The sequence below is a fragment of the Ambystoma mexicanum genome, chromosome 6p (genome assembly GCF_040938575.1).
Source record: "Ambystoma mexicanum isolate Mex_15411 chromosome 6p, UKY_AmexF1_1, whole genome shotgun sequence".
NCBI classification, from domain to species: domain Eukaryota; kingdom Metazoa; phylum Chordata; class Amphibia; order Caudata; family Ambystomatidae; genus Ambystoma; species Ambystoma mexicanum.
In genome coordinates, this window is record NC_090935.1 from 797,565,784 (window position 1) to 797,637,872 (window position 72,089).

The window sequence follows — 72,089 nt, forward strand, 5'->3', positions numbered from 1 at the left end:
AATGGTCCAACATTGTAGACTATGGCAGGAGAAGCTCAAGAAAAAGGCGGAGGACAGGAAGACAGACGAAGCGAAACTGGTACAGAAAAAACTATCAAAGTACGCAATGAAAAGGGCTGTACTAACCAGCCCAATCCCACAGGGACAGCAGCAGCAACACCCACAGCAGTTCACACCGCCCATGGTGGGAGGATTCATGTGATGGGGGAACGCACAGCAGGGTTTCGAGGGAGAGGGGGCCACTCGAGAGGACGCAAGTTTGGAACACAGATGCGTCACAACCAAGGGGGCTTTCCAGGAGGATTTCGGGGATATGGGCATCAGGTGCAGCAGGGCACAGGGGATTTTTCAGGGTGTTTTCAATGGCAAAGGCGGGAGCCACCACAAGTTTGGATGTGTGGGAAACTAGGACACATTTCAAGAGTGTGTAGGAGCAGGGGAACGCAGCAGAATTGGGGCGCACATGGCCAGCAGCTATATCAGAGAGATCAGGGTGACTATTATATACCAGACCAACAGCAGCGAGGACAGATGCACCAGCAGATGCCACAAACACAATCATAGGTACCACAGATGCAAGCCCCGGTAAAACAATACTTACAAGCACCGCAGATTTGCGGAAATACAGAGCAGCTGACACAGATACAGAGCAAGGATGCAGCATCATGTGTGGACTCCAAGGCAAAGGTTCCCGTTAGGCAACTGGGGGAAGTTTCCATGGTGGGGTACAACCCCTTTACAGGGTATGGAATGTCCTTATACCCTCAATAGGACAGCCCAATGATGAACTTGATGTGTCCCATCCATCACACCCAACCCTGTGGAGGAACCTCACATAGTGATAGGTGACAAAACGTTTTCTTTTCTTGTTGACACAGGGGCGATGAGGTCCTGCATTAGGGAAGGGGCATTTGCATTGTCAGGCAATGCCATGAACACTCAAGGATTCACTGGGGCTTGGGAAGTGGTTCCTTTTCACAGATGATATCTCTCTTTCCATAGGAGAACACAATATCTCTATGCCTTTACTTTACTCTCGACAGACACCTGTAAACTTACTGGGACGAGACAATATCAGCAGACTGAACATGACCATTTCATTCACCGACAACGGAATAGTGTGCTGCACACCAGGAATACACATGCTTAATGCTTAATGTAACACAGATTGTTCAAGCGGATGGTACAGAGGGGGGTGCCAGTAGATGCAGCGATGTTCCAGTATGGAACTAACATTGCTATTGCATGGCTTCCAGGCATTGCAGAGAAAATATGGCAGGTTCCAAACAAATACCTATTCAGGCCTGACCTGCCATTGGACAAGGAAGAGGGAACTATAGTGCCCGTAGAAATTGAGGCATTTGTTGCAAGAGAGGACTGGATGGCGGTTCATGGGATGGATGATGCAGGATGAGCATGGAGAGCAGTGATCGCAGTGCTAGAAGAGTGCAGGTTGACCACAGTGACAGATGAAGAACTATTCAGGGAAGAGAGATGAGAAATGGAGATGGTGTTCAAGATGTGTGTGACTTACTGGTTAAGGATACACTACAGGGAGAAACCACAGAGGATGGCAATGGCGCTATAAGTGCCACCCCCATTCAATGAGGAGGATCTGGCCAAGGTAACCAGCACCCTATGGACAACAAGTCCTTATATTGTGGGGTACATAAAGAGCATGGGGGGTGGTCAAGATCGAAACAAGGAGCAATTTACTGAGAGTGAAACAGTACCCACTAACCAAAGAGGTAGATCAGGGCTTTTATGAGACAATTACAGCGCTAATAGAGGCATTCCAGTACCATCAGAGTCCCCATGTAACACAGCAGTGTACCCAGTGAGAAAGACAAAGGGGGGTCATGGCAGTTCATACAGGATTTAGGGCCTCTTAACCACATTGTAGAAGCAGAGTACCCTTTAGTTGCAAATCCAGTGACAATTTTGTGCAGAATTCTGGCAGAAGCTGCCTGCTTCAAGGTCACTGATTTGAAGAATGCCTTCTTCTCAATGCCACTACACCCAGACTCACAAGACCTGACTTCCTTTATGTATAGAAACCAGAAGTGGAAACATACAAGACTTCCTCAAGGGTACTGAGTCAACATCTATCTTTAACAGTGATACAGATGGATTTATGCAATATACAGATGGACAGCACTGTGTTACAGTACGCGGATGACATTTTGATCTGCAGTGAGACAAAATATCAGTGTAGACAGGACTCAGTGCACATGTTGACAGCGTTAGCTGACAAGGATATAAGGTGGACAGGGCCAAGTTACAGTACTGTCAGAAAGAGGTGCTATACATCAGACAGACAACATCCCAAAATGGCCGACTAATTACCCCAGAAAAGGCAGAGACAATACGCAAGACAGCAAAGGCCATGACAGTGAGAGAAATGCAGCAGTTCTTAGGGTTGTCTAACTACTGCAGAGCATAGGTCTTTGACTACAGCACATATACAAGGCTGTTTTTGAAGGCGCTCTCAATGAAGAACAGAAAGGAAACAAAACATTGACATGTACTACAGAAATGACTGATACATTTGACATGCTGAAAGAGGAAATATGCACCAGTGCTAGGGATCCCAGACTAAAAAATGAATTTTTCCTGTTCTCACACACTGACGGTGTAGTGATGAATGCCGTATTGGCACAGAAGACAAGCATGGGACACAAGCCAATAGCCTACTACAGTGGGAAGCTCGCCCAGTAATAATAGGACATTATCAGTGTGAACAAGCTTTGGCAGCTGCCCCATTCACTACTACTCTTTACATGGAACACACCCTTTTCGCAATACTACAGAAGCCAAAGAGCACACTGGCAACTAAAAGAGCATCAGGATATGATGTGATACTATTGAATGCAGCACTAAAGATAGTGAGGTGCAGGTGTGTCAGGCCAGCAATCCTCCTAGCAATCAGTGGTTCAGTGGTTCAGATTAATTCAAAACCTTCCACCAATCACTTTTTTGATTTCAGTTTGTCTCCCTATGTGAGAGAGGGTATGCCCAGACGTGGGTCCCTTGCTCTGCCCATAGGGAACCAAGCTGCACTCACTGAGGAGGCCCAACAAGGCTGAAACATGCCTGGGGTTGCTTGTGTTTCCATGCAGAGGGGACCTGGCCTAGCAGTTTGGGCTCGGCTGTTTCTATTAGTGGCAGTACCGGACTGATTTTCACATGGCTTGACCTTTTTTGCAATGGCGCAGACCAGCTAAAAAAACTGTTACGTGGAAGGTTGCCCAGAGCAATGCCAGTGGTTCAGATTAATTCAAAACCTTCCACCCATCATTTTTTTGGTTTCATTTCTACAGGAAGGAGACTATGCTCGTGGAGGAGGTATAGCTATCATATTTAAATTCTCGCTCGACCCTAGATCTGTTACCTCCCTTCCACTTAAATCATGCGAGCATCTCACCATCAAACTACAAACCACCCCCAAGAGCACAATCACCATTTAACTAATATATAGACCCCCAGGTTCCCCAGGTACCTTCGAGGAAGACATTACCTCTCTAATAGCCGAGAACTCTAAACCTTCAGCACAAAATATCATTCTCTGAGACTCCAGCCTAGGGTACAATGACCCTAATGACATTCCAGGGTCCTCCCTTGCTAACACTCTAGCCGAGCATGACCATACCCAATTCAACACTCGACCCACCCATCAGAAAGGTGGAACCATTGATTAGGTTGCAGCCCATAACTGCAATATCACCTGCAAAGCCCCCCAACCCCTCGTATGGACTGACCATTTCCTCATATCATTTGACACTAACATTAACAATCCAAACCCCAAACAGTGCCCCCACGCACCAGCCTGTCTGACCAGAAATAAGCGCAATATTACTGCAGAAACCCTTACACCATTGGTTCTCCCCATCCTAAATACGCTCCCTGCCACTGCTGACCTCAACCTACTAGTCAACACTTACAACGACACCATGACTAACGCCGTTGACGCTGTTGCCAGACTTAAGATACGCAAAGGTAAACCAAGAGCTCATTTGAACTCTTGGTACACACTTGAACTCAAAATATTGAGAAAAAAGAAAGCCAAGATGGAAACCTTATGGAAAATGACTCCATCAGTTGAAAATTAAATTAATCTCACGACTATCTCCTCCCTTTACAAAAAGGAGATAATCCGCACTAAGAAGGAAGCCTACAATGTCAGAATAAACAATACAGGTTCCTGTGCAAAAGAACTTTTCACCATTCTAAAGGAATTAGAAAATCCCAACCCACCGACGGACACTTGTGTGAAAGACAAACCCTGGTGCACTAGCATCCAAAACGTCCTTGCCAACAGAATCACTGGCCTCCGAACAAAAATTGAGGCCAAACGACTACAACTCTCCAACAGTACTCCTCCACCCCTAGCATATCAACTCCCACTAATACCACCACTGGCTTCGCGTTAAAAAAAGTAACTATAACAGAAGTCCAAAAAATCACAACATCCCTCAAACCTTCAAACTGCAAAGGGGGCAGCTGCCATGTCCAGATCATCAAAGACGCAGCAAGAGACCTATCCCCTTTCATCTCCAAGCTTATAAAGATATCCTTTTCCACCAACTCAGTACCTAACAACATGAAACATTCATGGGTTCTCCCACTTCTAAAAAAACAATCTCTAGATCCAGCCATTCCCACTAATTACAGGCCCATCACAACGGTTCCATTCTTCCTAAAAATCCTTGATAGAGTTGCCTACCTGCAAATTCAGGATTATTTAGAGACCAACCAACTGCTAGGAATGCGTCAATATGGCTTTCGACCTCAATGGAACAGAAACTTCCCTCGTTGACCTCAAAAGTCAGATTGATGACAATAAAGACACAGGTAATGCCGCCATCCTACTCCTTCTAGACCTCTCAGCAGCCTTTGACCTGGTCGACCATAAAATACTCTGTAACCACCTCTCATCTCATCTGCAGCCCATTTCTCTTCTTCTGCTGTCATGTGGATACAATCTTTCTTGGCCAACAGAACCATGAGGGTTTTTTCATCCACGGCAGCAGCAGACCCCATCTCCATCACCTGCGGTGTCCCACAAGGCTTCTGTGTTTCCCCCACTTTGTATAACATTTTTACAAAGCCCCTCTTTGACAAACTGGACCATCTGGGTGTCACCTACACCAATTACGCAGATGACACCCAGATACTCCTCACTATCTATGGTAACTACAGTGTTGACGTCATCAGGATTAACAAAATCTTCTCCATCATTCAGGTATGGATGGCCACATATGGCCTCAGCTTGAATGATGATAAGACTGAGCTTCTCCTTGTCGGATCACCCAACAACTTACAGAAACTCAGCCCTTAATACAACAACGTCATCATTGATGGTAACACAATCCCCATTGTTAAAAATGTGAAAGCCCTCGGCTTTTATCTTGACGCCAATACCAACCTCTCTAAACAAGTTAACATGACCGCTTCAGCCACTGCCTACACTGGGAAACTAATTAGGGCCTGCAGACCATTTTTATCCACCAATAGCTGCCTCACGCTGGCTAGGGCTCTCATACAATCCAAGCTAGACTATTGCAATAGCCTTTACATAGGTGCTAACCAATCTATAATCAACAAACTACACGTTCTCCAAAACAATGCGCTGCAAGCAGCACTAAACATTCCTATGCAAGAGCACATCTCCGCTAGCAGAATATCTTGCAAATGGCTCTCTATACAACAAAGAATTGACCTAAAAACCCTTTGCCTCACCTACAAAGCCTTAAACCACATAGCCCCAGTTACGCTCACCTGGCTCCCACAGAGGCGTCGATCTGGACTGCTGCGATCTCCACCAATGTGACGCGTAGGGCCAAGATGACGGACTGGACTGGCCCACCTAGCTTCGTTTGCTTGGCCCATAGGAATATTCTTCTGCAAGTAGAGAAAGGGAATTAACCACCCGTGGAGTTGAGCGTAAATCCCCCCCACCTCGTTGTTCTCCCCACTGATCACCTTGGATGTCCCCTCTTATAGTCTCACCTGATGATTTGAAAAGATGAGCTCTCCATCCTGCATTGATCGCAGGGGCGCATAGATAACCAGTTGCTTCACTGGCTCGAAGGAATTGGTGAGTTCCAGGACAATATTGACTCCGATATTCCCGGCAAGACGCCGTAAGTATGTAGTTCGTAAGAGTTCAAATGCCTGACTTTCACTCTTGTCCGATTCCTTGCAGGTTGCAGCTTAACCTTACTGAAGAGTTCCTCGTGGAAACCGGTAATGTTCTGGTAAGGATTTGTATTATCCAACACAGTTTGATAACATAATGTCCATATGTAACCTGTTGCTTTCTCCCTTATTCAGGTGCTGAGAGAAAGTATGAAGTCTCGGGGAATTATGCCTCCGGTGGTAAAATCAGGTAAGTCTTTTGTGGTGAGGAGGGTTCCCCTTTTTAGTCCTTTGTTTCACCTTGCTGTCCTTTTGTTTCCCCTTAAGTGCCGGGGTTCGGCTAGGATTCAGTCGAAGCTGCGCTGACCCGTGAAGAAGAATAGTACCCCGGTGGTAAAATCAGGTAAGTCTGTGGGGGGTATTCCTCTGTGTATTCCCTTGGCTCACCTTGCTGTTGTTGTCTTCTCCTTAGGTGCCGGAGTGTGGCGGGAACATGCAGGAGGATGCGGTGAAATGTGAAGATGCTGCGAAGGCCGGTGAGTTCAGCGCGGCGCTGGCGCAGGCGAGGCGACGCGCACAAAATAACTTCTTTCTTCCAGCTCGGAGGCGCGATGAATCGGGAATTCAGGTAAGGATCAAAGCTATTGCTCTTGTTCTAACCTTTTCTCCTTCTTTCTCCCTTTTTCTAGGAGCTCCAAACTCGAGGCGGCCGTGACAGAAGACTGGATGCAGACTTGCAGGCACGGTGAGCGTTACGCTGCTGGATGCAGAATAACGCGAAGCATGTGCTCCCCTTCGGGCGTGGTTTAAATAGCCTCCAAAGTAGTCCCAGGTAAGAATTCCTCCCCAGCCCCACCCGAGTAAAAAAATAGTCCCTAGGTAAAATAGTCCCTTCCAAGCTTCGTTTGGCTTGGTGTTCTTGCAGCACGGTCTGCATCAGGTAAGTTTGCAGCATGGTCTGCATCAGGTAAGTTTTAATCTATGAGCCTGGCACCTTTGGCGCCAGGACTGACTCTCCATATGAGCCTGACGCCATATGTGCCAGGACTGCACCCAAATAGCCCCTAGCTGGGGTTGTTGGGCTTGCTTGGGGTAACTTGATGCCTGCTTCCGGGGTTGCTGGACTTGGTCTGGGTCCCCGGGGGAAGGCATCATGACAGCACTCCCCCCGCAGGCCCCTCCTAAAGTCGTTCTTCCCTGTGGTTTCGGTTTGTCTGGGAAATTTCGGTGGAATGTTTTCACCAATCGGGGTGCATGAACATGGTCACTAGGTTCCCATGACCTTTCCTGTGGTCCGTAACCTTTCCAGTCGATTAAATAAAAAAGTTTTGACTTTATCAGCTTGGAGTCCAGGATGTTCTTAACTTCAAATTCGGGTTCTCTGTCTACAAGGATGGGGTCTGGTGGCTTGGTAAGTCTTGTCCCTGGTTGTACTGGCTTCAAAAGTGACACATGAAAGACGGGATGAATTTGCATATTAGCAGGTAAGTCCAACTTGACAGCCACCGGGTTGATAATGGCCTTAATAGAGTAAGGTCCCAAATATCTGGGATTAAACGTCCGTGTTCCCTTTAGAGGTATATGTTTTGTGGCTAACCATACTTGGTCCCCTATTTGGTATTGTGGAGAATCACTTCTATGCCGATCAGCATCTTTCTTGTATTTTTCTTTCGCCTGTTTTAAATGTGTAGTTGCTTCATTAAAGGCTTGTGTAATCGTAGCGTGCAGATGGTCCACTGCGGGCATTTCTAAGTCTTGGGGTGAGTCAAGGTCTGAGGTTCGAGGATGGTGCCCATATAAGGTATAAAAGGGGCTTTGTCCAGTTCCAGAGTGTACTGAATTATTGTATGCATATTCGGCGATCCAAAGAATGTCTTTCCAATTACTCTCCGTCTGATGTAACATACAACGCAGGTATTGTTCGAGAGTCTGGTTGGTCCTCTCCGTTTGACCATCAGTCTGGGGGTGGTGACTGGTCGATAACCTCACATCGATTTGCGCCAATTGATAGCATTTCTTCCAAAAATGTGAAATGAATTGACTGCCCCGGTCAGAGACCAATACGGACGGAAATCTGTGTATGCGAACAATGTTTTCGAGGAACTCCTTGGCCAGGATTGAAGTAGAAGGTAATCCCTTTAAAGGAATAAAGTGGGCCATCTTGGAAAAAAGATCCACAATAACTAGAATGGTGTTAAATCCATTGCATGGGGGTAGATCAGTAATAAAGTCCAACGATAAGGTGTGCCATGGTGTAGGCGGAATGTCTAAGGGTTGTAAGAGTACAGCTGTTTTTTTCTTTTGACTTTTGTTTTGGGCGCAAATGCCACACGACATCACAAATGATTTAATATCCTTTCGCCAGGTGGGCCACCAGAATTGTCTTTTAATTTTAGCTTCAGTTTTTGCAATACCTGGATGCCCCTCCTTTAGGGTATCATGATAACGGGAAATGACTAGCTCTTGTAGTTCCTTGTGTGGCAGAAATAGCCGTCCTTGGTAATAAGGCAGATCATTGGTGACAGAGTAGTCTGGGCCTTTCTTTACCCAGTCCTGCAAGGCTGTAGAATCAAAGAGTTGCTGGATCTTTACCTGAATGTCCTCTAGAGTCTGTAGAGTAGTCATGCCAAGAATCCTTTGTTCGGGAATTATAGGTACTGGTTCAGAGTTCACTTCTGCCTCTCCCATCCCTATTCGGGATAAGGCGTCTGCTTTACCATTCTTACAACCTGGTTGATAGGTTATCACGAAATCGAACTCGGCAAAGAACAATGCCCATCAGAGTTGACGTAACCATTGGGCCTTGGCTGTCTTTAAATACTGTAAGTTCCGTTGATCGGTGATCACAGTAATGGTATGCCTGGCACCAAGAAGATAGTGCCGCCAAGCCTTGAAGGCGGATTTAATGGCTAATAACTCCTTATCGGTAACCGCATAGTTTAACTCAGGTGCCGAGAACTTTCTGGACCAAAATGCTACTGGGTGAAGCTGGCCAGTTTCAGGGTCCTTTTGAGACAGGACAACTCACTCCCATGGCTAGACTGAATGCATCAGTTTCCACTATGTATGGAAGTTCAGGGCGCGGGTGCTTTAATACAGGTGCAGACGTGAATTTCGCTTTCAGCTCTTGGAAGGCATTTTCAGCTTCTTCAGTCCACATAAAGCGTTTATTTTTTCGCAAGAGTGCTGTGATGGGACGTACAACATGTGAAAAATCCGGGATGAATCTGCGGTAGAAATTGGCAAAGCTGAGCATACTTTGTACTCCTTTAACTGAACTTGGTGATGGCCACTTAAGGATTGCGTCCACCTTTCGTGAGTCCATTCGGAATCCCTTTGGGGTCAGGATAAACCCAAGGAATTCAACTTCTGTGGCATGAAAAACGCATTTTTCCAGTTTTGCATATAGTTTGTGCTGGCGCAATTTCTCAAGGACTGCTCGGACATCCTTCACATGGTCAGATTCTGAAGAGGAGTTTACTAAAATATCATTGATATATACAACAACACAAACGTCAATAATTTCACGAAGGACATCGTTCATGAAGTATTGGAAGGCTGCAGGTGCATTGCACAACTCAAAAGGCATCACCTGGTATTCGAATAACCCATACTTAGTGCGGAAAGCACTCTTCCATTCGTCGCCCTCTTTTACACGTACCAGATGGTATGCCCGCTGGGGATCTAATTTAGTGTATTTGCAAGCGTCCTTCACTTGGTCTAGTAGTTCAGGGATCAGAGGCAATGGGTATCGGTTCTTAACAGTTATCTGGTTCAATGCACGGTAGTCTATGCATGTTCTGAGGTCACCTTCCTTTTTGGGCACGAAGAAGAAAGCTGAAGATGCAGGGGACTTAGATGGGCGAATAAAGCCATTGGCAAGGTACTGGTCTAAGTATTGTTGTAGGTGAAGGTTCTCAGGTTCCGTAAGGGCATAGATCCTGCTACAAGGGGGTTGTGCACCGGGTATGAGATCGATTTGGCAATCGTACGATCTGTGAGGAGGTAAGGTGTTTGCCTGTTCTTTTTGGAAGACATCCTGGAATTCTTGGTATTCAGGAGGCAGTTGCATGACTGCTGTGGTTACTGTGGCCAGGCCTGCGCTCAGATTTTTCTTTGGGTAAAAGGTTTGCGCACAATCCGGGAAGGTTATTCTCTTCTCTCCCCAATCAATACAAGGATTATGTGTTTCCAACCAAGGTATCCCCAGTATTATTTGGAACTGTGGGGCCTTAATTAGATCAAACACAATAGCCTCTCGATGCCCATCCGGACACAATAATGTCATCTCTGTGGTTGAATGAGTTACAGGCCTAGAGGCAATTTCAGTTCCATCAACTGTGGTGATGACATCTGAGGTGGTTTTTCGGCAGAGAGGCAGATTCATCCTGGAAGCCAATTTGTAGTACACATAGTTTCCTATGGCCCCGCTATCAATGTATGCCCTTACTGCGTGCATACGCGATGGCTGCCCTGGATCTACGAGGACCATTGGTTTGATGAAATGCGAGGTCTGAGTATCTTTCTTCAAGCTCGGCAAGCGGACCTCTACGCTTGTCGGGCGAAGTCGTTTCCCGAATCTGACTCCATATGGCTTTTATCAGCAGCTCCTACCACCTTCTTGGGTGGTTTTACAGAGCAATCCCGTAGAAAATGCCCAGAGGTTCCACAATATAGGCACAATTGCATTTGCCGTCTCCTTTCTCTTTCCTTCTGGGTTAAGGGTCCTTTAGCCCCTCCGATTTGCATGGGTTCTGAAGCCTCTGCTCCTTTGGAGTTAGCGTGGGTTTTGACCAACACCCTGTTCTCAAACTTGGCTCGATCAGCCTTTCTGTTCTGAAGTCTATGCTCTAACTGGACCACTAAGTCTATATATTCAGCAAAGTCTTGAGGTGGGTTCACGACTTGAGCCAAGACATCCTTGAGTTCTCCTCGAAGCCCTTGATGAAATAACGTGATTCGTTTTACCTCAGGATATCCAGTTTCCACTATCAACCTATTAAAGGTCGCGATGTAAGATTGAAAGGTCCTGGTTACCCTGTCGTAGGGACAAAAGTTCATAATCCAGGGCCTGTCCTTAGGAGTGCCGGTCAAATAGTCTTTCCATGCTCGTTTGAAAGCCCTGAAAATCCCGAAGAATTGGGTCATCCTGAGTAACTAGTGGAATTGACCAATCAGCTGCACTGCTGCTGAGATATGACAATTCAAAGGCTACCTTGGCTTGATCGTTTGGGAAGGCTCCAGGTCTGCATAAAAAGTGCAAGCGGCATTGGTTCATAAACACGGCAAACCTTTTGGGATCTCCAGCAAAGCTAATGGAATATTTCCAGGTAGGTTTATTTGCACAGGGTTACTTGATAACACAGGAACGGGATTTCCCCCGTAACCAGGTAGGGGTGCTTGTCCAGCCTGGCTTTGCAATAGTTGCCTAGCAAGGTCATCAGTTCGCTCCTTTGACAAAATCAGTTCCCTCCTAAGGGCATTGGTTTCTTGACGGGCAGAATGCACTTTAGCCCTCAGTTCCCCTAGTAATTGGGCCAATTGGTCAGTATCTGAGGTATCCATAACACCCGGGTGGGAATTTGTAGGTAGGCTTCGCGTTCTGTTACGCTCACCTGGCTCCCACAGAGGCGTCGATCTGGACTGGACTGCTGCGATCTCCACCAATGTGATGGGTAGGGCTGAGATGACGGACTGACTGGCCCACCTGGCTTCGTTTGCTTGGTCCGTAGGAATATTCTTCTGCAAGTGGAGAAAGGGAATTAACCACCCGTGGAGTTGAGCGTAAATCCCCCCACCCCGTTGTTCTCCCCACTGATCACCTTGGATGTCCCCTCTTATAGTCTCACCTGATGATTTGAAAAGATGAGCTCTCCATCCTGCATTGATCGCAGGAGCGCGTAGATAACCAGTTGCTTCACTGGCTCGAAGGAATTGGTGAGTTCCAGGACAATATTGACTCCGATATTCCCGGCAAGACGCCGTAAGTATGTAGTTCGTAAGAGTTCAAATGCCTGACTTTCACTCTTGTCCGATTCCTTGCAGGTTGCAGCTTGGCCTTACTGAAGAGTTCCTCGTGGCAACCGGTAATGTTCTGGTAAGGATTTGTATTATCCAACACAGTTCGATAAAATAATGTCCATATGTAACCTGTTGCTTTCTCCCTTAATCAGGCGCTGAGAGAAAGTATGAAGTCTCGGGGAACTATGCCTTCGCCGGTAAAATCAGGTAAGTCTTTTGTGGTGAGGAGGGTTCCCCTTGTTAGTCCCTTGTTTCACCTTGCTGTCCTTTTGTTTCCCCTTAGGGGCCGGGGTTCGGCTAGGATGCAGTGGAAGCTGCGTCGACCCGTGAAGAAGAATAGTACCCCCGGTGGTAAAATCAGGTAAGTCTATGGGGGGTATTCCTCTGTGTATTCCCTTGGCTCACCTTGCTGTTCTTGTCTTCTCCTTAGGTGCCGGAGTGCGGCGGGAACATGCAGGAGGATGCGGTGAAATGTGAAGATGCTGCGAAGGCCAGTGAGTTCAGCGTGGCGCTGCAGCAGGCGAGGCGACGCGCATAAAATAACTTCATTCTTCCAGCTCCGAGGCGCGATGAATCAGGAATTCAGGTAAGGATCAAAGGTATTGCTCTTGTTCTAACCTTTTCTCCTTCTTTCTCCCTTTTTCTAGGAGCTCCAAACTCGAGGCGGGCGTGGTAGAAGACTGGATGCAGACTTGCAGACACGGTGAGCGTTACGCTGCTGGATGCAGAATAACGCGAAGCGTGTGCTGCTCTTCGGGCGTGGTTTAAATAGCCTCCAAAGTAGTCCCAGGTAAGTATTCCTCCCCAGCCCCACCCGAGTAAAAAAAATAATCCCTATGTAAAATAGTCCCTTCCAAGCCTCGTTTGGCTTGGAGCTCTTGCAGCATGGTCTGCATCAGGTAAGTTTGCAGCATGGTCTGCATCAGGTAAGTTTTAATCTATGAGCCTGGCGCCTATGGCGCCAGGACTGACTCTACATATGAGCCTTGCGCCATAGGCGCCAGGACTGCACCCAAATAGCCCCTAGCAGGTGTTGTTGGGCTTGCTTGGGGTAACTTGATGCCTGCTTCCGGGGTTGCTGGACTTGGTCTGGGTCCCCGGGGGTAGGCATCATGACAGCCCCTCCCTATCTCACTAACAGATTCACCATGAAGCTGGTCACTAGAGTTACCAGATCTTCCAAGACTCTATGCCTCACAGTGCCCAGATTCACCTCTAAAAGAGCCGGAGGCTCTAGCTTCATGGTCCTCACCTCTCAACTCTGGAATACCCTGCCTCTGAACATCAAATCGATCGAATCCTTTCAACTGTTCAGGAAACAAGTCATTGGATGGCTACTGGAAAAAACGAATTCTAAGTTAGACTAAGTCCATTACAAACTGTATATACTGCACACTCCTCACAAATGTTTAACATCATGTTTTAATTACTTTAACTGTATATACTGTACATATTTCTAAAAATGTATAACTGCAAATTCTATATATATTGTGCTTTTGTAACCTGTCCTTAAGCGCCCTATTACCCCTGGGTCTGGAGCGCTATGTAAATAAAATAAACAAACAAACAAACTATCCACATAACTGCACAGAAAATATACAGAGGTTCAGTGACACCCGCTAGGTAGATGAGGATGCACTTGAGGGGGGAGACGTGCTTTACATTGATGGATCTTCAACCATTGACCAGACAGATGGGGTCAGGCATACAGGAACTGCAGTAGTAAGATTGAAAGAGGATGGGACGAGTGAGGTAGTAGCAAGTGTGTGGTTACCATCCCATTATTCAGCACAAGCAGCAGACCTAGTGGCCCTATTACTAGCATTGGAACACAGCATAGACATGAAGTGACAGTGTACTTTGACTCTGCCTATGTGATGTCCACAGTTCACTCAGGACTGTCACAATGGCTCGGGAGAGGATTCAGGGGGGCGGACGGGACACCGGTAGAGCATGCACTCCTATTGGGCAAACTGATTGAAGTAATTGATTATCCAGCATGGGGAGCAATAGTGAAGTGCCACACACACACTAGAAGGGAAGATCACATCTCAAGGGGAAACGAAGCAGCAGACTTTGACGGAAAATGCACAGCATACTTCGGGGAGCTATTGGAAAAGGAGACAGCTCCACATGCTCGAGAGTGTGTCAGGAACATTGTATTAAAGTAAGGGTACAATGTATTGCCAGAAGCACAGATTATGGGATTGCAGGGAGCTGCACCCAGGGAAGAGAAGGAGTTGTGGACAAAAAGAAGATGTACAATGTCTCCAACTGATGCCCTATGGTGGCAGAATAGCACAGTGAAGGTGGTCATAAAACACTGCACTAACACAATTGCACTACCCAACACACTCGGAGAAAGAGGTCATTGCTGCCCGCATTGGAGAAACATGGTTCTGTCCTAATTTGGCAGAACACGTGGATGAATTTGTCAGTAGTTGTTGATGTGCAAACAGTTTACAGCAGGACATATCTTGAGAGTTGTGAGAGGAGCCATATCTCGACCAGTAGGTCCATTCCAGCATTTACATGTTGACTACGTTGACATGATCCAAGTGTGCCAAGGATACCGCTACATGATAATGTTTGCATGTCCATTTTCTAGGTGGATATATGCCTGTCTTTGTTCAAATGCTGACGCCCTCATGGTGGCCAAATTCCTGGTTAGGGAAATATTTCCAAGATGGGGTATGTGTGAGGCCCTGTGGTCTGACAGTGGCCCTCACTTCACCAATGAAATGTTCCAACACATCACAACATTGCTGGCCATTCAACACAAATTCACATGTGCATACCACCCGCAAGCTAATGGGATGTGTGAAGGCCTGAACAGTCTCCTAAAGGAGGCCATAGCCAAAACAGAGCAGAGTACGAAGGAAAATTGGCTCCACTGCTTGCCTCTTGCCCTGTTTGCATTGCACAATAAGCCTGGGTCCGACACCATTTAACACCCCATGAGGTGGTGACAGGATGACACATGCATCTCCCATTGGCTCCTCTCACAAGTGCACCGAAATATTGTGAGAACAGTGCAGATGTGTTAGGTCAGGAAATGCATGAATACATTACTTCCTTGATTGCTAGCGCTTCTTTTATCTCTTGCCAGATATGACGACACCGGAGAAGCCCAGAAGACAGCAGAGGGAGCGACTATGACAACAAGCCTAAACACTCCAGACTTAAAAACCCAGTCAACATAGATGATATTGTACTGTTAAGGAACTTTGTAAGGCATTGGAATGCACCAACGTTCACAGGACCTCACGTTGTAGAAAAGATGGCAGACCGTGCTGTCAAGGTTGAGGGGAAGCGACAGATCCAACGTTCAGCACATTGTAAAAGCAAGGAAATATCAAGGCTGAGTACCACAAAAGGAAATACACCAAACACGGGCTATAAAGATTCACATATATTTTAATCTACTGTACCGTTACAAAGAAACAGAAACACAGATAGCTATCTGGCTCTCAAAACATCACAATGAGTACCAGCCCTTCAGAGTGACGAGTGAGAGTGCTGGACATCTGGTCATTCGGCTTTTTATACAAATTCAGTAATATTGTCCAGCCCCTCTACAGGTTAATAATCTGTGGTCTAGGAGTTTGTGCCGAGTTCATTTATGGCCCATACAATAATGTGCAAAAGGATTAAAAGAGTTTACATTCCAGCAAGTTACAATAGTGATGTATATTCTTAGCTCCAACCGTAAGCCTTAGTACATATCCCTTCACAATGCAATTCAGCCAGTGTCCACGCTTGGTATTTGTTTAACATTGTGTCCTGTGTATGTTTGTGGATGAGGCTTGTTAGCGCAGACAGTCTTGGGACAACAAGTCATGCTAAGTACAAGGTCTCATTACTCAGTCTAAACATTCGGCCCACGGACAGTCTAACCATTAACAGGATACAAAGGTCGGGAAGACTTGGTTGCAAGTTACAAACACAGTCCACCATTTCAGGACCGAGAATCATGCAAACAGAAATCAAAATGGCGGATGAACCTAAAATGGCAGAGAAGTCGATCTAGAATCGGAACATTGCAACACGGTTTTCTTCACAGAGCAACTAGGCTTATGCCAATATAATCAGAAGGAGGCACTAATATGATTTCCCGTTTAACAAACCCTCCATTTGGCCTAAGCCAAGTGCTAACTAAACTTCAGTTACTTTACGAGTAACTCCACGTCTCAATGTCCATACATCCTGAATCACATTCATCAGATATGTCGATCGCCATAAGGTCTGCAACTGAAATTTCCTTCAAAACAAATTCATTGGTCATTCTTTCCGGTGCGCGTACCTTTTGTCTTAATGTTCCCATAGTCTGTGCACAACATCCTCCTAACACTGAACATATGAGAGGAAGACATTGTATACAGCAACAGCAGAACAACAGAATACCCAGAATAATCAATAAGACTGAGAGTAGCTTCCATCCCCAAGATCGTAAGAAGTCCCAGAACCAAGCGCTAAGATCCCAATTTCCCTCGGGAACGTGCACTTCTGAACTAAGGACGTGCAGATTTTGTATAGCCTTAAAGATGGTTGGGGAGGAATCCGGTGCAAAAACGCAACAAGCGGACCCCACTAATTTACATACTCAACCACACTCAGCCAGGACGACGTCTAATGCCATCCGGTTCTGTAGTGCCACTAACCTTATCGCTTTCTGGTCTAGAGTCATATTATAGAGTATGTCAGTGGTCCGGTTGATGGTCCTCTCCAGTACTCTCGATAGTCTTCTGATATCCTCAGACTTTAGTATTTGGCCCCAAAATGGTGCAAAGGATTTTGCTACGTCACCCAGAACTTGTGATGAAGTATCGCCATTCTCATCGTGCCTTGGACAAATCTTAGAGATTTCTATGGTGCTTGCTATGAATACCCCTGGTAACAGAATTCCTAGATAACAGGTTCCCTGCCAATCCCTGGGCAGCCATGGGAAAGCTTCATTATCACAAACGAAGTAGACAGGTTCGCCTACATTCAAAGGTCTGTCCTCACTAGTCAAGTTCGCAACGTTGGTGCAACCCTTGAAATCACCCATTGACTGAGTACCATTCCTCTGTATGCAGAAAGAAACTGAATTGGGACTATGGTTAACAGTGTAGGAAGGTGGCGTGGCATCCCAATTGCCTATAGGAGCCATCTTAAAAGAGATCAGAGATTGAAAAGGTCGGGACAGTCTATCAGAGGCCTAATAGAAGCAACGTTAAGCTTGCTCCTATTCGCAAAAAGTGAGAATCCCAGGGGCGTTAGAACTCGTTTTTCAAATTCATTTAAATTTGTTTCATCAAAGTTCCCCGAGATGCTATTATTCCATCGGCCAAAGAATAGTGCCCTTAAAGAAGCATAACATGCAGTAGTCAGAGGCAAAGGATGAATATACCAGCCCAACCCCTTGTCTCCATGTTGCGGTAAATGAGAGCAGACCCAGCAATTAGACCTGTTCAAAATGGCATGTGTTCCGTTCATGATAAGCAATAGTGTGTTATTGTGGTAAATCTGTCTGTGTTGAGAGTCTCTAGGAGATAGAGTGTGCAGATGCACAAAAGGTATAGAAACAGTTGGTACATTCTCAGTAGGCAAGAATGTTTTGAGCGGATGTACTTCTTCTAAATACCAAAATCCTAAGGCAATTAACATTATACAATTAGTTAACAAAATCACAAGAAAACAATACGTCTTGCAAGACCACGTTTTTGATTGTCCATTGTTTCGATTGGCCACACAGTCACTTATTTGTTCCGTACAAGTGAGAGCAATAACAGGCATTGTTCCTACAGATCGAAAAACGCTGGAGTTAATTTGCTGGTGATCTCCTGATCGTGTGTTTTCTTAGTCCTTCCCTATCCCCGGCCACCTAGTTTCCTCAAAATGCAAAAGATAGGGCCAAAAGACAAGCCCTACAATGATTTTCCTGATGGCACTGCCGAACTGTGCAGTAAGTCTAGCTCTGTGAACGCAGATTGTACCTTGTGACTCCTGGTACGGTGTGATCTGCGTGTCGTTGCTTCCTGATGGAAGAGATGAATTCGCAACAGAACCTAACAATGGTGAAAAAGGATCTGTACGAGAGTGTGGAGATGAAGCGGCTGTTTCCCCAGGCCCTACGGGTTCAGGGAGTGTCTCTGAAGCACTCTCAATGCTGCTCGATTCTGAGTGATCGCTGGGAGCAACACAAGTGAGTTTTTCCGTATCTTCTCCGTCATGTGGCAAAGGGAAAGGTATCCTCTTGACATGCGACGTGTGGATCCAGTGCTTTCATCTAGTCACTCGTACGGCGGTCTGTGTGGCCAGGAGGACCTGGTGAGGGCCCCTCCAACGCGGTGCGAGACAGGATGCTCTTTCAAATGGTTTTACAAGCACCCAGCTACCAGGTCAGATACTGTGACCTGGCCCCTCGTATTTGACTGGGAGGGCTTCTCACACCTGTTGATGAATCAAATAGAGATTTTTAGTCAATTGCTCACAGTATTCAAAAAGAAGTACATGCTCGATATCCCTCAGTCCCTTAGGCAAATTCCAAATGTTAGCTGGCCTCCTCATAACCACTTCAAAAAGGGAGAGCTCAGTCCTAGTCTCTGAGGTTGTTCTCATCGACAGTAAGACGATTGGTAAGGCGTCCGGACATTTCAGATTGGTGCCGGCACACGTCTAAGCGAGCTTGTTCTTTATGATTCCGTTGTGTCTCTCTACCAATCCAGCACTCTGAGCATGTCTGGCCGAATGGAACCGTTTATCGATCTGTAATCCCGCGCATATCTGCAGAATTACAGCAGCGATAAAATGTGCACCATTGTCCAACCATATGACCCTTGGCAAACTAAACCTAGGGAAATATTCCTTAAGCATGGTCTTTGCCGTTGTCATTGCTGTAGTGCCTTTTACAGGAAAAGCTTAAACCCATTTACTAAAGGCACAGATAACGACTAGGATGAATTTAAAGTTATTACAACGTTCCATTTCAATAAAATCAAAATGTATAACTTCAAAAGGGACAGAAGGTGGACAAAACTTCCCCTTGGTGTCGATGTGCCCTTCCCCATATTGTTTTGTAGACAGACCATACAGTTCTGGACGAAACGTTCTGCAGTTTTCAGGATGTTTGTGTTTACCCAGACATTTTCCAACATTTTGCGAATTTTCTAGCACAAATGTGGGTGGGACCATGAGCCATTGAAACCATCATAGTAGTGTATGCATCTAGAAGCATCCACTTTCCCTCCAAATAATCCACCCAACACCCATCATTGTCCAACCTTGCCAAACCCTCAGCCCATTGCTTAGTTTCTTCTACAGTGGCATCGGCTTGTATATTCTTTATAGATTTGATTCCTTCATCTATTGTACAGACATTTGTGGCTTCCCTTACAGTGTACATTTCTGAATAGGGATCAGTTGCAGTTTGTTTTGCTATTTGGTCAGCAAAAGCATTCCCTTTCCCTACATGATCTATGATTTTCTGATACACTGCGCATTTCATAATTGCTAACTGAGTGGGGAGTGCAAGTGTTGAGAGTAGGCAAACTATCAGGGAGCCATATTGGATCTTTGTTCCATGTGCCCAAAGTCTACCGAAGTTGTGAACCACCCCAAAAGCATACTATCAGTATATATGTTTACTTAAAGCCCTTTGGAAAGTTCACAAGCTCGAGTTAATGCAATAATCTCTGCGGCCTGCGCGGATTTATGCAAAATTCTTTTGGTTTCCACGATCGTGCTTAGTGTGGTGATGGCATAAGCAGCAGTAGATGTACCATCCGGAAGTTTGAAACAGGAGCCATCACAAAACAGCTCCCCTTGTGGACTGTTCAGAGGTGTATCTTTCAGGTCAATCCTGCCTTTAGTTTCCTGTTCTGTAGCATAAAGGCAGTCATGTGACATTTCGTCACTGCAAGCAGTACCTTGCGGGAGAGGTTAGAGTTCAGCCGGATTCAATACACAACAACTTTTAATTTTGACATGCGGTGCAAACAAGATCAATTCGTATCTCGTTAATCGTGCAGAAGTAAGGTATTGTGTTTGTGTTCTGTTTGATAGAACATCTACAGAGTGGGGTGCCAACAAGGTTAAAGCATGGCCTAGGACCATACCCTCGCTCTGTTTTACAGACGCAGCAGCAGCGACAGCTCTCAAACATCTTGGCAAAGCGCATGCAACAGGATCGAGGGAGGAAGAAATGTTGGCGCACGGCCTATTCTTCCCTCCATGTTCCTGCGTTAATACAGCCAGAGCACATCCATCACGTTCATGCACATACAACTCGAAGGCCTTTTCATAATTTGGTGTGCCCAAAACGGACGCTGAACACAGTGCAGTCTTGAGCAGATCAAACGATTTCTGGTGTTCCAAGTTCCACGGCTATGGCAAAGAAATTCCCTTCTTTGTAAAAGCCAACATTGGTTTAATCACTAGCGAAAAATTGGGGATCCACTGCCTACAGTAAGAAGCCATTCGTATCAAGGCTCTGACTTCCTTCTGTGTATTTGGGACAGACATGCTAGAAATGATTTTTATCCGTTCAGGCGTCAACCTTCTTCCCTCCTTTGACAGGAGACTGCCTGAATAGGCCATCTCCTGTCGACAATATTGAAACTTTTTAAGAGAATCTTTATGTCCATGTTTTGCTAGGTGAATAAGCAACAACATGGTGCCCTCCTTACAGGCACTTTCTGAGTCAGCAGCTAAAAGATGATCATCTACATATTGAAGCAATGTACAAGTGGTAGGCAACTCGAGTGTATCAAGCTGCTCTTTCAAATCCCTACTATAAATGCTCGGACTTTCCATGTACCCCTGTGGCGCACGGGTGAATGTAAACGAGCGTCCCGCTAAGGTGAAGGCGAACAGGTATCTGCTATCCTTGTGTATAGGAATGCTAAAGAAAGCATTCTTAAGGTCCACAACACTAAAGTGAGTGGCAGAAGCTGGGATCATGGTTAGTATTGTCGTCACATCAGACACAATAGGAAATTGTGGAGCAACAATCTTATTGATAGGCCGTAAATCAATGATAAAACGAAAAGGAATTGCATTATCGCCTTTCTCATGCACAGGCAAAATCGGACTATTGCACAAACTACCTGCAATTTCCTCAATTACCCAGCGGTGTACAAAATCGGAGACTATACACTTCAAAGTTTGCTCACCATCAACCGAAATCTTATACTGAGGAATACGTGGCAACTTTACTCTTTGTTTCAAAATGATTTTAACGGGCTCAATTTGTAGAACACCGATATCATTGTCATCAATCGCCCATAAACACTCCGGAACATCACTAAATTCTGGCGGAAAAGGTCGAGTCAGGAACTGAGAGACAGAAAGTTTCTGTGGTGAAATCGTCAAACGCACTCCATCCCAAGAACAACAAATTACTGCATTTAATTCTTTCAACAGATTCAAACCCAACAAATTCCCTCCACAATTCATTGTCAAAAGAAATGGACAGTGATCCATGAATGGACCCAATGTAATCGGTACCGGCGAAGAAACCAGACAAACTACTGGCGTACCAGAAAACCCTACAGAAACATTGGTTTGCCCTGACAGTGGAATGTTTGGAACCCGTGAATGGTCAATGGAACACTTCTGCGCTCCTGTATCTATCAAGAATAGGTGTTTCCTATTTCCCACTATCATTTCAACGTAGGGACCTTTCTGATTAACGGGAATAGGCGTTGGTTCCAAACCCTGCTTCGGGCAATACTAGCGAAACAAAATGTCATCAAAAGGAAGATCTTCAGAGAAATTTGCAGTAGAAGGATGATCAAAAATGTTTCTATTATCCACACTCGGAGACTGATTATCCTGTGAAAAAGGTTGTGAATTCTGAGAAAACTGACTTCTACCAGGACCCCCTGCCCCAGGGCGGCCTCTGGATCGTCTACCCATGGTACCAAATGTGTTATTCGACCTCTGCTGGAGGATCAGGCATTGTGCTCGCCAATGACCCTCTTGTCTGCAATAAGCACATTAGTTTGTGTGTACAGGACCCAACAGCGCATTACCCTGTGGAGCATACTGTCCCCTAAATTGTGAATTACCCCTTCTAGGGCCTCTTACAATCATCTGTTGCAATAGAACTTTAGTTTTCAGGTCTCCCTTTTTCTTTTCGATTCTCTCTTTTTCATTATTGACTCAGTTTTCATTATACTGAGCCATATGCAACACTTCAGACTGAGACTTAGCTTGCCTAGCGCTCTCAGAAGTCATAATTTGCATCTGGATGTCAGGCAACAATCCATGCACATATTTGTCTACAAATAGTCATTTTCCAGACTCTGTGCTCATATCTTGTCCACTGAAATCTGAAAACACTTGTTCAAACCGATTAAAGAATTCGGTAGCACCCTCAGACTTCCCTTGGACACAAGCAGTACGTTTGTCCAAATAATCCTTCTCTCAGGAATGATGGCTTTTAGTTTTGTCACTATTCTATCAGGCAAAGTCAGTATTACCTGTGATGGTCTCTCACAAGATGGTCTATCTCTATCTTGTCTAACCATATTATCCCATGTGTCCCCTAACCTTGGTACATCATCCAATGTCCTAATCTGTTTCCACAAGTCAATGGGTAGGAGCACGGGAAATAACAAATCTATATCGCTCAGAGTAAATACTGATGACTGCAAAAAGGATTCTATCTCTTTATAGAACCCTGTCGGATTCTTTCTAATATCAGGGATGGATTGTTTGATAGTGTTCACTTCTTGTCTTGAGAACAGGACGTGAACAAATTGCGATACATAATGTACAGGAATGTCATAGGCAGCAGTTCCTGCTGCAACATTAGCTGGAATCTCAACTTTTGGGACAAATGTCGGAGGAACCTCTCTCATGGGCAACTGAGAGATAGGAAACTCTGAACGCTTACTGAGCAACAGAGCTAAATCAAGCGCTAAAGCAGCTGAAGGGGTGTCAGTCGAAAAAGCTCTCTTGTAGATATTCAATAATTTTGCCGGACAACAAATCTTTATTTTTATACATTCATCCTGCAGGTATTCCACCATAACCTGTATCACTTTCCTCTGCATTTCTGGCATATACTGACTATACATGTCATATACTTCTACGGGAGATATCGACATGTCTGAAATCCATCTAATCGCATCCTTTGTGCAAATTCGTGTTTCCTCACTCATCGACTTACAAAGAGGAAGGAACCGTTTCTGTATAAGAATAGCGCTCAAACTATCACCATCTATTTCTTCATTCAGTAACCTTTCTAATTCCCTTCTATAGTCAAAAACCCTCTCGACCTGCTCATATACGTTCTCCTAAGTATCTCTTGAATATGCTAAAACATTCAGATCCCTCAACCCTTGTGGGAGGCCTACATCATCCAGTCTGTTCCACATTACACATAAATGAATTCCCAGTCCTTCGATAAAAACATTTTTCTCAGGATAACTTTCTAGATTAGAGAATGTGGCAAAAACATCAGATTGTTCACCCCTCTCCATGCATTGTCTAGCCCATGCAGTCAAATCATGTTTTCTCTCTTTAGATGCTGTATTGAGAGTTACAATCTTTGATTCCGCTCCTTTATCAACTAGAAGTGGAACAGAATCACTCGGAAGAGGAAGAGTAGACAAATCTCGTACAATCGGTAACAAGGGTGCTAACACTGGTGCAGAAGGCAAATCTACCAGACCCGTAACAGTAGGCAAAGGTGGAGGTGCAAGTGGAGGAGCAACGAGAGGAGGAGGAACAATAACCGGAAGAAGAGGAGCAATAGGAGGAACGATAGGAGGAGCAGGAATTACTATGGGAGGAAGAACGACAGCAGGAAGAGGTAAAGCAGCAGGAACAGGTACACACGGAGGTGGCCTAGTGGCACCAGGCCTTTGTTCGTTTAGAAGTTTGTCAATTAATTCATCAGACACATGAAAATATTTAGACGGATCACATTTTCTGAATACCAAGTTGAAAAGCCCTATCCATATTTCTAACTGACTCTGACTGTTTACTTTTATCATACAACAACGCCTTTTGGGCGTTGGACATGTGACGTGTGCATGTTTCTCTCTACTTTTAAGTTGCTGCATAGCTTCTTTATTCCAATTATGAAATACATCAAATGCTGCAGGTCTAGCCTTTTTCTTTAACAATATACACTGTAAATATTCTATATGAGGAATTTCAAAGCTACCATTGGCTGGCCACTGAAGTTCGGAAGCATGTCTAGTTTGTCTGTTTCCAAATATCATTAAACTCTATACTACCAATTCCGTGCTTACAGTACATAGTACACGCGGCGATCCCTCCTGTGGCGCCGGACGGCCAAATTCCAAAGATTGTCTGTCTCTGCAGAATAATGCCCTAAAGCAGGCAGACAATTTCTCAGGCATATCAGATTCCTGGTGTTCCCTGGTCAATAATTGTACTCGCGAGAACAATGCACCAAAACAAATTATCAGGATACTTAAGAATCGGGTCACCACTCACCTGATCAAAGAACTAAAGGAGGTCCGATCGGATAACTAAGGACAACAAAGAACCCTTGTGGTTGGTGATTTCGGCAAAACTGCCCGCCTCGATATATGAACCCTTGTCAAGATGCCGTCTTGGACCGCAGGCTCACCGTCAAGGGATCTGGTCGTGTATTACTGTTGAGGTATCACGTATCATCCAAGAAGGGGCCCCCTTTCTCACCATCTGATCCCGGTCCGATAGCTGCATCAACATTTCAATGAGATGGCATCAATCTTGAGGGTCCCTATTCGGGCGCCATCTGTAAAAGCAAGGAAATATTGAGGCTGTGTACCACAAAAGGAAATACACCAAACACGGGCTATAAAGATTCACAGATCTTTTAATCTACTGTACAGTTACAAAGAAACAGAAATACAGATAGCTATCTGGCTCTCAATACATCACAATGAGTACCAGCCCTTCAGAGTGAGGAGTGAGCGTGCTGGACATCTGGACATTCGGCTTTTTATACAAATTCAGTAATATTGTCCAGCCCCTCTACAGGTTAATAATCTGTGGTCTAGGAGTTCTTGCCGAGTTCATTTATGGCCTATACAATAATGTGCAAAAAGATTACAAGAGTTTACATTTCCAGCAAGTTACAATAGTGATGTATATTCTTAGCTCCAACTGTAATCCTTAGTACATATCCCTTCACAATGCAATTCAGCCAGTGTCCACGCTTGGTATTTGTTTAACATTGTGTCCTATGTATGTTCGTGGATGAGGCTTGTTAGCGCAGACAGTCTTGGGACAATAAGTCATGCTAAGTACAAGGTCTCATTACTCAGTCTAAACATTCGGCCCACGGACAGTCTAACCATTAACAGGATACAAAGGTCGGGAAGGCTTGGTCGCAAGTTACAAACACAGTCCACCATTTTAGGACAGAGAATTATGCAAACAAAAATCAAAATGGCGGATGAACCTAAAATGGCGGCAGAGTCGATCTAAAATCGGAACATTGCAACACGGTTTTCTTCGCAGAGCAACTAGGCTTAGGCCAATATAATCAGAAGGAGGCACTAATATGATTTCCCCTTTAACAACATAGGAGAGCTACAAGCGAATTCTGAATTTACACTGCCGAGTGGAGGACACCAAATGGTTACTCTCTCACGGGCAGCAGAGTTATGGACCAGACTGCTTTTTGATTTAGAGTGAGGGCACACCGTTTGTTTGTTGTTTTATCCTCTACACACCTTCATCATGAAAGCTGAGGCAATTGTTGATTGTTCATGTTGTCTGCGGCCCACCACCCAGATACCTTCTAGAACCAATGGGTCCACACTGTAAGAAGAACCAGTAGATTCCGAGCCCAATCTCGCTGAGTATATTACCTTGCCTTTATAGAGTATTTGGCCCAAATATATCCACAGCTCGAGCACAGCAATTCCCCTATCCTCGCCACACTTTAGAGACCGATCAATAAGAAAATTGTGGGAAGAAGATGTTTGCATTTACTATAAGTGATTATTTGGCACGCAGAGCTTAAGAGTTACTTACAATACTAAAACAATAACGAATTTCAGGTGGGCAACTCTATCTCCAGGCTGCAGGAGGATCAGCATCACATGTTAAAATTAGTGAAATAATAAAAAATGTAGCTATTCTGTTGTTTCTCATTATTCCTAGCGGGACTGTAGTGTTTATATTTTGGAGGATTTCTATCTTTGCTAGTGTAGCGCTGTATCCTCTACTAACATTTCTCCAACCCGAGCAGGTGGAACGACCATGTCAGGTGGACAGGAGAGCACTGCTGATACAGTAATGAGAGGTAAGTGCAGTATTGACACAGATATGAAAGGGGTAGACATGTATCTCACTGACACTGCTCGAGTGTCTAATAACATGTGGTAAAAACACATGAAAAATGTAGGTAAGGAAACCACCGGAGCGAGCTGCTATGTCTGCTCACTAATCCCCTATGCCATGAGTGCCTCCAGAATGTTCATAGCAACTGAAATACCAGCAGCAAGAGCACAATGCTTGATGTATCTCTCAATGGTGACAACTCGGGGAAGGTTTGAGGGGAGGACAGCAACGTTGAGATGGATGTCCAGAGCAACGTTCCCATACGAGGATTATTACATAAAAATATTAGATATGATGAACAACTATTGGCAGTTTGACAAAGCAATGCACTACATTAAAGATGGGACAGAGACGGGAAAGACAAAGACTATAAGACTGAAAGAATTTCTGTGTCCATGGACAAGAATGAGGGAAACAGGATGAGAGCCTGGATGCTGGGAAAGACCACAGATATTAGTGTATGGCCAAGTGTACACAGAAGATGGAAGGAAAGGTGGAGTGGCAGGGAGCAAGGCACTCACCTTAGCACAGTCCCCAGTGAATAAAGTGCAAAAAGAAAATGACAAATGCCTGAAGGACTGCGAAGCAAGCGCAAAGTTACTGACATGGGTGGAAAATGAAACTGGATGAATGACCATGATACACGCCTGCACTGTTACTAGAATGATGGTGAAGTGGAAGTTGGCAAGAATGTCGAATGCAGGAGCATAGAGAAGCACGCAGCAATGAAGATGGGCACAACAGTACTGATGGACAACTACTGGGCGTAGTGCAGTACAAAGGCATATGAAAAACTGCCACCAAATTGGGGAAGCGTTTGTTTGTTGGTACACATCAATATTCCATTGTTGATTGAGCCACAGAAGGATGTAAAGCTTGATGAGTTCCTGAAAATGGATACCCTGAAGGAGGAACAACCAGGCAAGAAAGAGAAGCCGGCTGAATTGAGCAGAGTAAAGATAGGGAGAAATTATTCCTCAGAAGCATCAGAAACAGCACTGGATGAAGTGCCAGCAGAACACAGACCATTCAGCAGGACACAGATGTTCTTCGCATCAATAGTACCATCTGTGAAATGGCTACAGGTTACCCGTTGGGAGCTGATGATGACCATCAACTCCATGGTGAATGGGTTCAGCATGATAAAAGAAGAGCTCCGAGCAGTAAGGTTGGTGGCCCTCCAGAAAAGGTACATTCTGGATCTGCTCACAGCAATGGAAGGAGGAGTTTGCGCAAAACTTGGGAGTTCCAGTTGCACGTTCATATCTGCCAATGACGAAGAAAATGGTACCCTGTCATAAGCAGTATTTCAACTGCCTCAAATGCATGCCAAAATGGAAAAGAAGCAAAAGGGACTGGAAAAGACCAGAGCTGGATAGCGTATATATAGGTCATGGATGCCATAATGGCTGTCAGATGAACTAAAGGTCATAATGCGAGCACTGGTACTGGCAGCATTGTCAATGAGAGGGATAAAGATTTGTCTTACTAAATTCAAGAAGAAGTTGGAGGAGGCTATAGGAATGCAGGTCCTGATGGATGTGAACATAGGAGGAGCAAGGGACGAGATTGTGGCCAAAAAAGACAAGCTGAGAGCGAGAATAGCGACATGCAAATTGTTCCTGCTGGGAGTAATGAAGTTGGACAACCCATTTGATGCAAAAAACTATGAAGGTAAGTGGGTGTGGTGCAACCCTCAAGGAGTGTGCTGTTATATGAACCATTCCTTTGATGATCATACCAACTACTAAGGACATCTTGGAGGAATAACTTAAATATGGCAACCAAGAACGAAAGGATTGTCGTATAAGGATGTGGTCAACAGGTCGACAAGAGGAGGGACTGAAGAGGGTGTCGGCATCTTTCCACTCCTTACCCCTCACACTGAGTTCATGACAAGACGGAAGGCCAGAAAATACTGCAACCACCCATTCTATTCCGGATGAATTCCCAATGCCCGAATGATCTACAAATAGACTGAGAGATACCCTCTCAGCCAGCCATACAGACCATGCGTGGATGAAGAGCCGAAGACTATGGTCAGAGACACCTATATGGACAACCTGGACCAAACACCAAGAAGCCATGTTGATGACGTCAGTAGAGACACCACGACATAGCAGCCTTAGACATGAAACACATGTGCTGTCCGCACTACACGACACAAACACACCCTCGAATACATGAAGAACATGAGCGTACAGTTCCATAGTTAGAGGACAGATACATATGCATACTGCCATTGCTTTTATTATTTTGTCATTAGAGAGGCGCAGTCACACAGAAACCGCAAGGCACAAGAAATCCTGGGTGAGCTTGCTGATGCTTAAAGCCAATAGTCGCATGGACATACAGGAGTATATATGGAGCCTGATCAAACCACAGATAGCAAATTCATAGAGAATGTAGTGTAACATGTACAATGTAGAAACAGCATTATAATGATTGGAGGAAAATTACAGTAGCCCTTAAATTATCGAGCAGGAGACAAGCCGAGCCGATTCAGGCTGGACAGGGAGCTAGACGTGTGAGACAGAACCCACTGCCAAGGTTGGAAGATATGATATGATATATGATATGGTATGGCATTTATAATGCGCCTATACACAAGTGTTTCAAGGGGCAACGAGGCAAGAGAGGGGGAACAATAGGAAGACAGACAATGATCCTACTAGGCCAGGTGTCATTCGATCGCGCAAGTGCATGCGAGGGGGAAAGGGTAAAGTGCGTGGGGGAAACGAGAAAGTGCAGTACATGGGATAGAAGAATAAATAAGATAAATAAAAACGGCCAGCTTCTGGCAAGTGCAAGGTAAGTGCAGACATAAGTGCTGGTAGAGGGACCGTAGGGATACAGAAAACAGTCCCCAGGTGCAGGGGTTGCCAGGGAGGCAGTGCAGGTGTGCATCTGGCAGGACCTGGGCCCGAGATCAGAGAGGGTGGCAAGGTAACCAGTGCAGTTTCAGCCAGGAATTCAGCAGGGGAGAGGGAGAGAGAAAGCAGAAGCAAAGAGGAAGGTGTTGAGGTGCTTCCGGAACCAGAGATGGTTCTCCTCAAGTTTCAGGGAGGCAGGAAGGCTGTTCCAGAGGGAGGCCCCTGCCGAAGAGAGAGATCAACCACCAACTCATTGCTTGGAGAAGCGACTGACCCTGAGGGAGTTGGAGGTGGATGAGCAAATAGCTTGAGAAGGAAGATATTTAGGAAGAGAGAGTTGAAGGTATTGCGGCCCCAGAAGGCCTTGTGGACAATGCAGAGGGTTTTGAACTTAATCCTTGCGGCCACTGGGAGCCAGTGCAGAGATTTCAGTCCTGGAGAGATGCGATCCCTGGGCTTGAGGCCAAGGAAAAGTCTTGCAGTCCTTTTCTGGATAAGTTGCAGAGGGCGGAGAGTAGAGGCAGGCAGATTTAGATAGAGGCTGTTACAACAGTCCAGCCTAGAGAGAACCGTGGCTCTGGAGACAGTGATCTTCTGGCGGAAGGAGAGGAAAGGAAGAATACCTCTGAGGAAGTGCAGCTGGTAGTGTGACTTCTTAGAGATGTCAGTGATGTGAGGAGAGAAGGCGAGTGTGTAGTCGAAGATGACCCTGAGGTATTTAGCCTTCCTATTGGGAGCAGGAAGAGGGCCACGAGAGGCCGGCAAGAGAACTGCAGGGAAGGAGGGAATGGGTGTGCCAATTAGTAGAATCTCATTCTTACTGGCATTAAGGCAGAGGTCATTGGCGGCACACCACTCCTGGATAGCAGACACACAGTCAGAGATGAGGGAAGGAGAGGAGGAGGCCGAGGGTAGCCTGAAAATGAGCTGGGTATCATCCGCATAGCACTGAAAATTGGGGCAGAGAGCGGCGATGCGGTGGGCAAGGAGTGCCAGGTATTGGTTGAACAGTCAGGGAGAGAGATTAGATCCCTGAGGGACACCACAGGTAGAGAAAAAGATATCAGAGAGGAAGGACTCCAGTTGGACCTCGGTGGGTCAGTCGGAGAAAAAAGAAGTCAGCCACGCCAGAGCCTGATCAGTGATACCCAGGTTATCACGGAGATGGTTGAGCAGGATGGCATGGTTGACAGTGTCAAAGGCAGAAGAGGGATCAAGCAAGATGAGGACGCACAGGGTGTTAGAGTCAAGGTTGGAGAGGATGTTCTGGAGAACAGTTTCCGTGCTTCTGGCAGCTCTGAAGACACACTGATGGTCATGAAGACAACCAACAGATTCAGTGTGGAGAATAAGCTTGGAGATGGCCAGTTTCTCCAGGAGCTTGCCCAGGAAGGGAGTGATGGAGATTGGGCGATAGTTAGCCAGGCAGGAGGGGTTGGCAGAGGGTTTCTTAAGAAGAGGGTGCACAAGGGAGTGCTTCAGGTGGATGGGAATATTCCAGTGGTTAAGGAGTGATTGCAGAAATCAGCCAGGGCAGGAGTCAGGGAGTCAATGTGGTCCTTGATAGTTTTGGAGGAACAGGGGTGAACCTGTTTCGACAAGACTTTCATAGATCGGACTTGTCTAGAAACCTCATCTGCAGAGAAAAAGGGAAAGGCAGAGAAGGAGGGAGGGGGGGTGGCTGCAGAAGGGTCAGAGGAAGAGCAGGGAAAAGAGGGAGGGAGGCAATAGGAGGAGAGTGAGGACAGGATGTCCTGAGTTTTATAAATTAAGTGAGAATTCAGTGCCGTGCAGAGAGCATGGGAAGGGACAGGAGAGGTAGAGACTGCAGCAGGATTGGCCAGTTCCTTGCAGATTTTACAGAGTTCAGCCGAGTTGTTAGATGCCGCAGAGATGAGGGCTTGGATAAGAGCTTGGTGAGGACAGAGAGCCGGTATTGCCTTTGCAGCAGGCCAGTTTGTCAGAGGATGAACATGAAGCACGCCATTTAATCTCGGCCACCCTGCACTTGCATTTTAGGGTGACAAGGCTTGAGTCATACCAGAAGTTACACTTGGCTTTGGGCTTCAGGCCGATTCTCATGACAGGGGCAAGGATATCAAGAGTATCAGATATAGAAGAGTGGAGCATGGAGAGAGCTCTGTCAGGGTGAGAGTCAGCCAAAGGGGGAGGAGGGGGTGAGAAGGTGGCGGCGAAAGCCTCAACTGTCACGCGCTTCATGGGTCGGATGACCGCGAAGGGGGGTGGCAGTGATAGAGGTGGCTTGGCCTGAGGGGTAAATGGCAGACTTCCTGGCCTAAGGTATCCCTTTCCTGACCAAGAGCCTGCATTTGTGATGCCTGGTTGTCCCTCTGCCTTTGAAAGGCACCAGCTTTCTGGCGTTCTTCATCAAACTCTGCCTGGGTATCCAGGTCACTCAAAATCAATTTGTTGCTTTCCTCTTTCTCTCTGTCTAGTTGGATTTGCAGGGTGGCTACCTGCTCTGTGCATGCCCTGTTGAAATTGATCTGTTGCTTCAGCTTTTTCTGGCTCTGTAGTAAGGAGTCCAAACTGTCTTGGTGCTCCTTCTGCAAAGCCAGAATTCTGGTATCCTGGTCTGTCTTTTCCTGTTGCAGTATATCCATGTCCTCTTTTATTTTAATGATATACTGCCTACTATCATTTTCTGACTCCTGGCTCCTCTGCAGTCTCTGCTCAGAAGAGACCAGGTCAGATTGGGCCTTCTCTAATGCCAACAGTTGCCTACTTGCCAGATCTTGGCCTTCAGCACATTTGTCTTGCATGGCTCCCATATATAGATACAAATATGCTGCTATCCTAACCATCTTGTCGCGCTCATCTTTAGCTTTAGGAGCCATGTATAGTTCGCTCAGGGCCACTTGTAAGGGACCCTGATCTCTCCAGATATCTAACCCAGTTGCAGTGACCTGTTGTGTGATTGCCTGCAACCAAGTATCCTGGCCCTGCTCAGTTCATTCACCTCTTACAAATAGCTTATGTAAGAAGTGCTCTCTGGCTATTTTAATGTCTACCAGTGTCGTCATTCTGGAATTTGAGTTCCTTCCTGATTTACAGAAGTTTGTATTTTATTTTGCAAAACAGACCGTTTCCTTAGAGCGTTCCTTTGAGGAGTGCTTTCGCAGTGTAAAACAGCATGGTGATCTAACCGGATATGTGTATCCGGTCAGTTGGCACACTGTATTAAGCTGCACAAGTGGTAACTCTAATCCAGAATCTCCGGCTACGAGCCCCCACTTTGTAAGCGGATTCAATTCAACACTACAGCTAAGTCAATGCCTAGTCTGGGATGCTGAGGGAAACCCTTATTGATATATTTTTATGTCCAGTTTGTTTACTCTGGATGACAACCCTTATATAACACCCCTCTCTTAGAATCCCCCTGACCCCACTGAGCCAAGAAGTAGGTTTGTTTTGCAAATTAAAAGGTTCATTTGAAAATAAAACAATATATATCTATCACACTTTTATAGTAAATTAATATTTGATAGCACACTTGTGAGGATGATAGTGATCAACAATGGATAATGTTACAGTGGCACACTCTTTTTGATGGCTTAGAAGTGATACAGAGAGGATAAAGTAGCTGAGAATGCTTTTATGGCTTCAAGGACAATGCAATGATGAATGAAAATGCAGTACAGAAAATAAACTTGATATGACTTCAACAAAAGACAATGTTATCACTTTTCTTTGACAATTCACCCCTCCCCCCTCTATGCAAGGTAAAGAGATGGGAGGAAAGCATAAAGTTCTCAGGAATGCAATCAAATATAATTCAGTTCCCCCCTAGCAAGCTTAGAGGAAAACAGGTAGGAGTTTTAAACACAGCCAAAATCCTTTTAAATGTGGTGGCAATGAAGTGAAAAATAAACTCAAATTGCTTTTAATTCCCTATAGGAGGTTCATGGTGAGTGAGAGATACTTAAATTAATTCAGGATCACTTTAGCAATGCTCTATGAATGATTGTCAGGTTGCACACAAATTTCAGCAAGGAAAGCAAGGACAAATATTTTTACACGTGGCTGAAATTAAACAAAATGTCAAATTGCAGCAAATTTAGTCGAGCGCAATTACGGAGGCACTATAAGAAGTAGGACGTCACTCGCTGGAAAGCCTAGAATCTTAACTTTAAGATGAAAGTTAAATCTTGTTCATAGCACAAATGGTTCCGGAGATACGGGCTATTTAGTAAAAGTAGTTTTTCGGATTTGAACTTTTAAAGCTCAGAATGACAGATGACAGTTTTCAGTTTTAAAGATGACAGAATGACACGATTCTAGGAGGCAGTTCTAATAGGCTAAAATAGTTTGGATTAGATTATTTTAAACTAAGAGATTGGTTTTGGCACAGTGCTAGCTGGGTACTCACACTAGATTTTGGACAGGAATGCGAGTTTGTCACCGATCGGGTCAGGATTGGCTGGACTTCTGCTAGCGGTTCTTCACAGCGATCTGCTCTCTGGGTCTCTGGTTCTGTTATCGGTTCTGCTAGCGGTTCCAGTTACAGCGGTCTCTGGTTCTGTGGGTCTGGATCAAGTGGATTCTTAGCAAGCAGCAAACCGCACAGCCCGGCGGTTGAATAGTTTGCAAATGATTTTTGAGGCCTGCTGAAGAGAACTCAGCTTGTGGGTTAGCCTCTCTGCTACAAGTTCTGAAGTAAAGTTCTGGATACCTGGAGTTCTGGATTTGAAGTCTGGAGTCTCCCGGCAAAGCGTCCCGCAAGAAAGTGGAAAGTGAATGTCCCTACCTGGGTTTCAATGTTCCTTTTACGTGTTTAGAAAGTGGGTGGGTCGGCTCATTCTGCATGCCCAACCCTCTCAACTTATCATTGGCCAGTTCCTCCTCTCTTCCTTGATTGGGGGAACTGGGTTGTGAGTCAGAGTGATGAGGTAGGTTTATGGTCAGAGGATCCTCCCCTTGTGAAATTGCACACAAATCTATTTCTGATCCAAATACATATTTATCTATGTACCATTTTTTTAATATTATAGGTCCAGTTAGTATATTTTCTGTAGCATCAAACCATCCGATCCCTGTCTTTGTACGATGTCGTGTCCACTTATGACAGAATTCTCCCCTTTTCATCCAGATAACGACCTCTAAACCTTTCCAGATTTTACACAAATGTGCACCAGGGATATGGGTTTCAGATGATAAAGTGTCAGATTTTTAACATGCATACATTTGGAGTAGCAACCTTTTTTTCTGCTACTATCCCCAAGAACATACCACAGGGTCCTAACACCTCTTAATATGTGCACAGAAAAATCACAAGAATTATGATATTGTTTATATAATTTTTACAAGTCCGCACTATGAATTATCCATCTTTTTAAAATCATGCTCTGGCCCCAAAGGGGTGTGTTTTCCAAAGCACATGGTGGAATTTCTGGTTTATCCACTTCCCCCAAGCTCAACGTGCTCTCAACAGGCACTGCCCCTCCCAGTTTTTCCCAAGAGGAAGCCATATTACGACCCCCCCAATATAACATTTGCCTGAGCTAGGGACAGTGCTTTGTTTAGTTTCCTGTAGTCCCCAGGTGCCACTCCCCTAATTCAATCAGAGAGGTGTCATCTCCTTTTGGCAGGGGCAGCAGGATGCAGCCAGGCCGGGAACACAGCTGCTGAATTCCCTCTCCTGTCGGGGGTAGTTGTCAGGCAGAATCCAGTTTCATTAAGCCAGGCTTCAGCTAAATGTCACTTTTGTTCCCAGTTTTTCTTCATTCAAATCAAACTCACAAATGTTGCACATGCAGCTAGAATGCTGATTCTAAGTTCAAAACTATGACATCTAACAGTTGCAACCTATGTTACACTCAAAAGTAGGTCACTCATTTATTTTAAACATTTCGATTTTAGTGGCTTTCTGTCCATTTAACTTAAGCTGCTGACATCCACAGCTCAGCCAGTTTTGTTATAAACATTGTTTTGGGCTCTTCATCTTTCCAGATTTTGTATGCACACAAGAATACATTCTGCCAAATGTCTGCTGGTGTTCATTGAGATTTTCGAATATCTTGTGATGTTTAAAATAGGCATTTTTAGCTTGCATTCAGGGAAACAAAGGTGATTTTAAAGCGCTTTTTTTTAGCCAACCGGCACTGCTGTTTTTCCTTTGGCACACATTTCACTCATGGCACTCCTGGCCCATCATGCTTGCACTGGTGGGTGGCAGGTCAGGGGACCACTTTGCTTTGCGCAAAACTGCACGGTTCTCTAGGATTCTGGCGCAAATGTGGGCTTTTCCGCCCTCTTGGATTTCCTAAGCCCACAGCACCAAATATTGCAGCATAATAGTCCAAAAGTGGGTCAGGTCACCCAACACTATGTACAAATGAAAAGTGTGTAATTATTAGTCAGCATTCATTTTGTACCAACAGGCAGTATCCTAAATACTCCTGTATACTGGTGCCGGGAAAAACTCAATATTGCACCAAGAGATCACTCAATGTTATCTGTTAGAAGAGAGAATGACCCTACTTCAATAGTGGTCCATAAGGGCATCTCTCAAGTTACAGTCAAAACATATCAACATGTGTATCATTCTATGCATTAAACAAATTAAAGTCTGTGCGTGTGTTCTGGCATCAAAAGCTACGAATCTGAGAGAGACAAAAAACTATTTATATTCAAAGTAGTTTCTGGCAAACCCCAGAACTATTCATGGTGGGAAGGACTCACCATGAGAGTCTGTAATCCTCTTTCTTCAGAACTAGACCTCAGCGAGCAGAGAGGGGCCAGGATTGCCAAACGTGGGTTGAATGAGGAACGTAGGGGCGTGTGATGCTTCCAAGGATAGTCGGGGGAGATGAAGGACGAATCTGGACAGAAATGAACTTCATACTGTCAAGGGAGGCATGGTAACAAGGACTAAATAGAGTGAAAAAGTCAGACCCTAGGGGGACAACTGAATTGAAAGAAACAATAGCAACAAGTCAGTCAGTGGGTGCAGATAGATGGCTGAGGCGTCTTACCTGCATGCAACCCCACCAATGCATGGGGAGGGGGGGTGGAGAGCCGGCAACCGGCGGTCACAATATTCGAGTTTTGACTTGATAGTGAAAAGATTGTTTTGTCCACGTGGTGCGTGCTGAAGCTGGTTGCAGCGAAAGCGAGTGGTACACGAAGGAAACCGGAAAAGTAATGGGACCTATACAAGAAAAACACATGCGGGATGCAATGTATACTGTAAGGAATTCATTATATTATAAGCCCCACTCACCCAGAGGGTGTATGGTTCTCCTATTTGCAAAATGTGTGTGCTGCGCTGCGGTCAGCTGAAACTCATGGAGGAGTGAAGAGATCAATCAATCACAGATCCCTGAGATTAGACATGGCATTGTAGTGTGGGAAGCTCGGGAACCTGGTGCCCTGAGAGTCCAAAATGGCTGCTCTAAAACAAAACAGAACAGGTTGCCAAGGAAACCCAAGGCATTGCTAGAAGATCGGGGAGGGCTTAACGGTCGAAGGTGCTGGGTGTGCCTCTGTGCAGCTAATCAGACAGGCACTCTGAAGCAACTTCGGAATGTGTGCCGCTCTCTGCCAATCCAGAGCGTGCATGTGGTATAGGCTGCACTGCAATCCTATACCACCGACGGTGCAGGACATTGTGACCTCCTATGAAGGCTGTCACAAGTGGTGGTACAGAGCCAATAGACTGCAATGTGTCTAAAGGCCCTGAGTGAGTGGAGTATTGGTGTGGGATGTGCAAACCAAAACTGCTAAACTATCTATCCTGTATGATCCGTGTGATATGTTACCAGAGGGAACTAATACCTTAAGACAGAAAAGAGAACCCAACAAATCCAGCTCTGGTCATCTGAGGTGGTGTGTGTATATATGGGCATTGTGCAGCCCGTACAGTGTCACCCCTATAGTCTGTGTTCCCTGGTTTGTAAAAATAAAAATATCCATATCGTCAAAACAGGGATGTGTGGGCAACACAGAAACGTTGTGTGTAGCATGTACATTGGCTGAATTTGACTACATGGTCAAAAAAGGAAGGGACAACCTGCCATATAGTGCAAAGGAGTTCTTACAGACACGTTATGTGTGGTAATGGATATGCACTGAATACGACTGCATGGTCAAGAGGAAACACCTGCCATGTCGTGCCATGGAGTACATGCAGACATGTAATGTGTAGCAATGGATATGAGAGCCTAAATCGGGGGGTGGGGGGTAAAACCTGCTCATTGAGGCTGTGATGAAATGTATCGAGCCTGTGAATCCACCTGCATTCGAAGTCCAGTAGACGCCCTAATATGTTGGGGCATGTTTTGACTTTTTCAAGTACCCAGCAGAACAAATCATTAGGTGTATGTCGGCTCTCGAGGTAATGTTCCACAAGTGTTGAAGACAGATTCTTACACCTGAATCTCGATCAGTGTTCCGAGATTCTGTTGTTAATACAATGCATAGTCTGGCCCACGTAGCGTAGCCCGCAGGGGCATTCAATGCAATACACAACCTGATTGGATTTGCAATTTGTTAAATGTTTTAAAGTCCAGGTTGTTTGTACAATTAGAAATTGCTGTGTCTTTTTGCAAAAATTGACAACCAGAGCAAGAACCACACGAGTAATGGCCTGTTGTGGTTCGGAGGTTCCACAGCCCTGTGCGGGGGGCCTCTTTTGTAAATAAGGAGTGAACCAGGTGTTCCCACAAGTTGTGCGATCTTTTGAGAGCAAAGCGAGGCAGTGGTTCATCTGGTAGGTTCAACCTCGTCAGTGGCCAGTATTTGCACATTCTTTTTTTGATTTCGAAAGTCTCTGGGCCATGTGTAATGACACATGTGATTCTGTCTTCCTCCTCCTGTTGGTGATGTTTTTGTTGATGAATAAGAAGCGTGTTACGGTTCGTAAATCTAGCCCGTTTGATAGACTGTGATGTTAATTTTCTCAAATAGCCCCAGTGACGTAGTCTCTCATCGAGAGATGAGGTGTTTTGTTAAAAGTCATCAAGGGACGTACAATTTCTCTGTATTCTTAAAAATTGCCCATAAGGCAAGTTCTGCTTTATGTGGGTTGGGTGATTGCTCATAAAATGTAAAAGTGTGATCCGATCAGTCGGTTTCCGGAAGAGGTTGCATGTAAGTCTACCGTCCTGGTGGCTGATCCTAAGGTCTAGAAAATGTATGTTGTAGTTGTCGTAATCCATGGTAAACTGAATGTCAGCATTTACAGGTGGTTCAGCCAGTTATGTAATTCTTTGAGGAAATCTTCATTACCCTCCCAAATGAAGATGACGTTATCAATGCAGCGTCACCACTGCTTTATATTGGTCCGCCATGGGATCAGTTCGCTGGAAATTTACTTTTTTTCAAAAGTCACCATATTTAGAATTGCTAAACTCAGAGCAAATATTTGTATTTGCATTTTGTATGTTATTATTTATATAGCGCTTTACACCAAAGCGCTTTACAGCATAACAACCAAAATACATTAAACATGGAACACAGAAGCAATAAAATAAACATGATTCAAACCAGAAAAACAGCATGTAGAACAATTTGCATTTGGGAAGGAAGAGAAGAGGAGAGGTATGGGAAGGAAGAAAGGGAAAGGGGAGGGGGAGTAGAGGGGAGGGTGGAAGTCAAGGGGGGAGAGACAGGAAGAGGTAATGGAACAGGAAGGTGGAGGGGAAAGAAGAGGAGGGAGGGGGGTGCAGAAGGAGTGTTTTTAAGGAGGAATGGAAGGAGGAATAGGTGGAGATGGAGCGGATAGAGAAAGGGAGCAAGTTCCAATGTAAGGGGGCAAGGAGTTGGAAAGAGCCAAAACGAGAGGAGGCACAGGGAGGGAGGGGCAGAGAGTAAAAAGTGATCAGCAGAGCGTAGAGAGCGAGAGGGGGCATAGAAAGAGAGAAGAGAGGAGAGGTAAGGAGGGGCAAGGTCATGAAGAGATTTAAAAATGAGACAAAGGAAGTGGTATTTAAGTTGGGAGTGGAAGGGAAGCCAGCCTAGGTTGGCAAGTGAATTGGAGATGGAATCATAGGGAGAGAGAAGACAGAGAGTGCGGACAGCGGAGTGGTAAAGGGATTTAAGAGGAGCGAGATGGGAGGAGGGGAGACCGAAAAAGATAGAACAGTAGAAGAGGCGAGAAAAGATGAGGGAAGAGATTAAGAGTTTAGTAGCATGGAAAGTGAGAGAAGAACGGACTTTACGGATATTAAAGAGATGAAAGTGACAAGAGCGAGTAATAAGGGAAATGTGGTAAGTGAAGGACAGGGAAGAGTCAAAGTAGATTCCTAGATTCCTTGCATGGGTGGAAATAGGAAGATCGGCTGGGGGGAAAAGAATGGAAGGAGGGGGGATGGAGGAGGAATTGGAAGGGAAGAAAAGGACTTCAGTTTTGTCCATATTGAGAGAGAGAAAATGCGATGACATCCAGTTTTTAATGGCAGAGAGACAGGAGGAGAGTTTAAGATGAAGGTCTGGGGTGAAGGAAGAGAAGGAGAGGAACAGTTGAGTGTCATCAGCATAGAAATGGTGAGAGATTCCAAAAGAGGAGATGAGAGGAGCAAGAAGAGAAGTATAGATAGAGAATAAGAAGGGTCCGAGGACGGAACCTTGGGGAACACCATAGTTTAGAGGGAAGGTGGAGGAGGTATGACCACCCCAAGAAACGACGAATGAGCAGTTATAGAGGTAAGAGGAGAGCCAGTTGAGAACTGAGTCTTTGAAGCCAAACGAGGCAAGAGTGTTGAGAAGTAGAGGGTGATCAACAGTATCAAAAGCAGCGGAGAGATCGAGGAGGACAAGGATTGAGGATTGCTTAGCATAGCGAGTGGTGAGGAGAGAGTTCAGGACATAGGTGAGGGCAGATTCAGTGGAGTGTTTGGGACAGAAGCCAGATTGAGAGGGGGGAAGGAGAAAGAGGTTAGAGATAAAAGTCGAGAGTTGAGAATAGGCAAGGCGTTTGAGTAGCTTAGAGAGGAAAGGTAGAAGTGATATAGGGCGAAAGTTGGACACAATTAGGGGATTGGCAGAAGGCTTTTTAAGGATAGGGAGAATAGTGGCATGTTTGAAGGCAGTAGGGAAGGTAGCCGTAGAAACACGAGTATTGAAGAAGTTAGATAGGGGATGAGTAGGGGGTAAACCTTAGGAATAAGAATGGAAGGGATGGGATCAGAGGGGGCGGCAATTGGGTGGGATTTGGATAGGAGGAGAGAAATGTCAGATAGAGTGATAGTAGAGAATTCAAACATGAAAGCCGAAGGGGAGGGCAAAGAAGGAGGAGAGAGGGAATAAGAAGGAGAGCAGATAATCTTTTGATGAAGAGAATATGGCGTCCATAGCGGTCCCCTTGATTTTTAGATAATACTGATATCAAATATGAAAACGTTTTTGAAAAGGGCCAGGGTCATTAGTTCAATACTGAATGAAGGTGGCACTTGAGATTGTAAATTGGTCTCTGTGAGATGTTCATAGACACAATCAATGGCGGCTGACTGGGGGATGCTAGTATAGAGGGATTTTATATCCATCGTGACCAGGTATTGGGTTGTGGGGTCAAGGTAAACATTTTCAAACACTTGGATGCTATGCGTGGTGTCCCTAAGGTAAGAATCCATTATTGTGCTCTTCGGTTTTAAGAATAAATCCACAAATTTACATAAGGGTTCCAACATGGAACCGCACCTTGAGACTATGGGTCTTCCTGGTGGATTTAGGGTATCCTTATGTATTTTGGGTAAAGCATATAGGCACGGGGTCCTTCCTTGTGATGTCGTCAGGAAAGTGGCCTCTTTGTCAGTGATACAGCCCTGTTCTAGAGCGAAGGACACCATTTCTGCAATTTTATGATGCATTTCTTTGGTTGGATCTTTCCTGAGGGGGCTATAGCTTTCTTTGTCATTTGGTAAAAGCATGACCATACTCTTATACTGATTGGTGGTCATGATGATAATTCCTCCCAATAGACAAGAACCAGTGGTAGGCCCAGTACTCTGCAACAATGTATTAGTGAGTAAATTGGGGATGGGACAGGCCAGCCACCTAACATGCGAGAGCCAGTAGAATAATGCATATAGGTACCCATATAGGTTATCATGCTCCTGATGCCATTCTCAAGTAGCGATACGTTTTTTGGAGAAAGGCCCAAGTGATAACGGAGTAGTGACGCTTTTATGAGACAAAACTGGCCTGTGCGCCGTTTACTGTGTGACATGCTGGAATTTTTTTCTGAGTGCTTGTATCAATCCCTGTTGGTTTTGCCTGTAATAAACCGCAGTTTGAACTTGCCGTCTGACTGAGTCCTCCATTTATTCTCTGGGCGGGAGTTTGGCCCTCCGACTCTGCAGGCCCCCAGTATCTCTCTGGCATACCTGGGAGTCCGTCCCGTACAATTGGTATGAAGTATCCAATACTGGCAGAGTGACAACGTACATCAGTGGTGCACAGCATATGGACTACATACCAGATGTGACCCTTCAGCCCAATATTTATGGTCCACAAGCCACCAGGATGTTCTCTATGACTGCAGTGAGATTAATGTGTCTAGAATAGCACATGCCCACGGTGTGCAAAGTTTATATTTGTCCTTTCTTCCGGTTACTTTTCTAGAAGGTGTGCATATCACCTTTGAGAACCTATATGTTCAAAATGTGGAAGAATACCACATTTACACACTGTGTGATCTCTTCCTGGGAGGCCAATTTATTTCCATGGTACATTTTAAAGCAATGGGGATTCAACACATTTGGAAATATTTTCAAACCTCGATGTTGGAATATATTTGACATTCTTTCTCTGTCCTTTCCTGAGTAGTCACAGACATTTTATCATCTTAATTACATACAAGCTCATATGGCTGGGAAATTGATAGCCAGTATTTACTGTCATTTTAATTGCATTGTATTCGTCATTTATATAGTGCCATTTCTCCATTTGAATAGCCTCAATGCACTTTGTGGTTGGAACGCCTTTGGTGACTGCAGTCCGTGTTTAGGAGATTCTAAGAGTTTAAATTAGAAGAAGTTTGTGTGCATTTTTGGCCAGGTTAGGACTTAGATGGGCTGGCTAGGTCCCAGTAAGCAACCCGTAGGTCAGGCACATGGGTGGATGCTGTTGGTGATTTAGGATAGAGTTCTAGTGCTGATGATTCGATGTGTGCACAGCTAAAACACATTTCTTTCATCGCTTGTCGTTGTATACTTATGGCAGAGGTGTTGAGATACGTACGGGGATTCAGTGTAGACGGCTATGCGAGCTTCTAGACCGGAATAGCATAGCTATAGCCAGGGGCGTTGCTAGGGGGGGCTAAGGGGGCTATAGCCCCTGATCTTTTGGTTGTAGCCCCGGATAGAAACTCAGGAGCTACAACCAAAAGACTAGCTAGCCCCCAGTCCCAACAGTTCCGACATCAGCTCAGCCCCGGGTCTTTTCCAGACCTAGCAACTCCCCTGGCTATAGCTCCATTCTAGGGTGCATGGATGGGTGGCCGTGCCTGTGGCCTGTGGCCTGTGTCCACAGATGTGTTCTAAGGTATTCATTAGCTCAGAACTATTAAAATCTGACCATGTGAGAGCATTCCTTGTTATGTGTTGACATGAAAGTATGCTGCATATTTTCCTTTTTTTAAATGTTGGAAGACATCAACCAATTTTCAAAATATATTCTGCTAAGCATCAGCATATAATTAAGATATTGGGTTTTTTAGCCATCGTATCCAGTCAGGAATTCAAGTGCAATCATGTCTGAGCCTCCAGGAATGGCTAATTCTTCCTGTAGTTATCACATTGATCTAACGTAATTGTTATTACACTCATGGTACCCTGCTATATTGTAGGTTTCATGGTATAAAACTGTAGAAATAACTTCCCAATAACCTTGAGATCAATTTGGCACTCAAGTATTTCATGATAGAAGTTTCTTAAAAATAAAAGATTCACCTCCTATTTTAGTTTGTCGATCAGTTAAAAATATTTGCAACATTTATTAATGCTTTGCTTTATTACACGCCACACTATTTAGATATGTGCGTATATTTTTCTGGGCGTCTGGAGCATTTAAAAAAAGTAATTGCTGCTAGTGAAGATTTTAATATCTGAAGGCCAGCCAATATCTTTGAGTGTGATATAGATGTCTCTGAGGTGCACTCTTCCTTCTTTGAGTGCTTCACGACTTTTCATCATCTTAGTTACATGGAACCATTGTGTATTCCCTCACTGCCTGCTAGTAGGCTTAGCTCTGCTTTCTTATTTTCGAGATCTCTAGTAGATAGTGTTTGAGTAAGGCCAGCACAGGATATCATCTGGGTTTACCTGACCCGAACCATGCTGATGGGTGTCTATCGTTTTAGTCGACTTCTGTTTACAAATTACTGCCACTCCGGCAGGAGATTTACGCTCTTACTTGTCTGTTTTCAGCTTATGTATCAACCTTTTGACAGCCTAAAGACTATCTTTGCCACCTCATCGACTGGGAATAGAGATTTGGTGTGTCTTGGCCTAGAACCAGAGGTCCTTCCAATGTTGCTAGATGTTGTAGATATGCAGAGGCTGCAAACCCAAGGCAGCAGGAACAAATGTAGAGGGAACACATGATTTCAGGAAGCCGGTGGACATAACCTCAAAATGTTTTGAACAGATTTACTTTTGCATGGAGGTATAGGCAACAGCGTTTGGGAACCCCTTCTACAGTAGGTGACGTAACCTACAGAGTTATTACCACTATTACTAATGTTACCACTTTGCATACCTGCTCACTGAGTTGGCCGATGTGAAGGTTGTTTCTAGCATTAATGGGAATTATGGCTGAGGTACTTGATGGTGGGTTGGTGATGAAACAGGGATCAACGGACATGCCCACTGTGGTAGCTTTAAGAATTGGGTTGTTTTGAAAAAACACAGATGTTTTCCATAAAAAGAGTGGGGCTCAAGGGATACTTGAATACATAGCACAGTCTTTCTTGGCTGCATAGAAATGAGTCAAACATGCTACTACAGGAGAGTTCTTAGTCCGTTCTTACCTAGGGCTCTTCTTCTCACCCTTTCTGTACCGTAGTGGCCATCATTCATTTGGGTTTGCCCCTCTACCCTGCCTCCTACTGTGTATCCCCCCTAACCTTCTCCCTTGGCTATGGTTCAGTGCACCATACCATACCTCTTCTAATCTTTCTCACACACATCCATGTTTTCTTCCCCCCGGAATCCTGCACCCCCTGTTTGTACTTTTTACCTTTTCCCACTGTATCCAGGCTTGCTATGAAGGTCCCCTCTGGATATGGTTCTGTTTGTATACTGCTTTTCATTGTTCGAACTGGAGTTTCGCTTCAAAGACCTGCAAGAATACCAGTACCCAAAACGGTCGCTACAGAGGATTTAACGCCCAACAAAGTTGTGTACTTCCTCAGAATTTAGGGTCATTTTCTTAAATGTTGATCTTCTTACAAACATTCTGAAATTGGTTTACTAGATAAAATAGATGAATGAATCGCTAACATTCTCCTAAACAGCATTTGAATGCTGCCAATGTATTGTAATGCAGAGGGTCTTAAAAAGGTGTATCCAGGTTAATAGTGTTATTTCTCTCTTTGTAATGGAGTTAGTGTTGGCTTTTCTCTTTCTCTTTCCAAGTCTACCCTTTCGGGCTCTTAGTGTGTGGTATGCTTAACTCAGATATATCTCTAGTGTGTGTACTTCCTTAAAATGAAACAATTTACCAGACACTAAAAATGGAATGATGTGTTGCAGGTGTCCGTTTGAGTGGCTAACTTCCTATTTAGCGAAGCAGTTCACCTAGGTGTAATCTGTACTAAATTGCTGCCTTTCAAAACCTGAGCAATCTCAGTCAGGCTAATTATTTTTTTTTTAACAGCAGGGGCGTAAATGCAGGCGCCTAATATGCAGTAGCAACCAAGCACAGCGATGGAGCCAAACCAAACAAGAGAGTTTTTTGGGAGTTTGCCCCCAAGAAAATCTTTAAAATAATGGGTAAAAATAGTTTATTTTTTACAGCATTTTCGGTGAAGAATTGGGTAAAAAGCCTCACAGTTTGCAATCAATTGTGTATGGTAGCACATGAATAAACTCAATAGATGCAAGTCAGCAACAGTTTACAGCACCATTTTCCAATGCATTTCCATGAGGTGTTTGCCCACAGTATATGCCAGTATATGAAACATGTTCATGCTAGCTGTGGCTATACATGTCCATGAATGCTGCACAAATATATGCTAGTTTTGCTGCATAAGGACTCCCAGCCAGTAATAAAGCCCATATAACCAGACTGGCTATACCAAGACTGTCCAGTGCACCATGTATGTTTGCTTTTACCCTTTATGCAGAGTACAAGGGTTCTATGGCACACATAGAATATATGGCTACACTGGAGCCACCAATATAAGCCAGTATAGTCACATAATACCATGCATAATGTATGCTTTACCCTTGGTGTCAAGTAACAGTTAACAAAAGCCATGTCATAGTAAGAAATTAAATGCACACTGACACCATAGGACACGTTAGCCATGTAAAAACACTTATCATGTTTGCTTTACCCTTGATGCCAAGACAAAACTGCCATGCAACATTAAGAAAATATATTCATACTGACACTAGTAGCAAGTAATAGTAACTGTGCATCAAGGGTAAAGCAAAGATACATGCTATTGTGTGGCTAGACTGCCCGGCATTCAATGAAGGCTAGTCTAGCCAGATAATAAGACTCATCTTGTTTTCTTTGCACTTGATGCACAATGACTGTGCATCAAGGGCAAAGCAAACCTAAATTGTATTACGTGCATAGACTGACCTGGCCCCTCTAGCCATCTAATAGCACTTCACTGATCATGGTTGCTTTCCCCTTGATGCAGGTAAAGAAAAAATAATGTCAAGCACCCAGCAGCCCCCACCCCGAAATCTAGGGACTCCAGTGAGCAGTGCTGCTTTATTTTGGGGTGGGGACTGGCACACACATTCACACAAACAACACTTTCACCCATGCATTCACACATCATTCATACAACTCCGTGCATGCATGCATTCAAACAAACCTACCAACATATATATCTACATGCATACAATCCATACATACATTACATGCATCCATTACATACATACAGACATATACTTTAAATGTAAAAAACACTTACCTTACTCACATGTACCCTCCACATGAGCCGTGCCACCCAGAAGGACCAGGATATAAACATGGTGACTGACAGGAGTGTCAGCATGTCCACACTGCAAGCATAATAATGAGAAGTGAAAGGGTCCAGCTTCCAATGCTCCGCCGCCTCTCATTATTGTGCGCTCCGTTTGTTGCAGAGCCAAAATACTCTGCATGTAAATTCAAATAAAATATATATCAGGGATGAACCCCTGCTCATGGACAAATAAATCACATTGGGGACTGTTCTGCCTGCCATTTAGGTGAGGGGGCAGTGCCCTCACTCCATAGTAGCATGGCGATGATGTGATGAGGACTGAAGGTATTGGGTTATTTGACCAAGCATGGGACTTTCTCCTAGCTACTTGTACCTAGAATTGTGTATCACACATAAAAAGAAAAGTTTGAACAATGTTGCTATTACGTTGATCACAAAGTTGCACTAAAGGTTAGGACTTTTACCCCCATCTTAAAATATTGCTTCTACATCGAAAACGGGAAAAATGTTCAGGCGAGACATGGTGCTTGCAGACTATGCGTCCAGAGAAAAAAAGAACCAAAAGGTACTTCTTCCCACCTATACTCAACAGCTGTTCCCTTTAAAGACAATTCTTTGTCTCTAACAAGAAAACCATTAGTGGATGCACTAAGTGAACCATCATCCTCCCAGTCTATCTCATTAGCAAGTTATCTACTTCAATAGAACCATCATGGTGCTGTGAAGTTGCAGAAGCGTCCTAGTGTTTGACCCCATCCTTTGTTCACTTGTTCTGAAAGAAATTGCTCTGCCGTGGGTCCAGAGATAGAATCTCCAACTGGGAGTGGAACAAATATCTTACTACCTTCAATATGTTTCCTCCAACCAATCACATCCATGAAACAGACATATTACATGTTTCTGGCACCCACAACCTCCTGGAAAAGCAATAATATCCTTGCGGTGACAGGAACTTGGTTTAAAGATAATTATACTACTTTCGTGGCATACTCCTGCCAGAAGGCTACAAACATAAGTTAAACAATAGACCTAACTGGCCAGAGAGTAGGGTCACTTCTATTTACCCATCCTACCTCGACACAGAAATAATATCTACCACCCAAACCTCATCTTTAGAAATGGCTCAGCTGAAAATACACCCTAGATCATAAAACTAGATCATCATAATTATTATATGTAGACTTCCCAGAAATACCTGAATTCATCATCAAAAGACAGTCCATCCCCGACAAACTCCACATTATGGGTAACTCTAATATCTGGGTGGACTTTTCATCAAATAACACCTCTGCCACCTGTATGGAATAGGGAACAGCGTGAGCTTCTCACTATGCCCTATTCCTCGTAGTTACGAGGATGGTCGCACCCTAAATGCCTTTCTCTCAACAAGCCTACTACTCCAGGATCTCAGGGTCACACCACACCATCCTCTCCTGCAATGATCACAACCTGATTCTCATTACACTAAACTCACCAGGATGTTGAACACAATCCAACAATTAACAACTTAAAAAAGAGATCATCTTGGTTAGACAAGGGGGGGGGCATGGCTAACTGGCCATGTAGCAGGACGTGCCTGCTGAGAGCTGCTCCGGTGATCCGACACTTATCTGAAAATGCGCATACTAAAAATGGATGATTCACTATAATAATGAAAGCACGGGTGTTTGAATGGATGCCCTGCCACCATTGAAGATATTAGACAGATTGGGCGAACGGCAGCAGTGAAACTGACATCGAAGCGTGTGGCGGCTGAAAACAAAGTATCCAAAATGGCAGAGGACAATGGTCAAGCGGCCGCAAAAGCACGATCAACAACATAAGATGCAGCAGCGGGCACAAGAGCACAGGAACACATTGTTGCCTGCAACTGTTTGGACCCTCGCCGCTGGAAGGAGAGCGGCAACCTGCTACAAAGTATGCAAGATCAGACGAGACCGGGCCGTGAGTGAGGTGGCCGAATATGGAAGAGATGAGGGGCCAGTGACTGGAGCCTATGCGGCCCCCCCTTCAACAACGTGTAAACGCCGGCGAGCGGTTACGTGCAGCCCGCGAGTGCTTAATAAATGCGCGGGCGCTCTACAACAAAAAACGAAGGCGCGGCTGATGGCTCGGGTGGCGTACTGCTGTCGAGCACTGCAGGCGAGGGCAGAGGGGGTCCGGGGTGTGCAATATAAGTGCCCCAAGAATATACAAGGACACCCGCGTATGCGAGCATAGCTGGAGAGCAGGAGCTACACGGCTCCCCTGGGGACACTCCTTTATCCCCTCTGCACGGAGGGAAGGGTTACCAGCGCCAGTTCATAACGAAGCGCCACTATTGTAAAGCAGGAGCTTCCGCGCCTTGGAGGGCAAAGTACAGGGGCCTGCTGCCTCTAATTACCAGTAATGTCTGGACCAAAAGTGAAGTGAGACAGAAGTTGCTTGCGGGAAGCTACCCCCTCAGGACAGGCGAACCAGAAGAGAAAACACCTGAGGTGCAGTGCTGCTTATAACAGGGAGGAGATATCCCTGACACCAACATAGTGGGGACCAGGGGTCTGGGGGCCGGACGCTCACTGTGGCAGACAGTGAATATGAGAGGAGCCCAATGGAGTGCCTAATTTAAATGGACTGTGCCACTGTGTTGTTGGATGTAAGAGCGGGAGGCAAGGAAAAGGCGAAGCTCTCCCGCTCCATGGGGCGCACAAATGCGTGGCTTCTGCGCTAAATGAGTCCCGAGGCGCCGGGTGGAAACAGATAGCCCACTATACATAAGGACTGCGTACTGGAAAGCGCAAAGGGCGAAATTGCGCTGGGTGTTGGATAAGCTAACCGGAAGGTGGGAGGACATAACCCACTCGAGCACATTGCACCAAGTGGGCACCTTGTAAAAACAGCCGGAATTAGCAGGAACCCGCAGACATCGAGACAGACTAGAGCAACAGAATTGTGGTGCCACGGACAGAGCGGCGTGAGGCACCTATCTTAGATCACAAGAAGACGGGAAGAGCGATCAAAGACAAGGGCAAGTAACCCACCATAGAAGCTAACGTAGAGGCTCCTTTTGGGTAACCGCCCCACGGTTGGGCAGGCACAGCGGGCAGAATCAACACAGAGAAGCAAGATTGCCACACCTGAGTTCCGGCAACCTTGGTGGCACAACGGAGGCCATAAGATGGCGACGCGAGGAGTCGTGAGCAAAAACAAGAATAAGCAAGCTACAATAGATATCTTTGCCAAAGCGCAACCATCTCCTGCGGCCATAGCACCCAAAAGCTCGACAACAATGGCGGAGAGCATCGCAGGGACTGAAAATCATCAGATATTAGCGGCCATCACAGAGCTGAAAGACTCATGGGGGATAGCGATGTCAGACCTACGCACCTCCCTGGAGGCCAAAATAGACACAGTTGGCATAGAAGTCCCCCTACTGAGACAAGATGTCAGGGGACTGGCAGAACGTACGAGAAGCCTGGAAGGTGCGGTGAAAACTAACACGGACACCAGCACCACCAACGTAAAGGAGATCCACGTACTTAAACAACAGGTAGCCAACCTGGAGTCTCGGGCGGAGGAAGCGGAAGGGAGAGCGAGAAGGAAGAATATCTGCGTTGTGGGCTTGCCGGAGGGAGAAGAAGGACGGGACCCGACAGATTATCTCCAGAACCTACTCTTACACGGAATAGTGGCCGAAAAACTCTTGCAGGGATTCGCAGTGGAGCGTGCACACAGAGCCCTCATGAGGAAACCGTGACCAGGGGCTCCTCCCCGAGCGACAATCACCAAAATATTGAACTATAAAGATCGCGAGAAGATACTGGAGTACTTCCGAAAAGATGGAACAATTGAAAGGGCCTCAAGCACCATCACGGCGTATCCGGATTACACAATGTTGGTCCAGAGGCAACGGCACAACTACGTGGCCATCAAAAGGAGGCTACGTGCGGCTGGGATAAAGTATATGCTTCTGTACCCCGCGAAATTGAAGGTGGTGCACAAGAGCAAAATGTATTTTTTTGATACTCCGGAAGATGCAACAACATGGCTGGATCTGTAGGGTTCCCGGAACGAGACATGGAGGAGGTGCAAGAGGAACACGATAAGTGACTGAGATGTTATATACACACTGTTAAGGCATAGGAAGGGCACCCTAGGGGTGCCTGGATTAAGATTGAGATTAATGGGTGTGGTTAAGTGAGGCTGATATTTTGATAGGATGCCGCGGACTGTAACGAACTAGAAGGACTAGAATATAGTAGCACAAGCATATACGCAAAGTGTGTAGCAATGCGTAGTTAATTTGAATTGAAATAGGAGCGGCAGGACGAGAGCACCCTACCCCCCTGAATTATAGTTGTATTAGTAGTAGGTTAGCCATTAGGGCGGCCTTGTCCTGCGGAGCTTCGAGTACAGGCGAGAGCCGGAAAGAGCTAGATGCGGGAGAGCCTGAGATCTAGGGATGGAGCTGGGCAACAGTTGAGGGGAGAGATGTTGGGAAAGGGATGGGAGGCGGGTGGAGGGGGGAACGGGAAGTTCGGGGTGTTTTTTCTTTGGTTATGGGGAGTTCAAAAAGGGAAATGAGACTATACAGATCCGATTGGAATTTAGAGTCAGACTGCACCTGTGGGAGGAGGTGCGGAACTTGCATAGGCCATGGGTGATCTTAAAATAGTTACATGGAACGTACGGGGACTCAACAGCTATTTAAAGCGGAATAAAGTAATGTTGTACCTGTGCCGGCAAAAAATAGATATTGCATTTCTGCAGGAAACCCACCTTACACGGGAGAAAATGGACAGGATGGCTGGGAATTGGAAGGGAGTGCTAGTGGGCTCAGCGTACTCTGCTTATGCGAGGGGGGTGCTTATTTGGGTGGCACCACACGTCCCTTTTCAGTGACTGCAAGTGATAGCCGAGACAGACGGGAGAATGGTTATACTGAGGGGAATGGTGGAGAATAGGGAGATAAGCATAGTCAACACGTACGCCCCAAACCAGAACACAGCGGCGTACATTAGAACATTGTGTACTAATCTGAGCACATGTGTAAGAAGCGCAGTGATCTGCGGGGGGGACTTTAACAGTATACTGAACCCGAGGGTAGACAGAAATGATGGGAAGATGGATAGGCCAGCCCCTGCAGCCAAAGCGTTACAGTCATTACTAAGCGATTTTGGTTTGGAGGACGTGTGGAGAGTAAGACACCCCCAGGAAAGGCAGTACTCACATTATTCTGCCCCACAGCAATTATCCATGAGGCTGGATTATGTTTTTTCACACTACCCGAAATAGTGGCAGAGATTACACAAATTGAGTATAAAGCCAGGATCCTTTCGGACCACTCGCCCCTGATTCTTGAATGGCAATACCGCCCCCCGAGAGCGAGGATCCCGACATGGCGTCTACGAGCGGAAGTGTTGAGAGATCCCTTTTTTACGGAGGATTTAAGGGAGGAGATTGTAGATTATTTTGAAATAAACACTGGGAGTGTGGACTCGGCGGGAACGCTATGGAAGGCCTTTAAAGTTGTGATAAGGGGGGTAGCTATTGCTAAATCTAAGGGGCTACAGGGTGGGATCTTGGTTGAACTAGAGAAAGCGGAGGAGGAACTCGAAGAGGCTTTAAGGAGAGGAGAAAATGCAGCAGAGAACCCCGAAATTATACCCAAGCTACAGCAAAAATGTGCAGAATATTGGGATAGATTGTGCAACCTTAATTATAAAAAATACATAGAGAGACAGCATGCGGGAGGTGATAAACCGGGGAGACTTCTGGCGTGGTTATATAAAAGGGAGACCCCCAAAGTTATAATAAGGACCATAGAGAGAGAAGATGGTAGCATCGAAGACACCCAGGAAGGAGTTAACCAGGCGTTTGCGGATTATTATAAGGTATTATATTAGGACGATGAGGAGAGTAGTTGTGCTATAATGGGAGAGACGCTGGCGGATATAGGGTTGCCCAAGATAAGCGAGGAAGAGAGAGAGGAGCTAGATGCCCCGATTACCTTAGAAGAGTTAAGAGAGGTGGTGAGGCAATTGCCTACTAGTAAAACCCCAGGGTCAGACGGACTCCCAAGTGAGTTTTACAAGGCACCCACCCGGAAGTACAGTGAAGTACACTGTTTGCTGTGATTGCTGTGGGAGACTCACCGTCTGCGGTTCGTCATTCCCGAATACGGATTTGTCTTGAGGAGGAAGTCTTTAAAAGCAGCACGGACGTTGCCTGCTCCAAGTAATGACTCTATTCAACTGTTTACAACTTTATTTACGATCTACGATTAGTTTATAAAAAAAAAAAAAAAAAAAACCCACAGACTAACCAGGCCTCATTCTCCCTTCAGCTTCCCCTAATAGGGTACATTTGACTGGCTCTTCTATCAAGGTCCCTCCCCAGTCACACCCCGCCCGCGTACTGAAATTCCAAGTGCATACCGCACCAGCACGCGCACCCGGAAGTACAGTGAAGTACACTGTTTGCTGTGATTGCTGTGGGAGACTCGCCGTCTGCGGTTTGTCGGTCCCGAATACGGATTTGACTTGAGGAGGAAGTCTTTAAAAGCAGCACGGACGTTGCCTGTACCAAGTAATGACTCTATTCAACTGTTTACAACTTTATGTATGATCTACGATTAGTTTATAAAAAAAAAAAAAAAAACCCACGGACTAACCAGGCCTCATTCTCCCTTCTGCTTCCCCTATTAGGGTACATTTGACTGGCTCTTCTATCAAGGTCCCTCCCCCGTCACGCCCTGTCCGTGTACTGAAATTCCGAGTGCGTAGCGCACCCGTGCGTGCACCCAGAAGTACAGTGAAGTGCACCGTTTGCTGTTTGTGGCTTTGCGGCGGTGTGCGGTGAGCCGTCCATCCTTTCACTTTACGAGGGGTTATATTGTGTGCCTAATTTAGAGAGAGCAAGACACTCTTTTGCTTTGCAAGTGACACTATTGTGCGCACTGCTTGGATATGAAAAGAAAGAATTTATATTCGAAATGCGATGGTGCAATGCTCACCAATACTATAAAAACAAGGAGAATGAGCATTGCTCAAGCGGCAGCGCTACCACTTCCGGATTCCTCTGATACAGACGAGGATCTAGTGGAATGTGCGCAAAATATACCAAAGGCAATTGTTGATGACACCAGTGTGAATGAGTTACCGGAATCCTCTCAACCATTATTTTATGAGAACAGAAGACAGGCTGAGTTACCTTGTATGTTTAGTAAAGGAAATGTAGGCCTGTCTTTCATAGACACACCTCCAAATTTATTATCAGGAGAAATAACTATGTTAGGCTTAACGGAGCAGCTTGAGACCTCAACCCAGATATTGACCTCAATAGGAGAGAATACTTTGGAAGTTTTTATGGAGGAACCCGAAAAAGAATCTGGCTTGTGCAATCAAAAAGAAATGGGGTTGGATAACCTACAGTTATGTAGAGAAGTTAAAGCCCAGACCTGGATCTTAAAGGAAATTCTAGCCGCCTTAACTATGTGGCCTGATAACTTAGCTGAAATACTCTCCAAAAGGTTTGCCCCCTTAAAGGGGTGTGTTGATACTGAACATAAGCCGGCAGCAACAGTGACCTTAAAAGGGAATCAGACTGGGCTGCCTGAAAAGACATTCAAGCAATGCCCGATTGAAAAGCCTGGTGAGCAGCACGAGTCAAATAAGGTCACTGGGGCTTCCTGCTCATCAGTCGGCTCTTGTAGAAATGATCCAAATGAGATGGCATTTTATGATATAAATGCACCCGTTAACTTTTCGGGCGATAAACAGTTAACCTCTGTAGATAATCCTCCTATAAAGATGGCCGAAATATTCAATATAAAAATTTCAAAAAAAGAATTGCAAAAAATAAGGAGGAAACAAGTGCAAGCACAGAAGGCCATGAATATTTCTTCGCGCAACTTTCTGAGGGAACCTAGCCTACAAGAAACAGCAATCGATAACAAAGTGGAAGAGGAAGTTATTGAGGTAGCTGAATCACCTATAAAAACGGCAAGCAAGTAGCTACTCTGATCGAGTATGTATGACCACCGCTACAGAGATAAATAGCAATGAGGCTATGCCGTTAGGCTATTATGATGCGGAGACAAATCTTTCAGACGCTTTGAGAAACAAAAGAGTTACTGATAGAATCGATACTAATATAAAGAACGTAGAAATGGGCATGTTGGATATAATTGATTTATTTAATAATCCAGATGCCCCTTTACGAATATAAATTCCGCCAAGGGCGGATCAGGGGCAGCATAGCAATTCGCATATGAGCGAAGGTGCAGCTTTGTACGGCAGTATGCATGGATTGCCCAAAGACCTAAATCAGGAAAGTCATGCAAATATTATTCAAAATGATGGTTGCAATAACAATGGAAAGATAAGGGGCACGAACGTTCCTTTTGGAATTGTAAGCACAAATAAAGGGCCACTGAATGATCAAATTGTGAATAGGGGGATAACCCAATGCAGTGTTCCCCCTAACGACACAGAGTCTGAATTAAAAAAAGATCCTGTAACGCAAAAACCAGGTAATTACTTAACTGAGGACTCTGTACGGAGGATTATAAAAGATCTACTTAATAAAAAAGATGCAGTTTCACCAAAACAAGTAGAAGCTGCTTGTGAAAAGCCTAGAACACCTCATGAAAAGGCCCTGTGCGAACATAAGCAGGGAAGTGAAAAAGGTCCTCATGTCTATTCGAAAATGCAAGAGGGCGGGTCCATACAAGACACTGATGTGTGGTGGAATTCTCAAAATGTCATGGAAAATATGATTGACAAAGAAAGGAGTGTGCAAAAGTCTCAGTTTATGGGCAATGCTGGGGGCTCGAACTATGTGTTGCGTCGACCGCATTTTCCCAATGCCCCAAGCCTTATTTTATATTACGTATTTGATGATTGTTATTCGCCAATGTTGAACAGACCATACATATTGAGTCTGTTCCGTGACATTCCTGAATTAGCACTGATCGCTTCGTCGGATATACAATTGGTTGATTACATTCATCCCCAAAGAACTGACTTTGTACAATTGGTGATTCAGTCGCCATTAGTACGCGCTTTGATATTGAAAGAATGTGGGTCATTGCAGAAGAAGGGATTCGATACTTACAATTATCAAAACCAAGTCTTTGTGGAAGGCGGTAAGAAGAATGAGCAGGCAGCACAAATTCATGTTCCATACGTCTAAAGTGACGATAGTGTTTGTAAGAACTTGGATGTAATGTCACTAACTGAAATGAGGGAATGGAGAACGTTAGCTGTGTCTCTTAAAGACTCATTAGAGCAATTTAGAAACATGGGTAAGTCCCTTTAGTGTAGGGGGACAGTTCAAGTTGATTTCATGGAATTCTCAAGGGCACTCTCACTTAGCTTTGAATTAAAAAGTGTGTAAAGGATTAGCAAACTTTGATTTTGTACTAATACAGGAATCATGGGCATGTGGACACATAATATGGGATGGATATGTTGTATTATGTTTGCCTGGTTCATGTGGGCCTAGAGCGCGACCTAAGGGTGGCCTGGTACTTGCATTTCGAAATGCTCACGAGATTGAAAAGTTATCCGAAAAACATCTGTGTACTTATGCCCTGGTTGCAACTTTTTATTTAAACACACAAAATGGAAAGGTGGGACTTATGGTGATAAATGTGTACAGGAGCAATGCTGAATATGAGGATCACAAATTGGCGATTATGCTTGATGAACTAAATGACTTGATTGATGAATGGTTAACTTTTATACCTGGTGGTTTTATTATTATAGCCGGTGATTTGAATGTTAATTGTGACTTATCAAATATTGAGATAGATTGTTGCTTGGCAAATAAGGACTCGAGTGGAGCAAAAAGGAGCTCTAAACGTTATAGAGGTGCTCTTTGGCTTAATTTCACAAGATCATGGAGTATGGAGAAGATGTTTAATGATCAATGTACATGGTCTGCTAGGGGGGAGTCTTCAATAATAGACTATATATTTGTCAGCGATAAGCTGGTTAAGGATTCTGAAAATATGCTTGTGCAATCTATGTCTGAAAGCGATCATGCTACGTTATCAATTAGTTTGAACCTAAAGAAAAAAGCTGATAATGTCAATGAGAAGTGTGTACCAAAAACAGTTAATGTGAGGGGTAACCGGGTTAAATGGAATAAGTTCAAGACTACTAAATTTAACAATCTGATGTGGCAAGACTATGTAACAAATTCTCTAGAACAGAAAAACCAATAAATTCGATAACAGCATTTGACGATCTACTAGTCTCCAGGCTGGACCAATTTCGGAGTCTAAGCAATGCCCCAGCAGCCAAAAAAAGTGATACATAAGCACACGTATGATTTAGAGGTAAAACAACACAGAGCCCTACTGCACAAGCAAATACGTGTAATAAAGAAATTGAATTTGTTACCCGAGAATTATAAAAAGAAAGTGAGAATAAGCCACCAAGCCTACAAAAACTGGAGGATTCAGTATAGAGCAACACTTGAACAGAATGACGCTAAGGCTAAGCTTAGGGCCATGAAAGAAACCAACTCTAGAAATTATTGCTCCCTTATCAATGGCACTGAAGCATCGCAAGCAGAGTTAACAACGAATCCTATTGAGGAACAAGAATGGTGTAATTTCTTTGAAAACCTATATGCTCCATCTAGTAATTGTACAGTAGTAGTAGATGGGAAAGAACATAAATGGAATTTAGATATTTCGGTTGAAAAAATAAGAACAATGATTCAAAAACTAAAACCATCTGTTACTCCGGGACCTAACAATTTGACATGTTCTATAATTAAACAGAATGCCGACTTATGGGCAGGGATATTACATTTATTATTAAGTGATGTAATAGAGCCACAAAATATGCCTGAGTCGTGGAAAGTCTCGTATGTGATACTCATATATAAAAAAGAAAATCGTCTATGTCCTAACAACTATAGACCGATATCACTAACCAACATAGATTAAAAAATGTTTGCATCCTTGATATTAGAAAGCTTGTTGAGATGGATGGAGGAGAAAGAAATCCTCAATGCGAGGCAGTTTGGGTTTCGGAAAGTACTGGGGACAGATGCAGGGAGTCTTTTGGTAACTGTGTTACAAAGCCAAACGAAGAAATTTGACCACGTCCCTCTATATGCTGCCTCTATCGATTTATCTGCAGCGTTTGACATGGTCGATAGACCGATACTATGGCAAAGGCTTACAACACTGAATATTTACAGAGGCTTATTAGCAATGATCATTCACCTGTATTCGAACACGGTTTTAAAGGTTAGACTCAATAACCAAGGGCTGATGTTGAGAGAAATAAGAGCAATGAACGGTTTGAAGCAAGGCTGTGCCTTGGCGCCGATCCTGTTTAATCTTTACGTATCTGGGGCTAATAGAAAATGGATGTCTGCTGGGCTGTTATCCCCAAGAATAGGGGGAATAGTAGTGAACTGGGTAGCATATGCAGATGATTTTTTGTTACTGGATCGTACAAAGATAGGTCTACAAAGACTAATTGACGTGTTTTCGGTCTTTGTAAAAGACTTAAAATTAAAAATTAACCCTACTAAAACTGTGGTCATCAACCTGGGGCAAAGCAAAAAATCTAACTCCAATCCAGTATGGTATGCTGAAGGAACTAAGATAAGACTACAAAAGGCCTTCAAATATTTGGGTTACACCTTTGCTAGTAAAATGACACCAGTTGAAGGCAATTGAAAGGAGATTTGGGAAATTCAACATGACAGGTTGTAGAGATTTTTATCTTTCAAAGGTGATACCGAGGTTAACCTATGGTTTGGAATTCTAACCGGTGAAACTAATTCCGCAGTTAAAAACAATAGAAGCTCTTATCTGGAAAAAAGTATTGTTTTTTATACCCAAATGTATACCAGTTGAAATCTTAAGGTATGAATTTGGGCTTGGTTCGCTAGAAAGTATAATGGAAATTAAAAGAGCCATGTTGTATAGAAAATGTATCTTGGCAGGACCAAATTCTTTGAACAAAATTCTTGGGGAGGGCGTAACTGAGAAATATATGATGGATTTCCAAACTGAGGTGGAAAATACATTGATGAAGCTTGGAGCGTCAATGCAGACCCTCTTAGAGAAACCAGCAAAGATCAAAACTCTGATTAAAGCTTTTGATTGGGTGGCAAATAATGCTGTGATCATAAACTTAAAGTTATACAATCAAGTTTTGTCTTTCTGGAAATGGTATCCGGAATTGGAGCCTTATTTGATGAAATATCCTTCAAGAAAAAGTCGAAATAATGTGATGCGATTTAGGTTTAATGTTTTAAATACCAATGAAATAAGTTATATAAGGACATTAATCCCGATGGATAAGAAAGTATGCAGATTCTGTGAAAATTCTGATCTGACTGAAACACTGGTACATTTGTTATTAATATGCCCGAAGCTATCGAAAGAAAGATTTGCTTTTTTTTCTGAATTTGTGTATGATACAGCAAATGTATCCAGGGAACAACTATGGTTTGAAATGATTCATGGAACTGATATTGCATTAAAGGGCAGAGTTATCAATTTCCTAACGATCGTGTGCAAGGTACACTAAATAAGAAGCAGTTTTAACCTATTGATTAAGGGTTCTGTTAATACAAAGAATGGACTAAAGATAATCAGTGAGGGAGAATAACGTAGGCTGTATTTTGAAAGAATAGACATTTGTTTGATGAATGGAGATAGAAATTTGAAGGTCTGTTTTGGAATGAATTCACTATATGACAGTAATAATGTTGTAAAGAGATGTAAATGTTTTTTAAGTATGTTTTATGATTCTTTTATATGCATTATTTTGTAAAGGTTTAAATAAATAAAATACAATAAAGAAAAAAAAAGTTTTAGAAGGCATACATGGGAGAGGTCCTCCCTCCACTGTTACAGATGTTAAACGAAGCATGTGATATAGGAAGCTTATCAGAGTCACTGAGAGAGGCTATTATAATACCGCTCCCCAAACCTAATAAACCTGGGCACAGCTGTGGCTCCTATAGACCCTTATCGTTGCTGAATCAAGATAGCAAGATATTGACCGCTGTCTTAGCAAATAGACTGAGGAGGGTTATTGGTAAATTAATACACCCGGACCAAACGGGCTACGTTCCAAATAAAAATATTACCAATAACCATAGGCGACTTCAAAGAATAATCGAGTGCGGCAGTGGGACAGAGGACGAAATGGCAATTGTGTCTTTGGACGCACTTAAGGCCTTTGATTCAGTTAAGTGGCCATGGCTGCTTGTGGCCCTGGAGTGCTATGGACTGGCGCCTGGAGACATAAGGTGGGCGAAAATATTATATAGTAAACCACTGGCTAGAGTGAAGACAGGACCTGTGATATCGGGAAGGTGGCAGCTCAGCAGAGGTACCAGACAAGGATGTCCGTGGTCTCCAATGCTCTATATATTGGCCCTGGAGCCCCTGGCAATATACCTGAGGCAACAATATGACACTATAGGTATTGAGGTGAAGGGGGAGAGGCACCTGATTTCCCTATACGCAGATGACATGCTACTGTACCTGCGATTTCCAGAAGAAAATCTCCAGTATATTCTAGAAGTGATGGAAAGATATGCTGTGTTGTCTGGAATAGCAGTGAACCCCCAGAAGTCCAGCATGTTCCCATTAGTGGGGTACATGGGGATCCCATTGAAACGGTTACCTGTATTGCAAGTACCATGGGCGGTTAGCACATTTCGCTATTTGGGGATAAACATATACCACACCGTGGATGAGGAGCATAGGTGCAACACGGAAGTAGCTATTAAAAATATTGAGAAGTGCATGCAATTTTGGGCAAAACTACCCTTAGCAATGATGGGGCGGGGAGGAATACTAAAGATGGTGGTCCTGCCAAGGCTTTTACACTATTTTGGGAACATACCGTTCCTGATACCCAGGAAGTTCTTCACTAAACTGAATAGCATGTGCAGGGACTTCTTGTGGCATGGCACACGAAATAGAGTGGCGTTATGGAAGCTGCAGAACTTCAATGACAAAGGAGGGATAAAACTGCCCAACTATGAGGTGTATTACGTGGCAAGCCAGCTACAGTATGTCGCCAAATGGCTCTCTGACGAGGAGACCTCGGAACTTAGGCTGTTTGGGCGTGATTGTGCACCATTTTATTTGAAAGAGATGATGTGGATACCCAGGGCGGAAATTAAGGGGCGCCCAAAGATGATGTTACTAGGGTGGAAGATTTGGCGTAGGGCATGCCAGTTGATGGAGAACCCAACCCCATGCTCTCCAGAGATACCATTGATTGCATTGACGGGGACAGATGTGCAGCTACGTAGGACGCTTAGGAACCACTGGGAAGTGGTTGGGGTGGCAACAATAGGTGACATCTGGCGGAAGGGCTCTATCATTACTTTTGAGGAGCTGCGAGAAGAAGCTGGGTTGCATGAGGGCCAGTATATTACATATCAAAAAATGGTACGGAGGATTAAGAGAACATGGCCCGAAACTGTGCTGGAAGAGGAGGCCGACACTACCATAGATATGATATATGACATTGCTGAGGGAGGCCACGAGATTTCTAGACTATATGAAATGCTGATGTTTAAAGTTGGGAAGGAGATCATGCAGTTGAGACTAGATTGGGAAACAGAGGTGGGAGCTTCGATGGAGAATGGGATGTCGGAACGAGTGCAGGGATATCATAAGAAGGTGTCTAGAAATGCGAGACTGAAACAGATTCAACTGTACATAACGCATAGAGCATATATGACGCCCTGGAGGATAGCGAGGTTTGCAAATGCGGGATGGCAAGCATGTCCCAAATGTGATGAGGAGAATGCGGGCATGGTGCACATGTTCTGGTCATGCCCGGTCATAGAACGCTTTTGGAGGGGAGTGAAAGGGAGACTGGAAAATAAGGGGGTCAAGATCGTAGTGGATACAGTGTGGGCCTGTCTGTTGGGGGGGTTCCCAAGGTCACAGAAGCTCAAGCATGTAGATAAATTGAGGGACCTGGCTTATGTGCTGGCTAAAAGAAGAATTGCCATGGGATGGAAGACGTGCCACATGCCAAATGTGGAGGTGTGGTGGAGAGATTTGCAAACATGGGTGGAAGCGGAAACCATGGTATGGCAAGAAGCGAGTAGCACGGGGGGAGAGGAAAAGACTGAGTCCCTTGTGGCCTGGAAATTATTGATAGCTGAGCTGTTTGGGTCCATAGGTGACCCGGCTGAACTGGTAGAAGAGGAGACTGCACCACAGGTTGCGGAAATAGAATGCTTAAAGTAATAAACTCGTATAGGGGGGTGGGACGAGGGAAGCAGTGACTAGAAGTTACGAAGCATAAGGAAACTGTTGAAATATGTACTGCGTGTTTGGTGTGTATTGTTTGGTTGTTGTAATAAATCAATAAAAAAAAAAAAAAAAATCTTGGTTAGACAAAGGAAGAATGTCCCAACCAAAAATGTCAAGGAGCTCTGCCTCACCGACTTTAGATATTAGCAAACCCAGCCTACTAGAACACTAAATATCCTTGCCCCTTTCATCCAGAAGAAGCCCAAACCACACATCAAAAACAACAAGGGTTTGACACAGAACAAACCCTCCGCAAAAGAGGAAACAGGAAACCTAAATGCTGCTGGTGAAAACCCAGAGGGTTAAGGTTAAATTCAGAAGGCAGCTCAGAGTTTACTACTCGTCGTGGGAGGGTAGCTCAGGGGCAATGCACTCGCCTTGGAAGTAAAACGACGTGGACCAACACAAGTTCGATTATGCGCTTAGAAACCTCTGGGTTTTAAGCGTGTTATAAATAACCAATTACAATTAAATGTGCAATTACACAATCACCAGGAAGAAGAACCCTTCTTCATAACTGCATATCCCAAGCTATCAAAACATCTTCAGACGTCTTCAAAATATAAAAAGAACTCTGCAGCCCCTCAGAGTGTTCAGCAAAATCTATTCCCTCTTAGAAATACATGCATGAACTAACCTCCTTCTACAGAATTAGGCCACAGCAATCAAGACATCATCACAAGACAAAATGGGTCATATATCTCACATTTACCTGACAGCCTGCTGTCATGCTTCCTTCCTATCATTCCACTTCCCAATATGGTGGCATTAAGGTGGCCTAAAAGGAATGCATATTCTGAACAATCTGACCCCTGTTCATTTGCACAAATAAAAGAGGACCTCTACACACGAATACTGGTGGTGTCCAATCTCATCAACAGTTCATTCTGCCAGGGCAAAGTTTCTAAGGAGCTGAAGAAAATGGCAATTTTCCTCCTCCTAAAAAAGCTATCATTAGACCCCAATATTCTATACAACTGAAGCCCAATCACCAATACCCCATTCATAGGCGCAATACTAGACAAAATGGCTGCTAATCATCTTCTGGTATATAGCTAAACTAAGAAACTGTTTGTTAACAAATAATCCGGGTTCAGAGCTTCCAGAACCATGGAATTCACACGTTTCTACATCAAAGAGGACCTCATTAACTCCTTACACATTTTAATACCCTTGCCAACCTTCCTCATCTAAATGTATTGATAGCCTTGGAAACTGTCAACCACCACCACATAATACATAGGCAGAAAGTGGTGATGGGTATCCAAGAAATGGCATTAAATAGATTAATTATTATAGGATGGATTATCCCAGGCAAATCAAGGACATATGTCTTGAAACTCCTTACAAACACAGAAAGAGTCCCCTAGGCTTTGTAAATTGGCACATTAATCCCCTTCATGCTATTGAAGAGCCTTTCTCTGCTTCATTCCAAATGTATGATTATGAGGCACACTTTGGTTCTTAACAGCAGGATTTTACCACCAACCCTCACAACATCTCTGCCTATATGGTCCCAATAGAAGACTGGATGATCAATAATTACCAGAGGCGTAGCCAGGATTGACTAACAAGTGGGGCCTGAAGCTAATGTAGTTAGGTCCACCGCAGTGTCATTTACAGATTTAGGATGGGCCTTGCCAGCTTAGTCCATTCCCTGTCTACGTCGCTAATAATCAACTGTGCATAAAAGCATTAAAGGCTGAGGTCATCTGTCTGGGCATGAGCACCCTCCACGCCTATTCACTTTTAACTGGCCTAGCAGTATGGATCCCATCTCTTCCCTCATTATAGATGTTAAAAACCTGTGCATAATTTTTTACAACAAGCTATCACATCTGTGAATTTTCCAAGAGTTGCCACTTCCACTTTCATATGTTGAAGAGCACCCTACCCTTTCACAATATGTACCATAATGTACAAGTAAGCAGAGCAAGGGTTCTGGCGAGAATTGAATATTGCAATAGTCTTGGTCTGGAGCTTCCACAATACATAATCCCCCCTTCAACGAATCCAGAACAGGCCTATGAACATTATCTTGGAGTAAAAATCCATGGACCACATAACCCTGGCCCGGAAATATCTACATAGTGTGCTGAATAAGAAGATAATAGAGTGCAACACTTTCCTCAATACAAGCTGCTGCAACACCTTCATCAAACCGTATGTTCCTCCTAGACCCCTAAAACCTACCACCACAGACAGGCGCTCACAACGTCTCTTTTAAGGAGAATAAGCATAGGGGCAAAGCAATGGGCTGTGGCAGCCCTACTTTGTGGAATGGCCTTCATCTCAACATAAAAGTGAAAGAAAAACACTCCAAATTTAAAAGACAGGCAAAAACATGCCTTTTTAAGCAATACCTCTCTACCAAAAGCTTGAGCACGGTAACGAGCATCCGTCAATCCCTTGCATGTACATGTAGCTAAATCTTCCTTGTAACCACTGCTGCTTTCAGACCAGCAAATGCCTTACTCAGGTGCAAACAATCAAATATCTTTGTCCTCCACATGGATCCCTGCAGATAAAATACCTTTCACAAAACTCTTACCAGGGTATCACAGCAGCCATTTTCCCTCTTCCCTCTTATGTCTCTGATGTGAATATGCGAGGTACTATGACTGATGAGTCTTGCTGTGCCTTATAATTCCTTTGTACTTGTCTCTGTGTTTTATCTCCCCTTCGCCTGAGGTGTCGTGATGCAATCTGTGAATTTCCAATGGCGGCATACAAATAAACAATGAAGTAAAATAAATATAAAATTCCCAGTTGCCCTTCTGATATGGGGATGCTCCTTCAAACTGGTTTCTCTGCTCCCGAAACTCTTAGCATTCAGATGAGCCTTCCCATCAGCACGTATACAGTAATGATGAGGCACTCCTGACACCATAATCCTTCTTACAATTTCATGTAGGTGAAGTATGACTTCTATGATCATTTGTCCAGGGAGTGTGGTATCTTTTTACCTAACTGCCTCAGGCAGCATGGATTACACGGGAGATACTTGAGATAGCAAAGTTTGAGTAAATTATTCACAACCAGAACTTTTTTGACAAAGGAACACTATTTCTGATATAGAATGTTAAGATTTTTTTATTTTTTTTATTTGTGTCAGCTGAATTAAATCAACCTTTCAAATATCAAATACAAAAGAATACATTTATACATAGTAATTGCATAACCATACACATATTATTACCCTTTACATTTCAATTATCTTACATTTTGCAAAACCACTAATACCGTAGAAGGACAAAGAAGTACATAATCATACAACCAATGTATAATAAAATCCACACAGAGGACTATTATTGCTTAAAAAACACCAAAGTTAATTCACCACATAAGGAATCACATAAGTAATCATATTTTTCTTTTTGTTCCCTGTGCAATGTCAATTTTAGTTGTCGGTAGACTCCAACTTTAAACATGTTAAAAAGTTGACAGTTGCAATTTGTAAAGGTAGATTATAAGCACCCAAAATGAATGACCAACACAGATCCTGTCCTCTAAGGCACAAATATTTACAATGCCTTGTATAATGTATTTCACGCAAAGCTCGTAGAGCACAACATTGTGATATGATGTGTTCTAAAGTTTCACAAGTGTCTCTCATCAAACAAAAGCAGCAGTAGTTGTCATTTGTGGCTATTTGTTTCCGATTCGCTTGCACGTCCCTGGTGTTCCATAAATTAAAACGTAATCTTAGAATACCATTACAATTCTATGAGAGGGACACCTAATCAGATAGGATGGCAAGGTTCGTGATTTTTTGTGTGGAAATCGGGATATCTCTATATTATGATATGAGAGACATAGAGTTCTGGTAGGTATCCAGTCAAGGTCAAACAATTTTGATTTAGCTTCATCCGGATTCTGAATTAGTAGGTCTAATGACACATCTGCGGCATTTAGTATGTGAAAGACCTTTGTAAGCCATTGTTTAATAAGTGGTTGGTTGGTGGTAAATATATAATTTGTCAGGGTTTTCAATAGAACATTTAAGGTAGTTGAAATCAAGCATTTTCTAAAAAAGGCACACAAATGCCACTGATATATGGCATGGATAGAGTTCAAGCCCAGTTCATACCTTATCCAGGCGGCTGGGCTGGTACGCAATTTGGTAGATGTAGAATACGCCGCCAATATTTTGCCTCCCATTTGTCAAACAGAAAGTTTAAGTTGGTATTTAGTGTTTCGAGGCCGTGCAAAAGAGACGGAATTGTTTTCATATTCCATAGCAACAATGCAGGCTTTATGGAAAATGTACCATATTTAAACATTATTATTTTAGCTTGTGAGATAAATGATGTAAGTGATAAATGATGTAAGTTTTGCCTCTAATTGTGCTATGTGGGCTTTTGCATTGTACTGGCCCTCAAAAACTATTCCCAGATAAGTATACTGGGGTACCATTTGTATGGGAGATTGATCAAATGTCCATACATAAGATAGTGGGCCTTGACGCTTAGGTGAATAAGCAACAATTTGAGTTTTGTTAAGTTGATTTTCAACTCATATAGTATAGATGTAAAACACTTCCAGTAGGCGCTGCAGACCTAGTTGAGTTTTTGATATGAGAACTAGGTCATCTGCATACATAAGTGATTGAATGGGTTGGTTATTAAGCTTTGGAGAATCTGACATTACATTTATCAAGACAGATCGAACGTCATGCATAAAAAAGTTGAATATTGCTGATGCCAGGAGACATCTTTGCTTCAATCCCCGAAAGGTACTAATCTGTTCAGATATTAAACCGTCTAAAGTTAGCCGGACTCTGATGGAGGTTTGAGAATGCAATGAATGTATGACAACATATAATGTCACCGGACAATTGTTTCTACACAATTTAGTAAGCAGAAGAACCCGGCTCCCTGAGTCAAAAGCGGCATTGAGATCCACAAAAGCAAAAAAAAACTTGTTGTTTAAGCATCTGGCATTGTGATTTAATTGAATTAAGGGCAAACAGGTTTATAGTGGTTCCCATGCCCGCAACGAAACCTGTTTGATGTGGGTCTCGTAGCTGGCATTGTAGAGTCCAGGCATTGAATTTGCACAGAATCAATTTAGCAAATATTTTTCCTGGCGCATCTAATAAAGCGATCGGCCGATAGTTGGCAGGAACACTTCAATCCCCTTTTTTGAAAATAGGAACAATAATAAACGTTTTCGAAGAAAGGGGGATGGCCCGAGAGGTCAATATTTCCTTAAAGATGGAATAGAGAATATTCGCCCATTTGTCAGGGTGGGTTTTGAACATAAAGTTCAAAAGTCCATCAGGACCCATCGCCCTAGAGGAACTTGCCTGCATAATGATGGCACGTATTCTTTCTATGGAAATCTGTAACTGCCACACAGAAGCAGAGGAAGGTGAATAGAAAATTTGTGAAAAAGCAGAGTCAACATTCAACGAAGAAAAGTGGCAAATCCAGTCTGATTCCTTGATGCCATTAATTTGTGTGTCTCCTTGTAGATGACATCTGCGGTCATTCAGTAAATGCCACATATTGGCAGAATTTTTATTAGACATGGCATTTAGCATGGTCTCACTGTCCCCTTGGAATTGAGCTGCCTTTCTACTCTTCAACCAATTTTTGTAGCGGCATTTGGCTGTTTTTAGGTACTGCCACCGTAATGGATCCAGAGCTGCTGCTAATTTTCTTTTGAGATTTTTATAGTCTGCTTTAATGCGGTGCATCTCTGCATTAAAAATATGTGGGTGTTGTATTAGTTTGGACCGAGGCATTGTGATGGTCTTCCGAAATGGGTTTAGCAGGTCAGAGTATTCCTTGGTGTCAGCTTGCAATGCATTTTGTTCCACACTATTTTGAAAACTAGATAGAGTATCAGGTTTCCACCGAAGACGATTTCTGGCAGAATTAACTGTTACCTCTGCATATAAGGTTTTCTTGTCTCTGATTGGCACCGCATTCCAGGTGGAATGCACAATCAACAGTCTGTGATCACTATGTGCGTGGTCACAGATGTCAAGTTTGATTACATTTTTAAATAAGCGAGTACTCATGTAAATATAATCAATTGTACTTCTGCTAGACCCACACTGCCACGTATGTAGAGAAGGTATGTCTCCTTCTACAGCGCCATTAAGCATATAAAAGTTACGGTCTTGCATGAAGTTATTCCATCTCTGGGCATTCTGGGTGCTGCCCGTGGTTTTCAAACAGTCCAAGTTGAGATCACCCGCAATGGTAGTTTCTGAAATGATATTGCTCATCGTTATTATATCTAATATTCCGGATAGGCCATCATAGAAGATGTCATCAGACATGACGGCAATGTTCCTATAGATATTAACAAATGCTATCCTCTGCATGTGACTAACAACTTGTACTAGTTGTATTTGCGCCTCAACAGAAGACCTGGGCTTGACATGCTGTCAATCTGGAAAAATTAATACCCTTCATTTGAATGATAGACGTAACTTGATGGCCGTGGGCAAACCGTCTTATGCACCGAATTATAGAAATATAATCAGCTATGCTTGACCGACGAGCGGCCATTTTAAAATGTAGCAAGAATCGCCATTTTGCTTGTTAACCATTGCTCATTGCTTTCTGTCTAAAAACTGCTTTGCAGCTTGCAATTCTTGCAGATTCTGCTTACTCTGCTCAACTGTTAACATTGTTGTCTGAATATGAAAGGACAAGGTCGCGGGACTGAAGAGTTTGCTGAAACTCCTCATGAGTAGCCCAGAGAGGAATGCCCACGCTCCCTCTGTGTAGCCTTGGGAGGAAGCTGCAGGGCATTTAATCATTTCACAGCTGCCAGCCAGTCTCGTACGATGGTAGAATATGTTAGAATAATACAGTTAAAGGCTTGAATTATGCTTTTCTTACGTCCCCCCTTCGCAAAACCCTTTAGAACGTGTCGGCTCCCAGGACACAAATAGTACCTCATAGATAGCAAAGCTTGGAATGTGGCTCTTCCCCCGTGTACAGCTTGCTTCCAAGAACAGAACCACCGTGTTCTAAAAGATGCCTCCGCACTTTGTAAATTGCACATTGTTACTAGAATAGACATCGAAAGCATGATAATCATCATACTCGTCGGATATGTCCATCGTCATCCCGAGTTCAAAGGAACTTAGTGAAGAGGGGTGTTGAACATGACTTTGCTGATTGTATGATATGCATTTTGTATATATGTAACTGATGTATGTAATTCGCTCTCTTGCGTCCCTCGAGGTCTAGGAAACTCACGTCGCGGGGCGTGAGATCAGAATTGGCCAATTGATACTATCTTTTGCTTGCAATAAACCCTAGCATTGGGAATTTGAAACCTCGTGTCTGGCGCATCTTTTCGTGTATGGTCATTGCCTTGTTTCCATAGCACGAGGGACCCCTGGGGGCCCCTTTCAATGCAGCCCACTTGCAATGTGCACTGCGACAAGAACACCTGAAGACGGTCTACCCCCACTTGGAAGGGCAGGAAGAAGGGCAATCTCATACCCATCCCACAATGGGCAGTCGAAGAGCGAAGTTTCCTGTAGAGCTAACACCTGGCAAAGATTGGCCAATTTAGTAATGGAGGACTGTAAATGAGAATTGCCCCTTGTGTTCCAACTTGCTATTTTAAAAGGGGCAGCACTTATTTATGGTTAGCAATTTTGAGTCGCATCACTTTGAACAACTACATTATCTTGATTTACTCCACGATAGATATTTGGTTTCACATAGACATTTTGGATTTTAGGGCGTACACCTGAAGGATCTTCAGATAGGAGGAAACCCATGTCGAACAATTGCATCCTACATCTCCAAATGGAGTCCTGCACTACTCCAGAAGGGAGCCATAACCTCACAATTGTTTGTGACACGTCCAACATAAATTCGATTTGATCAATATCCTGTGTTGAAACATTACATAGATCAGGGATATCTCCAAAGATGTTCAACACACTTTGACGATTCAAGTAATGGGATGGGAAATTTCCATCTCTACATTTTAAAATGAAAGTGTGGAAATGTGCCTTGCATGGATGTATATGGCGTGAAACTGATTGCAGGTTGGAATTTGATGGTTTTCATGTAAGTTTTGAATTGTCAGTATTTATATTACGATGATCACTATACATTTCCTCCTGCATATGTTGTTCTTCGCGACAGGAAATTTGTGGACTATGTCCACTTGCAGTCGTCACCACCGCAGGGTTGGTGTTTTGCATCCTAGCAATATTCGTGGTCAAGTATTCATCTACCTTCTGTTTAAAATTCTCAAACACATGTTGTGTTACCAAAACATCTGTTAACGGTACATGCACTTTGGAAAGAGAATCATTAGCACTGGTTACAATAAGCAAAGCAGTTGGTTCACATACTTGTTCACCCAAAAGTTTAATTGGCATGGTTGATAGGTCACATGCTATGTGCTTTGACAACACTTCAGTGGACTTAACCTGGGTTAGACCAAACAACACGTTATTATGTTTTTTTAATGCAGCAAGTTGTTTGTCAGCCTCATTATTACGGGCTATGGATAGTTCAAGTTGTGAGAGAGGAGACAAAGGGCCACTCTGCTCATCTTTATTGCCTAGTCCCTTTGTAATTAAAGGCGCCAAAGATGAGAGCGGAGGCACTACTGGTAATGATGTTATAATAGGAGCTGTTTCACTTAGAACTTGTACCTTATTTTGAGGAACAGAATTTGTGTTCAAGGCTTTGTTAAGATTATGCATCCCACCTAATAATCTGTTAAACTGTTAGCGTATGTGAATGAGTGTCTTATGCACTTACTTATGTTAAACAAGCAATACTTTAACTCACAAAAGATAAAGAATCAGTGTTTCTTAAAAACAGATTTTATGTGATTTTATTTGTTTATGTTTCAGGTGCAATAAAATTAATATGCATCCGTTGTGGCGCAATTATGTGGAACCTGACCTTCCCCTGTGACCAATGCTTAATTCTTTCAGGGTGTTTGCCATGGCTCAGCCCTGGCACATATATTTCAGCTCTGGCACTTATTGTCTCCTAATCACTTTGATTATGTGGGATAGTGATAGTCAGGGCATCTCTCAACCACGATGAGCAGGTACGAGATGTAGTGTAACCCCAAATATGTTGACACTTTGGGGAGCAGTGGCAACAGTGGTGCCCACCCGCAGTGTGACAGGAGTGCTAGAACATATTTGGGCACGGGCACTTATTTCTTTTTACAAATTACGCACTGTCTGTGACCAGAATGCAGGAAGACCACTCCAAATTCAGAGAACAGTTCAAAACATGCCTCTTTGAACAATGCTTTCCTGCCTAAACGGGAGGATATATTGGATTGATTGATTTATATTTCTGGTCCTGAAGAAGATGGGTCGATATGAAAAGGGAGTACTTCCCAAAAAATGCCAATTGAAACATGTGTCCATCCGATTATGACAGTATGTATACAGAGACACACAATTGTACCAAAATGCAGAGTGGTTTTGTGCCTCTTGGAGTATTACTCGATCATGTGGTAGTGCTTATGTAAAGAACTTGATTTATTTGTTTATGTTATGCTTTTAAAAGTCTAACGGCCTCATTTAGATTTTGGTGGGATTTTCATGTGAAATACCGCCATTAGCAGCTATGACCCTCTGTGAATGGCAGTTCACAAAATGTACCCAGTTCATTGCTTACCGCTGATAGTGGTGGTATGTCTGAAACGCCTCCTGAGGTATTCCAGAAATATCCCGCCACCAGTAACAACCTCAGAAGGTATTTTCCTAAGCATGTTGTTTTACCCATTTCCACCTTAAGTAGGAAGGTGGAATTTGAAAACGTGGCTTATATATCTTGGTTGCAGAACATGGTCAATTCTGATCCCTTTTTTTGCATTAGATGAGTAACATAGTAAATGGGACATTAAAGAAGCTCACCTGTTCACCCCATTACCCATGCACCACACTAAAAGCATTTTGTTTACTGTATTTAAGTGGAGCACATGCACTTAAAATATGATTGAACCACTTTGGAATGTTTACTTCCACCTCTCCAGTGGAAGTAAACACAAGTAGACTTTCTGCTAAAAGTCTACCTGCAATACTGCCGGTGGTATTTCCAAAAAAATACTGCTGGTAGTATATCATGCAACCCTGGGTTTGGTGGCGAGTAAATCCAGCAGTATTTCTAAAATACTGTCATATTTACCACTAATGCAAACTGGTAATGGCAACCTAAATCATACTGCAATGAATGACAGTGGGCCATTTGATAACATATGTGCAGCGTTGTATATTCATGGAAACTGTTTTCCTTCTAATGAAATTCTACGCAGATAACAGGCACTAAGGACATTTGCTTTGAAACAAAGGTTGTGTGATGTC